The sequence below is a fragment of the Xenopus laevis genome, chromosome 1L, assembly GCF_017654675.1.
Source record: "Xenopus laevis strain J_2021 chromosome 1L, Xenopus_laevis_v10.1, whole genome shotgun sequence".
Classification (NCBI taxonomy): Eukaryota; Metazoa; Chordata; class Amphibia; order Anura; family Pipidae; genus Xenopus; species Xenopus laevis.
In genome coordinates this window covers 150,678,036-150,750,124 of record NC_054371.1, presented here as the reverse complement: position 1 = coordinate 150,750,124, position 72,089 = coordinate 150,678,036, and the positions used below count along the sequence as shown (strand labels likewise).

Sequence of the window (72,089 nt, the reverse complement as noted above, 5' to 3'; positions counted from 1 at the left end):
ATTGCCACTAGGTGCTCCACGCCATTTAAGTTGTGTATAAAATCACTATTGGAGGTCCCAAAACTACCTCTTGTAACTACATGAGCATTCATCAGTTCCACCTAAGTTTTTTGTGTTAAAACAGGTTTTATATGTTATGGTGATTAAACAGATTTTGTACAATTAGGTTACAAACACAGATCATTCATATCACTGCAGATGTGCCATCTCATTTCAATCTAGGCTGGAGAATTGTCATATACATTAGCCACTGAGGTCAAACTAGTTAGCTCTGATCAGCTCTCGTGATTGCCTCCAATACAACCATTCAAAGGGCTTGTACAGTGGGTCTCCCACACAGATAGGTGGCCATTCAGTATAGTAGAAAAGAACCAAACTGCATGATCTTGTCTCTTTTGAACAGTCATGTTGCTGTAACTCCTACCAAATTCTTTAAACAGAAGCAGTCCTGTCATACTTGTGTTTAAAATGTATACTACTTAAGATCCTTATCTGAAGCCCATAGATTACAATTGGACAGGGGACATTTTGATTACTGGTTACTTCCAATTGGCTTCAACAGCAGCTGACTCACCGAAAAAGTTGTATGGGTCAGTGATGAATTTAATTAACCCCTGTCCATCTGTGCTATTTCCACTGTATTTCCACTGTAGCTTTACATTTTTAGTGCCATCCTTAAAATCACTGAGAGGCAGTATTGGGAGTTTTGCCCATTTCCCCACTCACTAAAATACTCGTTTCTCTTCTAGCATGTGCTATTATCTCAAATCAGAGCACTGGAGGTGCTATCAGTTCAGGAAGCTGAATCCATCAGGAGAGTTTTCACGGTGTTACCTGTGCATTGTTCTGTTGATACTGTAGGCTGCTAGGGTGAAAGGGGGTGTTTGACATCACTCCACTTGCGGCACAAGATAAAAAAAACTGTTTGCTCTTTTGAAAAATGAATTTCAGTACAAGATTCTGCAAGAGAACAATTGCTTAAAGCATTGGCATAAATTAATTATAATGTAAGTTATGTTGCTGTTCTTCTTACAAAGAGATTGTTATGTATACCTATTGTGTTGTGACACACTTTGAGATCCTGACTATATCCATGTCACTTTTCTGCTAATGGAAAATAAAAAGCCATCCAGGCTTATCATTATCATCCAGGCTTATGAATTGGGTTATTCTTTTTACAATTTCACTGCTTTCAACTCTTGCAGATCCTCTCCAACTATCCCTCACTCATTTTCTTCTTTTTCCTCTGACACACTGAGCTCTCATCTCACTTCCCCTTCCATTTCCTTTCTACAACCCTCAACAAATTTATTAACACATACTCACTAGCAACAATAACTGGTAACACCAGTAATCCCAAACAGTCCCATATACTTATACAACTAGCAGTTAGACAGGTTTAGTCATTTTATATTGTTCAAGTTCTTATGTAAAACAAATGGTTTCTTTCAGGAAATGCCCCTTAAAAAAACAAAAAACATTATCAGCTTGGTGATACAGTGAAAGGACTCATCCAATTTTGATATATTTCCCTATGCTAGTTGCCGGTTTATCCTGCCACTAAAAGGCCAAAAACTGACAATAAAAAATGAACATTTGGCAAATTTGAATTCTAACACCATTTACTATTTTGCCACCAATATTCCTTAACTGGTATTTGAATGCAGTTTACATCAGGTAATGTCAAATGAGTTTTGACAATAATGTTACTTGTTCCCAATTGTAGATGCTCATTATTTAGCCCTGCCTGGCCAGCTGCTGGACCGTCCAAACTTTCCATACAAGGAATTGGGGCAGCATAAGGGAGCCAGGCTCATGATTTGTCTGTGCATAGTGAAGATAACTACACTGTGAGCTTAAGATGAGCTTAATCATATCTATCTATCTTACAGCACAACTTACTGTTAATAAGATTAATGTATCTAAACTTATACATGTTAGAACTGTGATAAATGGCAGAAGTGTTCAAAAGCAACCAACATGTACAAAATTAACTGCAATATCATTTTATTTGGCATCTATTGTAGCCTGTTTTCCTCACATTATTTATACAGCCAGTGGGAAAGAGGGGTGCAACTGTTTTCATGTAGATTACCCACTTTTTTAAATCATGGCAGTTTAGTTCTCTAAATTGTGTTTATCAATGCATAATAGTAGGTTTGCTGCAGTTTCGTTAGCAACAGTTCAGTTGGATTCAGATAGTTCACCCGACATAAAGAAATTTCTTTCTATTTTCTAGGTGTGACCCTTTTTCTAATATTGAAATGTAAAGTTACATTTTCACCTTCTTTTTTCTTTCTACAGCAGCTTTGGGAGGGAGGAGGGGGTCGCTGACTTTGTAAGCTGTTCTAAATTGATTCATTAGTTGATACATGTCTTATCTTTGTCCCTGCTGAGCAGAATCCCTAAAGGTGGCCATACACGGGCCGATAAAAGCTGCCGACAGACTGTGTCGGCAGCTTATTGGCCCGTGTATGGGGGCCCCCGACGGGCTTCCCCGATCGAGATCTGGCCGAAAGTCGGCCAGATCTCGATCGGATGGGACAGAAAATCCCGTCGGATCGCGGCCGCATCTGTTCGTTGATGCGGTCCCGCGATCCGACCGCCCGTTTGCCGAATGCTAGGATCCGATCGTTGGGCCCTAGGGCCCACGATCGGATCTGCCCGATATTGCCCACCTCAAGGTGGGCAAATCGGAGGGAGATCCGCGTATGGCCACCTTAAGTTTCAGTAAAGTCAGCTGTTACAATTGATACAATCGTTGCTAATACTCCAGAGCTGCTGCTGAGAAATGTATTAACGAAATGTTGCAAAAAAACTGTTGAATTAACACCTGAATTACTGAGCTGCCAGACTGAAACACCAGAGACACGAACATTCAACTTTAAAGGGGTTGTTTACCTTTGAGTTAATTTTTAGTATGATGTGGGGAATGATATTGAGACAATTTGTAATTGATTTTATTTTTTTATTATTTGTGGTTTTCAAGTTATTTAGCTTTTTATTCAGCTCTCCAGTTCGCAATTTCATGTTGCTAGGGGTTCATATTACCCTAGCAACCATGCATTGATTTGAATAAGAGACTAGAATATGAATAGGAGAGGGCCTGAATAGAAAGATGAATAATAAATGTGTAGAGCATTTGTTTTTCAGATGGGGTGACCCCCCCCCCCATTTGAAAGCTGGAAAAAAATATGAAGAGAAGACAAATAATCAAAAAACTACAAAAAATAAATAATGAACACCAAATGAGAAGCTGCTTAGACTTGGCCATCCTATAACATTCTAAAAGTTAACTTAAAGGTGAGCCATCCCTTTAAACGTATATTAAAAAAATAAAAAATGGAAAGCAATTGAAGAAAGTTTTGAACAATCTGAAAACAACTGGACTGAAGAAGTGTTTGGAAGGTGAACAACCCCTTTAAGGAAACAAAGGTCTAAATGTGCTTGTGTGTTTTGCTGACTGCCCTTCATGTCATGCCAAATATTTGTTATTTCTGGTCACTGGCCTAGGGTCAGACAGTTACTAAATGCTTAATGTCAGCATTATCAGCAGACTGTCCAGTTTATCTTGCATATAATGCTGGCTAAGCTGGTGGAGCGGAACGCCATATGCTGTGGCACAGGTAAAAATTACTGTCTTTGACCTCACCCCCCTCCCCGAGATAAGTAAGAGAGATAAGTGAACATGCTGTATTAATGAGGGAAGAGATATTCTTTATATTTTACAGCCACTTACTTTGCACGTGATAGAGTTGCAACCAGATCAGATTTCATTTAAACTAAAAGGGAGACATACATTAAAAATCAAAATTTAAATAGACTTCATAGCACTCTTTTCAGAGCTTTACTTATCTTTCATTTTCAGACATTTTAAAGATATTAACTTTCTGGCAAACAGCAGATTACTTAATATCGTATTAACATTTTTCAGTTATCCTTGCATGTTTCAACTGTGTGACAAGTGACTGGAATAAATGAGTAGGGTGACAAAGAATGTGCTATTGATCAGGCATGATCAAGAGTTTGTTTGGAAGACCCTCCAAAACAAAACAAACAGTACTCTTTGGGAATGCCATGGAAATGTAAAGTTTATTTAACAAAAACCTGATTTATATTGGAAAAGGAAGCATCTTTCCAAAGTATACCATCTAACAATTTGTAAAAAAAAACATCAACTGAATGAATAGTAAAAATGTCAATGTATTTGAGAAGGACTTTAAAAAAAGTCCATAAAGATATAAGCCGGTGGTCTATTAGAAACAGGTGGACACTGAAGTTAGCCACAAAATATGGTAAAAGTAGTTTGTCTGCTAACAAGATACTTTGCAGACAGAGACAAAATCTAAGACATCCTGAGACTAAGAAGGTCACCAAAATTAAAATCAGAAGTCTTCTTGACACCAGTGTGACAAGTTGTGTGTTTTATAGATTCTGATGGATTCTGTAAAAGAAAAAAATATTAAGGGGACGATAGAGGACAATTAGCCTTTGTTGTTCTGGAGCCAGGAAGTAAAATTGAATCTATAAAAAAAAAAGAGAGCTTAACATACATAATGAGGGTTCTATCTTTTGGTTCATAATAATTCAAGATTCGTATGTTTTTTTACGATTGCCATAAGTTCAGTGGGACCAATTAAAAAGTGACTCCAAGAAAAAATTAAAGGTATAATGTCATGGGGAAACATGTTTTTTTCAAAAGTTAATAGTGCTGCTCCAGCAGATTTCCGGGTGCCCCCAGTCAGACTTATGCTCTGATAAACTTCAAAAACTCTTTACTGCTGCACTGCAAGTTGGAGTGATATCACCCCCTCCCCCCAAAAAAATGCAATTTTACATGGCAGAGGAATTATTTGCAGTGTAAACAGTGTAATTTATAAATAAAAACTAAACCATAAAAATCACAACACAATGGCCAGATGGGTCCATATAAGGCACAAACAAGCTGTAATGCACAGGTGAATTTTGGACCCCTTGTAGATTATATTGCTCCATCAGGAAAGCCATAAAGGAGGCATTTCAGGGAGATTAGTGGACCGCAGTATCGCAGATTTATCATAGGCGACTACATCTCCCCGTGTGACACCCATTTGTGGGCTCAGGCTTTCTCCAACACCTGCCTGTGGTTTAACTCCACCTAGAACACCAGAAAAGAACATCAGCAGTAGTGAAAGATAAGATTAAAGACCAAGTATTGGCTACTACTCAAAACAAGCAGCTAATTTTGGAGTCCAAACAATGGGCCAAATGTCATGGTAGACAGCAAGTAAGTGTCATAGTCCAGATCAAAGCTAAGGGAAGGCAGGCAACCAGAAGTAGCATAGATTCAGGTGAATGGTCAGTAACCAGGCAATAAGACAAAATAAGGGCTTCAGAAGCATTGTGCAGCAGATGCCAAATTGGGCACTTGTAAATTATGCAGGTATGCTGGCGGCAGAGCAGGTGGGCACAGTGGCATGCATTCCCACTCAGTTGTGCACCAACCTGTCAGTGTGTTGAGGCCAGGAATAGCACGTTATCCCCAGTATTACTATATAGTGGAATAGTAAATGCATTCCCTGGGTCTCAGACTAAAGGTGGCCATAGACGTAACAATTACGATCTTACTTGGAAAAGATCTTTCCAAGAAAGATTGTTCGTTTCACATGTGTAGAGCTGAATCGTCAGATATACAGGAAAAAACAATAGACAATGGACGATGTTTGGGTGCTTTCGAAGGCACCTGATCAAAATTTTCTGTCCATTTGTTTGGTACGATATTATGTGTGCATCTATGGCCACCTTTAGACTTAGAGAAGCAGTTATCCTGTCTGGATTACTTCCTTTCATAAAATATGTCTAGATTTCCTGCCATTTATGACTGAACTGCAGTTTTTTGTTTTGGTTTGGTTTAGATGGGGCTTAAACAAATAAAGTCTTGTCATAAAGATTATTTTGTGTAGCTCAGTGACTGTCCACCTGACTTGCATCCTTATTGTTCCAGGTGGCAGCTTCAGGGAGTAGAAAGAAATTTTAAAATGCTTTAATATAAAATTGCACCACCAGATACTTGTGGCTTGGGGGCTTGTACCCCTCGCTATGATGATCAATGCATGCTCTAAGACTGTCCACCTGAATTGGATCCTTATTGTTCCATGTGGCAGTTTAAGGGAGTGGCCCTCAGGTGCCTATATAAATATATATTTTTAAAAATGCTTTAAAATAAAATTGCACCACCAGATAATTGCGGCTTGGGGGCTTGTACCCCTCTCTCTGATGATCAGTGCATGCTCCTAGACTGTCCAATGCATGTGCTGACCAAGGAGTTAGAGGTCAGGTGGAGGACTGGTCTGTGTGAGGAGCACACTGTATTGCAGCAGCAATATAGTGTTGTGTTGATATTCTAGCTAGGTTCAGTTTGAAAGCCTACAGCATAGATTAATTGAAGCTGCTCATCCCTTAGCATTTAACACCTCAGCATTTCTCTAGGGACAGGCAAGTGTATGAAATACATGGATGAATGACTAAGATGATACTTGTGGCAGCAGCTGTAGTGAGGTATTTAAATGCCACACCCCATCAGCCTGACCTTATAAGAAACAAACATTTATACAGGTATGGGACCTGTTATCCAGAATGATCAGGACATGGAGTTTTCTGGATAAGGAGTCTTTCCATAATTTGGCTCACCAGACTCACTAAAATACTTCAAACATTGCATGAAGCCAATAGCATAGTTTTGCTTTCAATAAGGATTAATTTAATCTTAGTTGGGATTGAGTACAACGTACTGTTTTATTATTACAGAGAAAAAGGGAATCATTTTTAGAATATGAATAATTTAATTGAGATGGGGGATGGTCTTCTTGTAAGTCAGAGCTTTCTGGATAACAGGTTTCTAGTTAATGGATCACATCCCTGCACATTTATTTTGTATCCCCAATAGAGTGCATAATCTGATATACTGACACTGATTTATATTTCTGCTACGTGTACTAGAATCAAAGTTAAGCATATTTGCTAAAGCTGGTAGGTTACCTGTTTGCTATACAGCTCAGATTCAACAATTTTCTAGATATTTGATTATATGACCTAGATCAGCCTGACACAGCGAGCAAACATGAACTTTACTTTCATGAAAGTTTTGCGTCACATTAGATATGAAACATCTGTCAGAAGATGTATGACACAAAACTGCATTATTTTAACTAATGATTTATCTTGTGCATACCTCTACTAGTTTTCCATACTGCATTACAAGCTGTCAAAATTTATATATAATGATGCTGTCAGTTCATCATTCAACCCTGGCAGCTGATTCAGATAGCAGATTCGGCTTTGGCTTACTTGTGAGTCCACAGAGTACTCATCTCTGGACCCAGGAAGACAGGGAATTTGATAGACAGTACCAATAAAAATTATTTACCATTTTTTCACGTTTTATTGTCATAGAACATTGAATTACAGTGGATTTTATTTTGTTTCTTGACACCAGAAATAGACTCTTCTGCAAAGTGAAAAACATTAAATGCCTACATGCATGTACCCCGTTCAAGTCAGTTTTAGTAGATGGACTTTTGACACCAATGACAGCCTTCTGTGTAGAAAGGTCTCTATCAGCGTTGTACATCTGGACACAAATTTCTCCACATAGCTCTTTGAAAAATTACTCAATCTTTGCCACATTGCATGGGATTTGTGTGAAAGTGTACATGAGCCACACATTCTCTATTGGATTGATATCAGGACTCTAACTCTGCCTTTCCAAGGTATTAACACCGTTGTTTTTGAACTATTCTTGCATAGCTTTGGTTTATGGTTTGGCCCGTTGTCTTGCTGGAAGAGAAATCTCACAAGGTTCAGGTTTCTAACAGACTGCATCAGGTTTTCCTCCATGAAAAATTAAATTTTGGCTTCTGCCAAACATGGCATTTAGTCTGATGGCCAAAAAGCTCTGTTTTGGTCCTATCAGACTATAGAACTTTCTGCCAGCTGACTTCACAGTCTCCAACATACCATCTGGCAAACTGTAGGCAAGGTGTCATGTGAGTTTAAGTTAACAATGGTTTTCGCTCTTATAAAATTGAGTGTTGAAGCACCTGGCAACAGTTGTTTTTTTTTAAAAATTTTTATTTTATCTCTAATACCTCAGCTACTGAGACTTGTCAGTACTTAATTTTTTATTCCCAGATGCAATGTTTTGGCAAATTACAGTTGCTGGGAATCCCTTCCTTTGCAATAGTGCAGGAGCAACTGATAAAGGGATTATACAGTGCTATAGGTCTTCAGCAAATGGCTGTTTATTTTAGATAAAAAATAATGTGTATGAATATCATAAATTATTTGATGCATGCCTAGTGGTTACTACTACACACAACACCCTCAATCCAGGTGAGCCTTTAGTCCTTACTTTATATTACTCCAGTTATGTTTTAAGTAACTTGGGGCAGTCCCAGTTCTCATTTCAATATTAGGGAATATTTATCAAAGCGGTTTTGGAGTGGGTATTTGGAAAGCACCAGCTCCATCACCCAAGGGCCCAACACCCCAGCCACAGATCATTTGTTGTTGGTTTGATCCTTCCCTGCATAGACATGACAATCAATTTGTTTAAAGAAGCACAGATATCAAGACAGACCATAAAATATTTAAATAAAAGGCAGAACTCTGTTGCCGGCAGGAGGGTGAAATTTTTGTTTGGGGAATCAATCAGTACAGGCTTTCCATCAGAAGACATATAATTATATATGGATATATAGTGGTTGATGTTTTGGGAAGGTAATCTTCCCTAAGGTTAATGTTACATCGAAGCTTTTGCCTTCCATAACTGCCATTAGCTTCATGCAGAAGTGTTTAAGAGTGTGTGCTTTTACACTTGAAAATATGAGGGTGAGCATTTTTAGGCATTTCTTCACAGTTTCTAATTTAAGGCAATGAGAGGTGCAGGAAGTAGGCACTGATTTTTCCACTGAACCTGTTGAAGCAGTTTAAATTGGTAACCCTGGAATTACCTCAATTTTCAGGGTGGTGGTAGCTAAAGTCAAGGGTCATGTTTGGATGCAGCCTCATGCAAATCTACACCTGTTAAGCAGCCCAAAGCAGGAACCCTCAAATTACTGCCACGTTTAGGGTGGCAGCAGCTTCAGGTTCTCCTACGTTACAAGTGCACTTGTGCACAGTTCATCAGAACATACAGGGTGGATGCTAGAGTGGGGCTTGTAGTAGGGCCACTTTGATGCACTGATAGTAATTGGATGAAAATTCGATAGGTGGTCCTTCTTTTTTCTGCCTATCACACACCAAACAATTGTTGTAATATTGTCCCTAGCAGTCAACTGAGCATAATAAAAATAATATTAATCTATTTGGTCCACACACTGTACATCAGTCATTTGTGCAGTTTTTCACCATTTTCTGGTATCCATTTGTTTTGCAGGCCTTGTTCATTGTTGGACTGGTTATGTGTTGCTGTGCGCCCCTCCTCCATGGTGCTGTGTGCTCTGCCTGACATCTCAGACCCTTATAGAATGTGACTGTTTGTGTATTAAACAGAATCCCATGAATCAACTGGAGAAGAAAAACATTCAACCCATACACACCTCTCACTGCTTTTTGTTTTCATTCAGGCACAAGCACAGTGTTTAATGACCCAGTTTACCCTGCTCTTTAACCAGAGTCGCAAATACAGTTTCCTGACTGCATATTAGTGAACCATAAATCTCTCTTCATTTAGTTTTCTAATGATTTTTCCTTAAAAGCCAACGTTAACTGGCTTTTAAATTGTACAACAATACAGTTTACACTTTAAAAAAATCTAATTTTACAATTAAGCAGTGTCTAGTAATCTGTGTTTGCTGTGACAAAAATAGGCTAGTGTTCAGTGTATTGTGAGCGGATCTATGGATATTGGCGTGGCTCTCTTCTATAATGTTCTTTTTTTAATGTAGTGAGAATGGAACACATCACATTTCCCAAATTGTGAAGAATAAGAATAAGATCCTGGAAGCTCTATGGGGTGTATGAGAGCTTTATTCTTTGTGGTATGTGAGAACTCTTACTGGGCCAAGAAAAATAAAAATGGTACTGCTGAAATGCCAAAATAGATTCATAATCCGTCTTAGAAAAGCAAACAACGAACCCGAACCAAGTGAGCATAACAAAGAGCGGAACAATATCAGACCCACAAATACATCTCCAGTAATGAAATGACCCAACAATGCTCCTAGAGAATTTGGTGCTCCTGGAGAGTTGTTCCTCCCTTTGTTTCCCTTTGTTTTGTTCATTTATGTGCTTGGAGTCCGTGGTATTTTTGTGTATGATTTACAAACCTCAGTCAGGCGGGCTGCTTTTGTATTTCTTTATGGTAATCTTGGTGTCTGCTACTCTGAGTAGATAACTAATTCAAGGGAGACTGACTCACAGTATGGGTCATGTACTGAGCTAGTACAAACATAAGATAACCTTATATGAACAGATCTGGTCTTCAGTTTAACCCATCATACTACCCAACTATCTGGACATGAATAGGACTATTTAGACAGATAATTTTGAAGAGTCATCTGTTCTTACAAAGTATATTCATCGATTACTAAAAAGGAAGTGAAGAGGAACTGCAGCTCCTCTTCACTTCCTGCTTTTCTGATTGTTTGGGCAGTCTTCACAAATGAATGAATAAAATAGGAAAGTGACCATAAATGTGCATGGCTCCTTTTTACAATATCTGTCCCACAGCTACAGCATAAATGGCAAAAATCAGGCAAAGGCCTGCTCACTTGGTGACCTTGCCAACAAGCAGATTTTATAGGGCTTGTTTATTTCCACAAGTGCAGTTGCAGTCCCCACAATTTTCCTGCAGTCATTTGCACTTAAAACCCTTTTCATTTAAGGTACTTGTGTCAAAATGCACTCCTTGCACTTCTAAACAGTTGTGCTTGACAGGGCCGGAACTAGGGGTAGGTAGAGTAGGCACATGCCTAGGGCACAAAGCTTGAGGGGCGCCAGGCACGTACCTTCCACTACTGCCTACCCCAGTCCAGGCCTCTGAATCTGGCTTATTGCTGTATGCCTACGAGTGATGTGTCAGTTCGAATGGGCGCGGTGGTTTAGATCACACGCGCTCATGTAATGTCGTTGCGCAGAGGGGCGATGTGGTTGAGTGGGTTGCCTGTGGTGCCCAGCTGGCCTGGCCTGGTCCTGGCGCTTAAGTCACTCGGTCCTTCTTGCTTTCTGTTCCAAATCAAGCACTGCTGTGCATATTGATGCAGAGGGACACTGGAGCTTCCATCACCTCCTGACCAGGCGTTAACTCCCTTCATGCTCAGCAACAGGCTCATCATACTTGCACTTAAATAATTGGGCACAGACATCAATCACATGGTAATGATGCAAATGGGCTTGGAAGAATCATATTGCATGGATATTTTTGGGACTTGTTTAACAGAAAAGTGCAGGAAAATTAATTTTCTGTTAATATTTAAAGCTTTTTTTTTTTTAATCTGGCAAAATCCACCTATGTGTGCAGTGACTAGCGAGTGCCAGTTACTGCACAAATCTTATGCTGTGTTTTTTCCATGAAATGTGACATAGTCCTCAAAGTGATACTTACAATACAAATTTTCTTTTCAAAATATTAATTACTACATTAAAAGTTGCCTATAGGTCATGTTGATCGTTGTTCGCTGATAGTTCTGTTTTTAGTAGGTAATTGTTAGTTGAAGTTCCTAAACCTGACTGTTTTGCCAACCTGACAGTCCCTTCTTAACCTGTCAGTTTGTGGCAGATTTATCAAGGGTCGAATTTCGAAGTGCAAAAAACTTCGAAATTTGACCATCGAATAGGCTAGTTCAACATTCGAAGGCGAATTCGTAGGATTTTTAAGATCATACGATCGTACTTCAAATTGAACGATTCGAACGATTTAATCGTACGATTTCACTTCGACTTCTAAAAACGTAGCCAAATGTTGGCTATATGTTCTAGGAGGTCCCCATAGGCTAACGTAGCAATTCGGCATGTTTAAGGTGGCAAAGTGTCGAAGTCAAAGTTTTTTAAAGAGACAGTACTTCGATGATTGAATGGTCGAATAGTCAAAGTATTTCCACTTCGAATTGAAGTCGAAGTTGAATTTAGGCCTATTCGATGGTCGAAGTACCCAAAAATTAGTTCGAAATTCGAAGTTTTTAACTTTGAAAATTCACTTCGACCCTTAGTAAATCTGACCCAGAGTTTCTAATGCTAACGGACTAGTGCTGCACAAATATGTTAGCCCCCTCATAGAGGAACATGGGGGTAAGAAAGGTAAAAGCATCAGGCAAATACTTTTATGGCAAAATTATAAATAGCATTCAAAGACAATGTTATGATAGATGATAAAAAAATTTATTTTCTGGTGTCAGTATCTCTTTAAGTAACACAAATATGTCCAGAGACAAGAATTTGAGCCTAAAAAAATTAAGGCATACACGAAATCATGAGTAGCTAAACACCTGAAAATGCCCCTTCATTGTTGCTCACTGAAATTGTTGTGGGTATGTCAGTAGTGTAACCATGCAAAAATACTTCCAAGGGCATTTTCATAAAATGATGCATTTTTTTACTGATATACCAAAGTTGATGTCAGGTGCCTTGTGGTCATTGCCCCATGGTTCCAAACCCCAAGTTAATTACCTGTTGATCGTCTTTTGGTAAATGTGGTGGCACTAGGACAAAGCAGCTGACTTGGAAAAGCTGAAAACAGAATACAGAGGAGAGACTGAACAAAGCAGGAAACTGAAACAAGTACCCTTTTTGTATGTTACTAAATTCTACCAATTCTAAGCAACTTTTCAGTTTGTCTTCATTATTGATATTTTATAGTTTTTTTTTTAGTTTTTTTTGCCTTTTTCTTCTGATTCTTTCCAGCTTTTAAATGGGGGTCAAAAATGTATCAAATGTAACAAATGTATTGTTATTGCAATTTTTATTACTGATCTTTCTATTCAGGTCCTCTCGTATTCATATTCCAGTCTCTTATTCAAACCATTGTATGGTTGCTAGGGTCGTGTGGACCCTAGCAACCAGATTTCTGAAATTGCAAACTGGAGAGCTGCTGAATAAAAAGCTAAAAACATGAAAAACCAATGATAAAACAAATGATAAAAAAAGAAAACCAGTTGCAATTTGTCTCAGAATATTACTCCCTGCACAGTGGCGTAACTACCGGGGAGCAGGGGGTGCGATTGGGCCAGGGCCCGCACTCCCTCAGTGCCCCCCCGGCAGCTCACGCGCCACGATTCCCGGCGGTTCCGGGTGTACGGCAGGCGGTTCCGGGTGTACGGAGGAGGAGGGGGGGCCCGGCAGCGCGCCCCGCGCCAGGGCCCGTCCCCTCTAGTTACGTCACTGTCCCTGCATCATACTAAAACTTAACTCAAAGGTGAACTACTCCTTTAAATGTGACAGCTGCAAAATACCTGGCAGCCATGACAGCCTCTGTGTGCCCAGTCATAATGCAGCAGCTGTCAGCTCTACTGTGGACACTGCAGTGCAGAATTATGACAGCTAGTAGTGGAGCTGTTTCTTTAAGTTAGAAATGTCCTGTTCTGACAACAGATCTTGATTATAATAACATAATTTTAAAATAGATTAATGTAACATTATTATTCACCATTATAGGAGTTACTTTTAAGTCAAGGGCACACGGAGCATTGGCTCATCTGCTCTCAGTCTGTGTATTTTTTTTTAGGCTGAGAGAAACGGAACTTGGGTGTCTCTGCAATGCCGCTCCCCCCCCACTTGCCTGCTTGCCTTTCCTGTGTGGGGAACCGAGTTAGTTTAAAAACTAAAAATTTGACTCTTAAAGGTACCAGGAGCGGCTTTTTGCCTCCTCTGGCAACCTGATTGGTGCTGTTTGCCTCATTGGAGCAGTGCCCCTGGTGCCCCAGCTCCATTGATCTGAACCATTTCCACTTGTATGCAGGCACACGCAGTGGAGCTGAGGCTCTGCCAAATACGCAAAAGCACTAGGGTTTCCACCTGGCCGATCTTATTAATAGGGCAACCCTAAAAAGCAGTTATTTTCAGGCCGACCGCTGCCCGGAAGCGGTTCAGATGAATGAAGCTGGGGCACAGAGCAGATCCGCTTCTCTCAGCCTGAAAAAAATACGCAGGCTGAAAGCAGTGGAGCCTTATGGAGCACTCATACAGAGATTGTTCTTTGGGAGCATGCTAGACAGGTCTGGACTGGGATTCACAATAGGCCCTGGCATTCCAAGTACACAGAGGCCCAAGCAGCCCCCAGCCAGCCCAATTAATCGTGACTGTCTATGGCAGGGATGCCCAAAAGGTAGATCGGGGTCTACCAGTAGACCTTTAACTCATGACACTGTCAACAAACAGCTTGTCTAAATCACCCTCCTCTTTCATGCTTTTCATTCAGATATTTATTATGTTAAGGTCACATAACAATAGGTCTTTGTTAAAGGGGTGGTTCACCTTTAAGGTAACTTTTAGTATGTTATAGAATGTAAAATTCTAAACAACTTTTCAATTCATTATTTATTTTTTATAGTTTTATAATAATTTGCCTTTTTCTTCTGACTCTTTGCAGCCTTCAAATCTAAAAAAAACAAATGCTCTGCAAGGCTACAAATGTATTGTTATTGCTACTTTTTATAACTCATCTCTCTATGCTGGCCCTTTCCTTTTCATATTCCAGTCTTTTATTCAAATCCATGCATAGTTGCTAGGGTAATTTGGACCCTAGCTACCAGATTACTTAAAATGCAAATTGAAGAGCAGCTGAATAAAAAGCTAAATAACTCAAAATCCTTAAATAATGAAAAATGAAAACCAGTTGCAAATTGCCTCAGAATATCCCTCTCTACATCATACTAAAAGTTATCTCAAAGGGGAACAACCCCTTTAAATATAGCCAGGGCTGGATTTAGATAGTGGGCGCCCCTAGGTCCACTGCTGTTCGTGACCCCTGTCCCCTCCCCTTTATTTGTGCAAATTTTCATCATTAACGGGTATTGGCCTGTAGGAAATAAAAAAATTATTGTATCTCCAGCGCATTCCCAGTGTTTTTGAACCAATGTGGGTGTGGTTGTGCAGCATGCCACCCCCCTAAAATCCTGCCGCCCTAGGCCCAGGCCTAGGTGGCCTTTCCACAAATCCAGGCCTGAATATAGCATTATACAGTACATTTTCCCATTAATCTGTATTTAAGCAGTGTCGGACTGGCCTGGTGGGCCCCGACCCTTAATAGGTCCCCTCTCCCGATCAGATTCGGGGGGGAAAAAAAGTTTTTTCAGATGCCGCACAGCGCCATCTGCGAATGCGCGCAGCACCTATTGATTTAGGAGCGCCGCTGCGCCTTCATCCATGCGTGCTCGGCTCGTCATAGTAGGGGGCTCCCCAGTCCGACTCTGTATTTAAGTAATAATTTTTAAGTAATATTCTCCATGGAACATAATGCTAACAATGCTTTTATGGATGTAGATCATAATGGGACAACATCACTAAAAGTAGACCTCACATTAGTAGAGTATGGCCACTCTTGGTCTATGGCAACCCACAGATTGCCAGTCCTGGCCTGATGCTGGAGATAATATATCACTGGTTCACATCACCCCTATTAGCCCAGTGGAGGTGCAACCTCTCTACCAAAGATGGGCAAAAAGGAAACTTTAATTAATGGGAGTGATGTAATTTGTTTTTTGACATACACGGAAAGGGAAATAATATCAAATTTCCCCCTGGACTAGGAACTATACAGCAGCAACGTCTCCCTTCCAACGTGTTTATCTGCCAGAAAATCCCGTGGGTAGGAACACACTGTAGCCAGGGAGGGAGGAGCTGAAAGAAGCGATATATAAAGGCTGTCAGAGAGCGCTTGTAACGCAGAGCAAGGAGGTTGGGTGGTGGTGTGATCAGGTGCACAGTTGCACAGAACAGATAAACAGCCTGTGTAAGAGATAAGGAAACACACACACCGACACCGACACCCACCGAAGCACAGCCCTGACACACACACATCAGCCTTCCCTGCAGGACAAAAGATGCCCTAAAGTTGCCTGTGATCGCTAGTCACACATTGGAGTGAGGAGGAGATGCGGAGACCATCCTGAGAGAGGAAGCAGCACCGGATCAGGTGAGAAATCGGGTCACCGGGTGTGGTACTGGGCTTGAGCGTCGAGGGGTGGCCTGGCTGTGTATAGCTCACTACAATTATGATGTAGCATTATGGGAGAATCATTGAATTGCTTTCTGTATTAATACAGTAGCCGGCACTGTACATTTCACGTTGTGTACGGTATGTTCTTATCCTTCTGTGGTGGGCACATTGCTGTACTGTATCTGTGGATAATGAACATATCTTTATACTACATCAGAAACTTTCCCACAGTGCCTTTCTATACATCTCTAGTACTTATACATTTCTTTCTTTAATGCTATTTGAACTAGGTCACTGTGATTCACGTGACATTTACTTGTAAATAATCCACCGTATTCATTCTAAACTAAGTATTGAAGGTGATTCTCAGACCTTGCCCATACTTTGGCTTTATATGTTACATGGTACTCATTCAGACAGCTTGCATATAAAGAAGAGGATGCTAGGAATCCCCAGTGTAGGGGGTAATATCTCGCAGGTCACACCTTGTTGTGGTGCACCACCCACAGTGACACTTTTGGGGGTCATTTATCAAGTCCCCAGATGCAAGTGGTGGAGTATTAGGGTAAGGGCACACCTGGCGATTCGGGGAGATTTAGTCGCCTGGCGACTAATCGCCTCTTCTTTGGGGCGACTTATCTCCCAGAACCCCTTCCCCCTGTCTTGCGCCAGCTATAATGACAAGCTTCCTCATGAGGCAACTTCAGGCGACTTTGGAAAACGAAGCGTCGCGTGTGCTTTAGCGCAGGCGACTTTTCATTATAGCGGACGGGAAGACACGCGAAGGCAGTTTGGGGAGATTGTCGCCCAGAGGAAGAGGAGATTAGTTGACAGGTGACTAAATCTCCCCGAATCTGCCCGTGTGTCACAAGCCTTAAAGGGATCCTGTCATCGGAAAACATGTTTTTTTCAAAACGCATCAGTTAATAGTGCTACTCCAGCAGAATTCTGTACTGAAATCCATTTCTCAAAAGAGCAAACAGATTTTTTTATATTCAATTTTGAAATCTGACATGGGGCTAGACATTTTGTCAATTTCCCAGCTGCCCCTGGTCATGTGACTTGTGCCTGCACTTTAGGAGAGAAATGCTTTCTGGCAGGCTGCTGTTTTTCCTTCTCAATGTAACTGAATGTGTCTTGAGTGAGACATGGGTTTTCACTATTGAGTGTTGTTCTTAGATCTACCAGGCAGCTGTTATCTTGTGTTAGGGAGCTGCTATCTGGTTACCTTCCCATTGTTCTTTTGTTTGGCTGCTGGGGGGGGGGAAGGGAGGGGGCAGATATCACTCCAACTTGCAGTACAGCAGTAAAGAGTGATTGAAGTTTATCAGACCACATGACTTGGGGGAGCTGGGAAATTGACAATATGTTTCAGTGCATCCTGTCCGCAAGTGCAGTGAGCAAAGTGCAATTTCAAGAGCAATGTAGACTATAAGCTCTACAGGGCAGTTACATACTGCCCACTAGGCACGTACCTCACCATGAATGAACAAACAAACACAAGTATTTAAGAGCACTCAAGTGAACAAGCATGGTGGGGGTAAGATGCCTGGCCAGTTTGTCTATTTTTTGGTGGCTTGGCACTGTTCAGATTGATGTCTGTGCCCAATTTTGTAGGATGCAAGTGTGCTGCGCCTATTAACCCTGGGCATGAAGGGAATTTTAAAACAATACCTTTAATGATAGTGTGCAACTGACTTGGGGGAAATTGCGGGGACCTCAACTGCACTTGTGGTCTGTAATGAGCCTTTGTGTCTAGGGCTAGGCACAGTGCTGCGGATGCAAAATAGCCATAGGCTGCCAGTAAGTATAGGATTCCACTGCGTCTCGGGTTCATTGGCACTCCTTGTATGGCTTTCTGATTGATGTGAAAGCTAGGGGTAGCCAAAATATTGCTACCTCATGAAGCACAGTGCTGCTGAATCCAGATAGCACTGTATTCAAGGGAGATGTAGTTTGATTATAAATGTCCTGATAATAGATCCAGGGCCATGTTTATTTATAGGCACCCTTATGACCCATGCCTAGTACAGAGGGGCAGCCCATGGGTGCCTATATATCCAAAAAAATGTCTAAAAAAACACCCTGCTGGCCTTTGGAGATTTACAAGTAAATTCAGCAGTGGAGTTAGGGGGAGGGTATCTGACCATTCAGCTTCTATCACACGTGCGGTATGTAACTGTACTGTAACTGTAACTGTACTGAACTGGATATTAGAAGTCAAAGAACCATACGCATATAAACCCACCATGTTATTTTATATTATTTATAGATTTCCAAGAAGAGGTTAAATGCCATTATAATCAATGCCATCTCTAAGCACTACTTATATAGTTATTCCAGGATCTTGTGTATTGTAACCAAATACTTTACTTCTAAACAAAGCACTGAACACAATGTGCTATTTTGTAGGTCACTTTATCTTATGTGAAACACTTTTGCATTGTTGGTGTTTGCAGTACAGTACAACTTTGCATTGCTGTATATATAAACTGGAAGTGCTGGCTACAACCATGCTGCTTGCAAACATGTCAAAATAATCTAGTTCTAGTGCAAGTTGCTTCTTACTATAAGTTGTGCAACGTGCATAGTTTTTTTTGGTCCTCAACTAATTTTGTACAATACAATCATTCTTTTAATTGAAATTTGCTATTAATACCATGTAAGAATATAGGTGACATCAATAATCACAGAAAAATTTTTATCCGGAAAGTCTTGAAATCTGAAGGATAGAATGTTGATCCAAAGAAAAGCCGATTATCATTTTGAAAGTTGAGAAGGATTGTTTTCGCTCTTAGGTCCACACTGATCAAAAAAATTGCCATTTGGATAAACTACAAAATAATTAAATGAACAGTTAAAATAAAATCAATCCAAGTGATGCAAAATATCAACCTCAGTTAAAGGATAGGGAAAGCCGAATCCCAATGGTGGTGTCAGTATGGTGTGCACCCCAGCTGCAAAATAGAAACTAAAGTAATTAAAAATACACAGTTAGGACAAGGAAAGTTGATTGGAGGTTGCCAATATCTTTGTAAATTCACTATGCAATTAGAATTGCTTGTGCGCAATAAACTATGTTTGGGAAATTTTAGCATGCCACGCAAGCTTGGCGAAGAAAGCCTGGGAGCTGCAGGTACGATGGTGCTGGCCAGGAGTAAACCTAGTGAATTCACTGTGGGGTGTCTAGAACATTGGCACAGCAGAATTAAATCAACTTGCCTTTTCCTAGCAGATTTGAATTTGATCTTTATTTTGTATTTTTTCCCTGTATTTTTTATATTCCCTTTCATTTATTTGAATTTTTATTCTGGAATTTAAAACTGTACCAGGCAATTAGGATTACTTAGCAACATAGAGGTTTAATGTTACTAGTCTTATATTCTTCTCATACCTTTTTTTGACCACCTTTTCTACCACTGCATGCTGTCAAGAGTCGGTGACCCCAGCAACAAGTCGATAGCTTGAAGTTGTCAGACTCAATTTCAGTGTGAATTTGTAGTAATCTACAAATCTATGTGCAATGAAGCTATTCACATTGGCTGAAAAGTCACTTTGTATGAAAGTCGCAGGGAGATGTATCTTACATTGTAAGATGTACAGGGCAGACACAGACATCCTCCTAACATATGCCATTTAATCTTTGTAGCTGTATATATTTATTTTTTATTTATTATAATCTTTACTTCTGTGAGTCAGTACTGTATTAAAAAAAAGTACTTTACCATCTGATCTAGGACTGCTTTGGTTTATTGATACAGGCCTTGCAATCCAGTTCTTTGGCCTTAGGCCATCTAAGGTGGGCACATTGGGGGAAAGATCATCTCTTAGCAACCTTGCCAAATGAGCGGATGTTATAGTGTATGGCCAGCTTTACTGTGCTATAATAATTTTACCCATGCTGAATACCCATCATTTTACCTATGCTATAAGAAAGGGCTACAGTTGAGTGTACTTAACTGAACTATACAATACTAGTACCCAGCCACATCTTACATTTAAGACTTCTATCAATAATTTATTTTTGTATTTCAATCTCCCAGAATGCATCATCCCCAAAAAACACTTGTATCCAAAACATACAGCCAGAGTCAAGAATTAAAATCCTTGTAACTATTTAAATTGCAAGTGCAAACAACATAAACCTAGATATATGAAATATCTAACTAAAGCCACGTTTTTCCTTACACAGGTGTTGGGAGCAAGGGTGTGTTTATAGCAGTTCCTTTCCCATTGTCTGCTATATTGTCTTGGGGGTCAAGATGGCAGAAGGTGCAAGACTGCGGAATAGTGCGGAGAAGATCCCGGAGGAAAAGGGACAGGACTCTGGATCGAGTTCTGGTGAAGCTGGCGGTGTAGCTCTGAAGAAGGAGATTGGGTTGGTGAGCGCCTGTGGCATTATAGTGGGTGAGTCAAACATAATATTACCATTACTTCACTTTCTGGCCATTTATATTTGTATGGTTGTATGGAAAACAATTATCCCTTACTTGAAAGGCCATTAATGCAACATTCTAGTTCCTATCTCAGACAACAAACACTCTATTATATCATATGGCAACTATAGATATGGATGTAAATTATTCACACCAAGTTGCTGCAAGTTAAATCTAGAAATTGCATGGATGTGACTGCCTCAGTGGCAATTTTATTGTAATTTCCTTGCAAGGTCATAGGAATAAAAATGGATTCAGCAGTTTATCTACTAAAAGTTGCTTCTTCTCTGTGACTTCTAGCACTATATGTCCACTATATGTGTGCATCAGTATTTATTATTGTCAGCCACTCAGGGTTGTGCATCAGTTTGGCTGCACTTAGTGGTTCGCCACTGCTGGCAGTTGCTCCATACAAAACTGCCTAGTCACACCGCTGTCAGAAAAGTGTCATAAAAGTATTGTTCCCCAACCCAAAGTTGGGCTGTATCATGCCAAAGCTCTAGTGGGGATACAGAGTGGGGGGCAATAGGTGCTTTTTAGTGAAGGATCTTGCAAAATATTGCCTGTTTTAGTTGAAAAAGTGGTATAACTAATCTATTACACATTCTGATGAGAGAAACCGTTTGATTGTGCCACACATTATGTTAATGAAGAAGGGCCAACCAGCGCTGAAGCAAATTCACAGGGCAATATATATAAAAGTAAAAGCAATGTTTATTGAAAAAAGTTAAAATACAGCCATCTCCTTTGGCCCGATGGTCATGGACCCATTCGCATGGCACTGCTGACTTGGGCAACACTGGAATACTTGTTTTCAGTGGTGATAGGTGTATTCCATTGATTCAAATACAAAGATACAAAGATGCTTTCAGGCCCTTTTTTCCAGCTGAAAATGCTGATGGAGACTACACCTTGTGTAATGGAATTGTAAGTCAAGTCCTGGCCTTTTGTTGCTGTATTTTATCACTTTAATGTTGTATTTTGGGACTCATTTTACAAGATAAAATTTGTCAGTGCATGATTTTGACAGGATTGTGGCGTGCATGAAGTTGAAGGAATATATGTACATACTTTGCCTAGAAACAGATAAGTATATTGTTCTCTGGGAATAATGAAATCAGATTACTGTTACTAGCTGTGCCAGGAGTTCCACTAATCCTGTTATGTCTTAATGCAAGCTGTGAACAGGAACTGACAATTATTCTTTACTACTTTACATGCAACAATAAGAGCCAGATACTATTGTGAACCACACTTGCATTTAGCATTCATCCAGGCTGCCTTCATCACTGCTGATAACATTATTGTCTAAATTGTCTGAAATAAAATGTATGAAAACAAAAGAGAAAGAAATGTATGTTGAATCAAAGATAGGTTCAACAACAAACTATGTTTAGTCCATGCTGTTTCTTTGATCAAAGAGTTCTGATATATGAAAAGCGGTGGCTACAACTGTAGGCTTGAGTGATTTCCTATATTCTAATCACCAGTAGGCACACTACACCAATAAATATATGTATATATGTTAACTAGCACAAAGGAATTCCAAACTAGCCTCTCAGCCGCTCTGTGTATGAGGCAAAAAAATGAACAATTTCTTATTAAAACCTACTTGAAATTAAACAGATAACCAGATGAATGGGACATAATAGCCTTACCACTTTGGCCTGTATGCAGTCATGCATATTCTTGTTGTCATGTAAAGATCTATTTGTCTGTTATTTTATTAGTACTTCCTAGAGAGTGGTTATGTGTGATAGTGAATGTAGCTTGGCCACACTTTTCATGTTGTAGAGAGTTGTGTGAGACATGTTACAATAGATAAGGGAATTCAGAACAAGGGCCCTAAGATACACCTCCCAGCATTCATCTCTATTTTTATAGCAATCAAAGCAGAAACGTGACTAGTTCAGACTCTACAGAATAAGCAGAAGAAAAAGAAGTAGCAGAAGGAACTGTGTTGAGTCAGATGATTAGATGATGATATTGGGAAATTGTAAAGCAAAACTGCTGGATCAGCACACAGTAGGGATGAACTTTGATTTAATTTACTTACTTGTAGTAGTCAGATAAAAATGAATTGCAGATTGATATGAGCAGAGAGTGATAACGGCTTAGAGAGATGCTGAACAGAGGCAACCCAGACATCTCTCAATGAGGTCACTGATCCTGTGCACCGAGTGAAAGAAGCTGTTAATATGTAGTAAACCATTTGGGCATGTTTACTGAATGTCAATATGAAACATCACATTGTATCACTTATGAGGCTAATTATGATGAAAAGTGGTGGAAGCACTTAAAGGAGAAAGAAAGGCAACATTTATGCACTACCTCCCCCTAAAGTTCTCATACATATGCACTTAATCGCTGTATTTTTGGCTCACCTATGTGTATAGAAAACCAGAAAATCATGCATTGAGTTTAGCTCTCCTTCAGTAAAATGCGGCCGCCATCTTGGTAAAGGGTTTACATGCTTCCTTTTCCTCCGTATTGTGCATGCGCAAAAAATTCCCCTTATACTCTGAAGCACGAAGCGCCTCTCAAGCATGCGCAATAGTAAGTGATTTGGCCCAACGCGACTCAAGGCTGCCTCGGGCAGCAGGGAGGAAGCTGCCTGAAAAATCAATGACGTCACTGGAGTCCTACGCTGCATTCTCAGACGAGCGCGGCTCCTACTGCTAGACACCAGGGACACAAAATTTACTACACTCTGTAAGTTATTAGTCTAACAGACTTCTCATTCAGCTTTATTTCTGTTTTGGCTTTCCTTCTCCTTTAAGAACTATGGGTAGCAAGTTGTAGCGCGCTTAGAGTCTATAGATATATTACTTGTACCCCTGCTTATTCTCCATGCAAGCTTAGTACCATGCACTAAAATAAAGTAAGAATACAAATCCATCACATAAAGCAGAGTGACGTTCACAGGCCCATCTTTGCCAGGCATTAAGTAGATAGTTACCTTACTCCTAGTGTCCTCTAGTGCTCTTGCCTTGCCTGACCTGAATGACACTTAAGGTAGTGCCATTACCTTATAGTGTTGTTGAGTAACAATTCCCAAATGGGTGACCATTGGTTGGAACATCACATGGTTGGAACAATGGGTTGATGCTGGTATCTGTTTTAAAAACTTAACTTAAAAAGTTATCACTTAAAGGGTACCCATCACCAAAATATAAAAATCTGTACAATAAAAGTCCTTTTCAAATTAAACATGAAACTCAAATTATTTTTGTTATTAAAACACCCGTACCTGTTATCAACTCGGTTTTCTAAAGTCACCTGACGTTGCCCCGGAGGTTTGTAACCCGGTGGGCCCCCCAACTAGAATCCTGTGTGGATCCAATTTCTAAGACCCGAACCCACAGCCCACAACCCGAACTACAACCCACATATTTACCCATTTTGATCCGCTACCCGATCCGGACCCGCAACCCACCGACCACCATCAAACAGGAAGTAATGTAGCTGCAAACTGGAAGTGACGTCATCAAAAGTGGGCGGGACAGAAACAAGTTTTGTAAAACTTTGAAAGGAGTAAAACATAGACAATAGTACATAACATAAGAAATTTAGATGAGACCTGCAACCCGACCCAACCCACAGACCCGCATCTATACCCGCACCTGAAAATCCTCTCCTCATTCCGCAGCGTGCCCCTTTTTTTGCGGATAACCTGCGGGTTCCTGGCCTGCTTGCAGGACTCTACCCCCAACGTCCAGTACGACCCTACCCACAGTAGAGAAGATTTGTTACTGGGCAACTAATCTCCCCATGTGCCACCACCCTAAGATGCTGTATCAGTGACACGTACAAAGTCCTGTTTGTCACATCAATATCTGATAGCAAGGCCTGTGAACTATCTTAAGTTCCCCATAGACACAAAGATTTTTCTTGCCAAACGACCGATTTTAACGAAGTCCGACCAATCCTTCGAAATTATCGTGAAGTTAGTGGAATTCGAACGATTGTACATCTTACAATTTTTCGGCCATCTGTCAAGAAATTGATGGGTTTCCGGATAAAAGCTCCAGTGCCTGTACTATAAATGAAGACAAGATACCCAAAACCAAAATATCTAACACAAACCCATAGGATTTAAGGGAAAGAGTGAGGATATTAATGGAAGCTGTCTGTAGTACACACACATATATTGGGAGGGATACGAGAGAGACACAGCAAGGGAGAGGAAATCCCTCCAGGACTTGGTCAGCTTTTGCTGCAAATAGGAAATCAACATATGCGGACATAAAGATTTGCACATCCTCACACACCTTTAAATACACATACACATACATCTGATTCAGCATATTGTTCTTTCTCAGTGATGAGCCGTGTGTGTACAGTTAACTGCTTGTAGAAATAATCATGTCCCACATGGGAAGCAAGGTGAAGCATCCTGTTCCGTGCTCCCACGATAAATATATATGCTGTCTGTATTAAATAGCTTTTGATGGGGATTGTAACTGTGGGAGGATCAGAGGGTGCCATCTGGCACCGCATTAGAAATTCATCTTGTTACAATGACAGGTGGCAGAATGGTGTATCTGATTCACAACTCAATGTTTCCTACTATCTCATTTTTACCTTATCCTTCTGCAAATTTCCCCTCCCTGCTTTTTTTCTGACATCTCTCTCTCCAGTCCCCTCTCTTCATCACCGCTTTTTTCTTTGAATAATGGATGATATGGTGGCGTATAAGTGCTATTTATAGAGCAGTGACGATGGCAGTAATCGTAATGTTGCTTGCGTACCTTAAAGTGGCAGTTGTGGGGGGGCAGCATGTTGTAAAATGTTAGTAGTGAGATAGCCCCCACCATTGTATTATATTTATCTTGTAAAAAGGGTAAAAGGACCAGTAATACTAAAACGCAAAAAGACTTGATTTACATTTACATTATGTTCATAATATTCAAATTAATTATTTCTTGGTGGCAACACTGCAATTTCCTCATATTATTCACCTTGTATGGTGACTGCGCTCCACAGCAAATTGATTTTAGAAAACCCCCATTCCACCCTGCAGCACTTGGGGAGGAAGGTTTAGCATGTATGTAGTAATAATGTACATTCCTACTGTGGCAATGGGCATATTATCTTGTCTGTGCCTGTCAATGTATAGACATAAATGTAATTATCGCTGCTATCTAAACATCATGTTTTAAGTGGTCTGGCCGGTCAGTCTGACAGTTTATGTTCATAGTCACCCAAGAAGGGACTAAGTCCTATAAACAGAAATTGATCGAAGGTTGAGAAAGAGCAATGTCAGGCAGTTTCAAAGTATAAAAGTACTATACTGAGGGCAAAGTCACCCCCCTGTAATTCTGCAATGTCTTTAACTCTTTGAATGCTAGCTGAACCTGGAAAGAATTGCTTTGTATTGATGTTATATTGCATTTCCCTTTGGCGGCACAACTGTCATTTCAATTATTTGTCAAGGTCATTCATGAGAACAATGTGTGGGAGTAGAAGTGCCTTTGAAAATCTATGCCCACGCCGGCGTTCTTTCACATGAATTGGTGGAGCTAATATTTAATTTCAAGATCACATAGCAGGCTCTCTCCTAGAGAGGTGACCTTATACTTATACTCTTATCAGGTCATATGATTTCACGGTCAGATATTATTCTATGGGGTTATTACATTTCATAAGTAATTATGGAAAATTAGGAGGAGGGGGGGGTACCTAGGACAAAACACATACAGCATTCTCCAAAAAATAAACTGTTTGACAATCACAACAGCCACTACTTCTGTTACTTTATGCAATCAGATACAAGCCCTGAGTGAGTGGAGCACCCCATCTACTACTCTTCTCCCCTGGAAGCGAATCCCACCGGGGGGTACTTATATATTTCTATGAGTTCGGCAATATCCCACCTCTACATATCTACCCCTTCTCCCCCAAAATGATCTCTCCCACCTTGGAGTGCAACAAAAATATTGTCCTTTATTCTATCACTTTACACTTGAAGCAGCTTTACCACCACATACAAGATAATCAGTTTCTTAGTAATACATTGATTTTTATACAAACAATAATATCTCATTCGGATTCAAAGTACCCTACCTTCATATTGGTATTGATTTATGTCTGACTCCTGGATTCAGGCTGGAAGGTGCATTCTTATGATTTGCAAATCTGTTAGAAGTCTTATCACAAGATTGCCTGGATCCAGATCTTGTAACTTCTAATAGTATTCATATGGCCTGCCAGATTTGTGTTGTAGCTGTGTTGGATTCTTTGAACTGGTTGCTGGTGACACTCTGATATCCCAAACCTGTGGTTTAAATGTGCATGACAATGAATAATCTGTGTGACAACATATAATCCTGCTTCACGTCTACCTACCATTGTCAGTAAATTTATTGTTCGCCCATGTTGGGGGCCTTGTACTAACAGATCAAGACAAAGCTAGGCAGACACACAAATTAGTGAACTGAGTGGTCACACATTGTTTTCTTTTTCCTCTGATTATATCTGTTCATACTATTATTATTAATAATTATTTCAACTATAACTATATATTTGCCACAAGTATCAATATTACTTTTGCCTTGAATTACACTCTATTACTATGATATTATAGTCCCCTAAAATAACAATAAATACATCTTTTATATCTTACAGGTAATATTATTGGCTCTGGTATATTCGTATCTCCAAAGGGAGTGATGGAGAATGCAGGTTCTGTGGGAATGGCACTAATTGTATGGATTGTAACAGGAGTAATCACAGCAGTAGGAGCCCTTTGCTATGCAGAGCTCGGGGTCACCATCCCAAAATCTGGAGGAGACTATTCATATGTTAAAGATATCTTTGGTGGACTAGCAGGGTGAGTGTAACATACCTTTTTTATTATAATGTAAATTGTTCATGGCTTAATTAAAATGAAAGCATTTTATGCATATAGCTAGAATTCAGATGGAAAATGATGTATGCCTTTATCTACATTACTGCAGGTTCCTCCGACTGTGGATAGCAGTCCTGGTAATATATCCAACAAATCAAGCAGTTATTGCCCTGACATTCTCCAATTACGTCCTGCAGCCCCTCTTCCCTACATGCTTTGCACCAGAGTCTGGACTTCGATTGCTGGCTGCAGTCTGTCTATGTAAGTAAATAATGTTTTTTGTTCAGCAAAATAGAGTTCCTGTCTCTTTGCCTGTAAACTAAACAACCAAACAATCAACCAAAATGTATCATTTTTTCAGGCTGTAACTTTCTATAAGAGAGAACAATGGTAACAGTTAAGTTTGGCGTGGCAGTCAATTGAAAAGGGTATAGGCATGCATGCTTACGTTTCATTTACTGCTCACACTGTGAACATACACCTGCTCTACAGTCTGTTGAATGCTTCTCTAAGCCCTCCTTAAAAGCTTTCTTGCAGGCAAATGGATCAGTAGCAAGAGGCTAAGGGGCAAATTTACTTACCTCCGAAGTTGCGCCAGCGTTGGCTTCCCCGCACTTCGCCAGGCGAAGATTCACCAGGGCGCTGCTAATTCACTAAAATCTGAAGTTGCACTCAGGGAGGTGAAAGGTAGCGAAGTTGCGCTAGCGTTAATTCATCAAGCAAAGCGAAGTTACGCTAGTGATGCCCAATTTGCATACGGCGCCAAGTTAAAGTACAATGGACGTATATGTAGCAACAAATACATTACACTACACAAGCCTGGGAAAGCTTTATAAAATAAAATAGAGTTGTTATTTTGCCATATACATGTGCCCACTGTATAGTTTAGGTGCCATATGTTAGGAAATGTAGGAGGGAAATTTACGATCTTTTTTAGCCTATCACCCTTAAAAAAGTAAAAGACACCAGCGTTTTTTGGGACTTAGATAACATTTCAACTTTCTTTGAAGTAAGTCCTATCTACTCTATTGCACTTCGCCTGGTCTGAGGTGGCGAAGGCAAGTCTGGCGCAAGAGGTAACGTTCAGTTTAGTGAATTAGAGTAGTTACGTTCCTTCGGCGTAGAGCAACTTCGCCTGGCGTAAGGGTGCGTATTAGCGCTAGAGTCGGTCCACTTCGCTACCGAATTTTACGCCAGCACCCGTTAGTAAATCTACAAAGTAACAAAATGACGTCACGCTGGCAAATTTGTGCTAGCATTAGCCTCTTCGCGCTTTAGTGAATTTGCCCCTAAAGCAGAACAGAGCAAGCGGGCACTTATATTTGGAATTTTTTATAGCTATATATTGAAAAATTCATTCTTTAGATGTCAATATAATAAATTCAGGTTCTTATTTTGAGACTTAAGATCTATTTAAGAATCAATGCCATCAACACCTGGCTGCTTAAACTCATCGCAAGTGCATATATTCAGATGTTGTCAATCAACTGCTGTAGTGGCTTAACAACTGTGGTGCTTTCATGGAAAATCAGGGCAGTGAAAGTAATTTCAGAAACCCTGTACCCTTTTGGAATTTAAAAAACATTTATAAAAAAAATCTATTGAAAGTGCCTATCATATTATTCAGTGGTAGACAGTTGTGGAGCATACTAAGGGCTTGTACTGACAAGTATTTTGCTCCATGTTCTCCTGCAGTCAATTTCTGTGTGTTCTACTGCAGGGAAGTCCAGAATGAAATGCAGCCTGTATTTCCCAATAATGTTGTACTCACACAGGTGCATTCAAGCACCAATCGCAGGCGGAACGCAACATGATGCATTCCATCTGCATTCAGCGCTTGGCTGAGTACAGCACTATCAGCAAAAACAGGCTGCGTTTCGTTCTGTGCTCCCCTGCAGTGGAACGCAAGAAAACTGATTGCAGGTTAATGCAGGGCAAACCACCCATCAGTATAAACTCTAAAACTGGTGACTTGTATTTTAAATGCGATATTTTAACAGCAATATTGTAAGTGCGATTTTACTGATATTATTGAGATTAAAAGAGTGACGTTTTTACACTATGTCAGCGCATTGTTTTCAAGCCACAGAGCCTGGAGAAAACTGAGGGGATGAACATCTAACTATATTTCTAAACGCCTAAACTACGTTTAAACGTTCGTGAGTATACTCACATGAGTCTCACCTCAGTGTGTAAATTCTAAGCACGGCAAATAACATAATTTGGAGGAGGCACCTTTTTAGAAATAATTTTATTTCACAAGGGGTGTAATCCATCTATATAAAAAATTACTACACTATATGAGAATAAATTTCTTGCTCCCTTTTGTTTTGCCTATACCTCGTGCTGGATGAGCGCTGGTTTCACTTTGCAGCTTTGAATTAGTAGTAATAAACCATAACTTCACAGTTTGGCTCAGTCAGCTCTGCCATTTCATCACTATGAAAACCAGGCTGCAGTTGTTTGAGCCTTACCATTTGGGTTGGCAGATGGGCAGATGGTGCCCTATGATTACTGCAGGCTCTGATTCACTGTGAAGAAATGTATTGATTTTATTAGAATATCAGTTAAATAGATGGATGAACAACCCGAGTTGAGGTCCCTGCCTGTTTGAAACACAGGTCTGAGCACACTAAACACATGATCTCTTTGCTTCCACTTTATTGTCCCAGGTTTAAAATGGCTATGCTCCGTTGCAATATTTATAAATGCAACATTTGCCATTTTTTGTGTTCATACATGCAGACGCCCTATATGACAAAAAAGATAAATGCACGTTGAAACATGCTTGCAAAAAAAAAAATCATATTGACACAATATATGCAGTTCAGCATGCATTCAGATAGATGCACATTTAAATGCCTGTAAGTGCCCTTAGGCCTCAATATTATCTGGAAGTAATAACCCTGGCTGTGGGGATCATTTATAAACACTGGGCAAATTTGCCCATAGGCAGTAACGCATAGCAACCAATAAGTGACGGGCGTTTTTCAGCCAGCTGCTGGTTAAACAATGAATGCAAACGTGACTGGTTGGCATGGGTTACTGCCCATGGACAAATTTGCCCACTGTTTATAAATGATCCCCACATGTTTTAGAGTGTGTGTGAAAACTGGAATAATATAAACAAGTTAACTTATACAAATCCTAGTAGATAGTGCCCCTGTCATAAATGAATTAGAAGCCCAGTGCTGTGAATAGGATTGCCACCTGGCCGGTAAAAATGATGGCTGATCCCAATGTTATTAATAGGGAAAAAAGATAAATATATATATTTTATATTTTTTTTCCGGAAAAGGTGGCAACCCTAGCTGTGAAGCTAGCGACACATGCTCGGATTTGGCTGGGCAGTTGTAGCCATACCATCTGGGCATGAATGGCAAATTGGGGAGATGTTTCAACAGATAATCCTTTGATGCTGATGAGTTGAGGGTTATCTGTGCTGGCTGAAGGGAAGTGGAGCAACAGCTTCTCTTTATTCCTGGTTTTATGATCATTCAGATGTTGGTATGACTACCTTAACAGAGGACCCAGTTAGAAATCTTTCCGCAAACATCACTGCCCTTCTATATTAGAGATAAGTGACAACTATGACCCCTATTTTCAGTTAACTCAAGCAGTTGCTTTACTCCATTAGGCAAGCTTTGTAGCCATATATGAACTTACTGAGGCATTTGTCATCAAGCTTCTAGCATCATTAATCAGTTAATAAATGTTTATTGGACCTTGGTTCTGGCCCTGGACCCTTTGTCTGCTGATGCGGGGGAAGGGGTGTTTTGGACTGTGTTTGTGGGACATGGTGCCAGGCAGCCTGGAGGAGAAGATCCTGCTCAAACTGGTTCAGTTCAAGCTAAAGGCATAGAGAGAGGGAGGGGGATTGGGATTATGCAAGCACAGCTGGGCCCGAAATGTCATTATTCAGACAGCTTGATTAGTCAGACCTGAGTCAGCAGAATCAGGGAGAGAGAGACCGGGAAGTGTTTGCATGAGTGTGTGTGAGAAAGAAAGAATAGATTTTCTGCATGTGACACACTAATGTCTATGTGTCTGCCTAAAGGAAAGTAAAAGCCCTCATTAAGTAGCACCGGTTGGGAGTTAGAGAGAAGCTTAATGTGTGTAAAGCCCTCTCATACTGCTTGTGTGTATCAGGTGAACACCATTGTTTGCATCTGACACGCAGGAAGTACATTCTATTAAATATGTAGGCATATATGCATAAGGGGCAAGCCGTTAATCCTCCCCACTTCTCATTCCTCAGTCCAGAAGTGACTGCTTGCCCTTTGCAAACTATCCTTCAGCTACAAGGTTACTGATAATCGGAGTGGCGTATACACTGAAACATGTAAGGGTGCTGTTGGAATTACACTTTACTCTGTGCTTCAAGTCGTTATTAGTTTATGAAGCTGCCAGTGCCTACTGCATATTTCTTAAAATGACTACAGTTTTGATAACCCTATGTCTCAGTAAGACTGGTGCTCTGGGAATTGTTTTGTAAGGTTATCCATCACCTTATACAAAAAATCCTTGGCTCTCAGTAAATTGCAAATAATTTAAATATGTATGTGTGCCTTCAATGCACGTAAACAAAATGATGAGAGCTAGATGGCTGTGGGAGAAGTACCTAATCAATTGACTGAAATAATAGGTGAAGTTATCTAGGTTGCCGTACCAATACAGCCTCAGGGCCAAAGGAGAAATATTGCCTTTAAGAGTATCTGTCCACTGAAGACGATGCTACAGACTCGAGGGCCACATGACAAATATTTGCCCTGGTTGTCTATTTTGTTATCATGAAGCAGTCAGTGTACAGCAGTAACCTTCTGCTATCAGCGGAGGTCTGAGATCTGTAGTTCAGCAACAACTGGTGAGCTGCTGACCATACTTATCCTTACTAGAGGATCTGTCTTTTAAAGAGGTTTTGAAAAAATGCCCAAGTGAAAATACATAGTGAACGCTTTGATTCTACAAATGAATGTAACTTATTCTATGTTACGTCCAGTACTACTGGGATTAGAAAACATTGTGAGGTAAGGATATTGACAGATACAAATGGTATTTATGCTATCATTCTGTACTCCTCTTCTAGGAAATATTTTGTCCTCTCTCTGCTTTCTCCTTCTCATGTTCTTCACCCCCCTGCTTTCTGTCTAATTATGTCTTTTCTACCTATGAGTTGTTTTTCTTCCACTCTTCCCCCCCCCATCTTTTGCTTCTAGTAACAGACTAAGTTTGGAAACAAGTTGTCTGTTCTGGCAGAACTCCCTGATCTCTTGGATACTGAACATACGCAAGCATAAGAATATGAGTCGCCACTGTAGACCCAGTTCCTTGTATAGGAATAAAAGAAACCATAAACTAAATAAATGCAGCGATCCTCATATCATATTATAATATTCTAAATCAGACAGTTACTTTATTGCAGGTTTTTAGTTGCACACAACACATTTTCTACCGATAACCCGCGGGTACCCGACCGGCTGCAGGACTCTAGGGGAGAGTATCAGCCTTTTTAGTAAGATGTGTTACTACATACTCTGCACTAGCACAAACTATCAAGATACTGTGAGGTATGGAATAAATAAAATGCTTGGGACCTAGTGTTTTGTTACCCTGCATTATCAATGAAAGCAGCCAAAGTCTGTTGAAGTTGAAGAATGATGGGTTTTAGTTGTAGTTTCAGTTGCATTTTCAAGGTAAGACATTTCGTTATAGGACAAAAGTAACAATCTCTGATGCATGGAACATTCTGTAGGGCTATCTTCACTATGTCTCTTGGTGACCAGGGTTAGAATGTGGGGGAGGAATGTGTTCCTTGATCACTATCAGGAGGGGCAGTGGTGTTTGTATCTGTCTCATGCTTTCTAAGGAGGAAGCAGGCTGTGAATGTGGATCTGTACAGTATGTGCAGACACAGCAGGGATAGAGTTGTTTTCCTTGAAGTGGAGGGTACTCCTATCTGAATCTGTAACAGGATGTTTAGTTTGTGCTGGAGTAGCAAGCTTTGTAAAACTGTTGGTGGCTGTGCTGTGCTGTGACCTTCCTCTCCCCTTTTCTTGTGTTTATCACATCTCACATTGCTGCTCTCAGTGCACACCCGTCATGCATTATCCCAGACAGGCTGACTGACTGCCTTGTATCCTTTAGTTACCTACTTTCTTATCTTTGAATTGTGCTTCAGGTGTCATTATCATTGCATAATGGGGAAATGTATTGAGTGCCAGCAAAGGAGCGGTGAAACATATTTTGGGTGACAGCAAAGAAGTGGTGAAATGTATTTAGGGTGCCAGCAAAGGAGTCCTTAGCCAGGTTCTTTCCACTCTTGCCTTGTAGGAAATCTTTTGCATATGTGGGTGAAATGCCAGGAAGTTCTCTCTGGTCCTAAGTGTCATGTCATGCAAGTCCTGACTTGGGTTCTGTCAATTTGGATAGGCACAACATCTGAAATGATTACCACATATCCAGAATGTGAGTCAGAAGCCTAATGTTCCCTGTAATGTTTATTTCCCTGTTCCAGTCACAGTTGGATGTGGAAGGCTAGGGCTCACATTCCCCAACAGTTTTTTTTGGAATAACATGATTGTAAAGCATTGAGTGTTTATTTTCTTGGAAGCAGTTTCTAACCGATGCCATGAAGCCTTCTGAAAGGTGGTTAGGTATCAGTTTTCAAACTACTCAAAGCTATGTGAAGAATGTATGTATTTACTATATACTACACTTCTTGGAGCTCTGTATTTGTTGATAGTTATACATTAGAAACAATAGCCTGCCAGAAAGCAGTTCCATAGTGCAGAACTGGCTCTTTCTAAAAGCACATGACCAGGCAAAATGACCTGAAATGGCTGCCTAAAAACCAATATTACAACTAAAAAAATACACTTACTGGTTCATGAATGAAAGTTTATATGGTAGAGTGAATTATTTGCAGTGTAAGTGTAATTTAGAAATAAAAACTACACCATAAAAATCATGACAGAATCCCTTTAAGTGGAAGCAATTTGTTTTTCAGAGTGAACATTTTGTTAGATATCATCAGGCATCTGGAATTACTAGGACAGCATCTCATCAACAAAACCCTGACATCCAATCAGGGCCATCCTCTGCATATGGTTCACAGCCAGACAAATTGGATCACTTGGTTAGGACCTTTTGAAGGGCAGTCTGTGAAACTGATCAGTGGACGAGGGCTAATCCACATAGATTATACTGTATTTGCACATCTTTTGCGCTTAGCCCTGTGTTTGCAGATCATGTGTAAATGAAGTTCTCTAGTATGAGAAAGATAGCTGGTCTTTGCCTCTTCTTTCTTCTAATTTGGGCGAGTTGCTTTGCATGCCTATAATGTCATGAAGGGAGATATATAACTGCCTGTTATGGTAAGGCAAATTATTTATTGTCTATAAAAATATACAGACTTTGTTACAAGACACTTTGTAGTATAGTTTTTCTTTACTGTTTAAAATAAATACTGCGTGTGCTTGGAACTGTACCTTCAGGTAGGCACTTGAATCACCCATGCCAGAATGGGTTGGTGGCCTTCCTTACTACTGAACCGGGTAGCAGCCAATAGGAACCCAGTAGGCATTTTTTTGTTGTACAATCAGTAGTTTTAAGAATTCATTTAGAAACATAGGTGTTAACTTGCACACATGTAGTTATCAGTGGCAAAGGTGTATTTGTGTTCATTTCATAACTTAAAGTAGACAGTTAAAAGTCAATTTTGATTGTTTGCTATTTGCAAATGCCCTTGTGCAATATGTTGTAACAGAAATGAAGTTTGAAAAAAAAGGCACACTTCCATCAAGTTAAACCTTTTTATCTAATTTAAAGCTAATGGCATATAGCTAAGAGTCCCGCCAATGTTGACGGGCAATCATTCAACTTTTGGGACATGTCTTGCATTGCCATTTTGAGGGAAATTTCTTATAGATAAAAATATTGTTTTTGACATGATTTCATGTTCTATCTGTATTATGAGTGTATTAGTCATTAATACAGGATGCACTAAACCTATTGCTGGTAGTGAAACATTTTATTTAAAGAAATACATTGACATCACTAGCAAATGGATGTTCTGTATTTTTCAAAACTTATTCTGGCCTGTATAGAAGTAACGGTAACTGAAAACGTGGGGACTGCTTTTAAAGGGGTGGCTCACCTTTAAGTTTACTTTTAGTATGTTATAGAATAAACAATTCTAAGTAACTTTTCATTTGGTCATCATTTAGTTTTTATGGTTTTTAAATTATTTGCCTTCTTCTTTTGAGTCTTTCCAGCTTTCAAATGGGGGTCACTGACCCCATCTAAAAAACAAATGCTGTGCAAGGCTACAAATGTATTGTTATAGCTACTTTTTATTACCCTGTTCAAGTGATCCCCAACCAGTAGCTCGCGAGCATCATGTTCCAACCCCTTGGATGTTGATCCCAGTGGCCTCAAAGCAGATGCTTATTATTGAATTGCTGGCTTAGAGACAAGGTTTGGTTGCATAAAAAACAGATGTACTGCCAAACAGAGCCTCCTGTAGGCTACCAGTCCAATCAATATAGGGGCTACCAAACAACCAATCACAGCCCTTATTTGACATCCCCATGGACATTTAAATGTCGCTCACAAGTAGAAAAGGTTGGGGACCCCTGCTCTATTCAAACCCTCTCCTATTCTTTTTCCAGTCTCTTATTTAAATCAATACATGGCTGCTAGAATGATTTACACCATAACAACCAGATTACTGGAATTGCAAACTGGAGAGCTGCTGAATAAAAAGCTAGATAAGTTGAAAACCACAAATAATAAAAATTGAAAACCAACTGCAAATTGCCTCCGAATATCACGCTCTACATCATACTAAAAGTTTGTTTAAAGGTGAACAACCCCTTGTATTGATTATCTTCCAGTTATTTTCCTTTATAATAGACAGTTAAGTACCAAGGCCCAGCATGGCTTGTGTAAGCACATATTTTTTTTATTTATAATTTAGAAATAGGGTGAATTGTGTATTGTGTATAAAGGGTTCAGTAATATTAACACATTAAAAGTCCTTCATATGCCTTTAAATATATGGATCTGTACTTAGTCATCAACATCGGTGTTAGAACATGCCACAGTCAAGCTTACAAAACATTCCCAAGACATCACTAGAGACATCCATGGGTTTGCCTCCCTTCACGCCCCATGGCTTAATCCAAAATGCTGCTAAACCCTAAAGCAGATGTCAACATTTAATATTCTGTTGTATTGATTATATTGCTGCAGACATGACAAGGACTACACTATGCTTATGCTTCCCATTTACTCATATAGTTAAAGGGCAAAATGTAGCATTCACTACAATTGTACAGTAACCACCAATTGCCATATTACATTGATGTGGCATACATACACTGTTCCATTGCTATGTTACACACATGCTGTGCCTCTGCTATTGCTATATTATTCACCCCCAACCCCACCCTGTTATTAGACTGACACGCAAGCACCCTGCCGTTACAATAACATACATGTACCAAGCTATTGCTATAACACGGATGCACTGTGCTTTCCCCATCACATGGCTACATTCTTCATCGTTCACTAGTTCACAGGTTTCTGTCATTCTCTTTGCATAGGTGCCATCTGTCATGAAGATACAGAGTGCAGTGAATAGAAAGGGGGATGGTCTTGGTAAACATCCCCATGTCCTCATTACTCTGCAGCAGCTGGTATCTATCTAGAAGGGCTCCGAGAAAACCTCCCCCATTCTAATTTTCTATAGATACAAAAGGTTGTGAGACAGAGTCACAGAAGGAGTGCAATAATCGTGCCCCACATACCTGGTGCATAGATTATACAGGATTCACTGACATGAGGTTGACGGATTGCCAACACCGAAGGGAAGGGCACTTCTTTATTCTTATCCTCCGGGATTTATCCTCTGCATTTCACATTGACACCCATTTACTTCTAATGCAAACATCTCCTTTCTTTGGTTATCCCAGTGATAAGTCCCTTGTTACCTTTGCAATCAATACTCTGCTAACAAACAATCCTCTCCAGTTTAACAGTGTGGGGGTGCAGCAAGGCTTTGTGCTCAGATGGTCCCCTGATGTTCTGCCTACACACACTCTTTGGTAGACCACATCCATTCATTTACTATTAAAGGGGTTGTTCACCTTCCAAGTTTTTTTCAGTTCAGCTGGTTTCAGATTGTTCACCAGAAAAAAGACTTTTTCCAATTACTTTCTATTTTCTATGTGTGATTGGTTTTTAATAATGATGTGTAAGTCTTTCTAAAGCTGCTCTGGGAGAGGAGGTCGCCGACTCTCTAAACTGTTCTCAATTGATACATTTAGTTGATGCATTTCTTATCTTTGTCCCAACTGAGCAGAATCTCTGGGTTTCATTAAAGGCAGCTGTTAAAATTGACAATAGTTGCTAATACTGCAGAGATGCTACAGAAAAATGTATCAACTAAATGTTGCAAAAAACTGTTTAGAATCTGCACCTAAATTACTGAGCTGCCAGAATGAAATACTAGACAGGAACATTTAACTTTAAATTTAGATTTTGGAAAAAAAAAAAAAAAAAAAAAAGGAAAGCAAATGAAAAAAGTCGTTATTTCTGGAACGCAACTGAAAAAGCATTCCTATGTTGTATTTTCATGCATTTTCCCAATTAATAAAATTGGTAAGTTTGGCTTTCAGCCTTGTGCAACCTGAACAATACCAGCTAGGTGGCAACTCTAGGTGCAGCTTTGTCTTCCGGTCCACCATGAAAAATGCATAATTTTATGTTTTTGTGCTAATATCCACTCCATATGACTCCACACAGGGCAACAATGTGTCTGTTAGTGCTGAGACACAACGTAGCAGTGGCAAATGCACCAGCTTCTCTCCACCTGCAGAGAAAATGCAGGTGGAGAAAAGACAAGGCTGTGCCTTAAGCCTAATTTGTATGGGTCTTTCTACCCACAATTGTCACTACTCTCCATGTAAGGGCCATGGCACACTTGGAGTCTCAGGGCAACTTATTCATTTTCTTAAATGAAGAAATGCATATATTTTCCCACAGGCTATTTACATTATTGCCAGTGGGAAAGCATTTTTGGCCTGCAGCATGGTTGTCTGCAATATCACATAGGGCAGCATCCCACTGAAGATGAACCTATTCATGACAATGCAGAAGAAAACCTAATTAAGGCTTGCCTTGGAGTGGGAAGTATAAAAAATGTTTTGTGTTGTTGGGAATTAAATTTATAATTTCTGGGAAATAGCTGGAAAAGTCAAGGTGGGAGCAACTGCCCCCCTCTTGCACCCTTCTGTGGAAACCCATAGCCTGCAGCAGCATATATTTATTGCAGGCCACATATCTCTTTGTGCCCCATAACCCTAAGGGCAGAGACACACGGTCAGATTCGGGGAGATTAATTGCCCAGCGACAAATCTGTGACTAATCTCCCCAAACTGCCTTCCCGCTGTCTAGAATGAAAATCGCTGCTGGGATGGCAATTGGAGCGATTCGTTTTCCGAATTCGTTTGAAGTTGCCTCACGTGGCCTCTAGCCGGTGGGAAGGCAGTTCGGGGAGATTAGTCGCCCCGAAGAAGAGGAGATATGTCGCCGGGCGACTAATCTCCCCGAATCTGGCCATGTGTCTCTGCCCTAACAGTTACAACTCTGGGTTGGCTCATTAACCCAGTTTATTTCAGCATGTTGACTTGAGGTAATCTTTGATTTTTTTTCCTTTCATAAATATATTAAGGCTAAAGCAATATGGGGCTGTTTCCTGGCCTGCATATAAGCTTATACAGCGCTGCGTGATATGATGGCGCTCTAAAAATACTTACTGTAAAATACTGTCCAAAACCACTGTCAAATCCTGTCCTTTTAACCTTCACAATATAGCAAAAATCTGTCCCCTTCTCAAGCAAATACTAGGCTAATGCTACACAGGGGGCTGATCTGGGCCTGCGGAAAAATAGATTCGGGAGAAGGGTTGCAGTAAGCTTTGCAATGTATTTCCCAGGAGTGGAAAAACGTTGTGTGTTTAATATTGATTTTATTTTATTATATTGACCTCTTTACCTTTTGGTCTCTGGTGGCATAAATAAGTTACAGGGAATAAGGTAGTAAATGTAATATCTTTTTCTCTGCCTCTCCACAGTGTTGCTGACATGGGTGAACTGTGCCAGCGTGCGCTGGGCAACTCGAGTGCAGGACATGTTTACAGCTGGAAAACTTTTGGCACTGGGTCTAATCATTATCATGGGAATTGTGCAGATCTGCAAAGGTAAGCTTTCTGCAACAGTTCTCTTGCATTTACATACTGTGAACATGTAAACATTCATCCTCCTGCCCGAATATATAGTGAATAAAGTTCCCCCTTTAGTTGTAGAGTAGAGGTATTCAGATGTTCTTTGATATGCAACCCCTTTGTGATTCAGATGTATGAAGTTATGGCCATAACAGTCACCTTAATATACTTGCCAAGACATGCAAATAAGTATTTATTACATGAGAGGACTGTTATTCTTACATGAGAGGACTGTGGTCACGTTCACCATAATGCTAAAAGAGTTGTTCCTCTGCAGAAAATAAATTAAGATAACATCCTTGACTGCTCTTGCAGAAAAAAACAATAATTAAACTAGAGTTAAGCAGACCTCACCAAAACAATATGCAAACAAGAAAGAAAGCCAACATGATAAAGTTCATGAAATATTTACCTACAAAGCTGTAATTATCCCTGTTGTTATCCCTCCAACTAGAAGCTATTTGGTCTCCACGAGTTGTGTACTACAACTTTCAGCTTTCTCAGAAGGGCATGCTACATGAAAGTCTGTAAAGTGGCCTTTACCTTTCTATTATGGCTACAGATATGCAACATCATTTGTTCTGCATTTTCTGCAAAAATTACACCCAACCCTGTCCATAGTGTGCCCTGTCTAAGCATTCAGGTTTCAACACCTTATACCAATAGGCCCCTGAATACAGAATGTGTTGGTTGTTGCACCATCACCAGCCACAGCTTTCAACACAATGTAACAAAAAAAAAACCCAGATGTAGATAGCAAATTTATTGGCAGCTATTCTGGCATGTAGTCCAATAATTTAGTGGTTCCGGTAAACAAGTATTGTTGTTTATTAGATTCTGTGTACTGAAAATGCTGTCATTTGTATCTCAGGAGAATATTTCTGGCTGGAACCAAAGAACGCCTTTGAGAATTTCCAGGAACCAGACATTGGCCTCATTGCACTAGCCTTTTTGCAGGGATCCTTCGCTTATGGTGGTTGGAACTTCCTTAACTATGTCACAGAAGAACTGGTGGACCCCTACAAGTAAGTCAGAGCTATATCAGTACTCCTTGTTGAGTCTTTAATGGAGGGTGTAAAGGCTCAGATCAAGATGTTACAGAGCAACAAGGCAACTGCCTCCTTACTCTTTGTTCATTGTGTGACTTGTTAACATGTTGTGTCCCCAGTGTGTGCAATGGATACAGATTTAAAGCATGGTGACCTTATAACTATTCCAGTTATATCAGGAAAACATGTAACCATTTTGTAATATAGTACGCAGGGAAAAATTGCTTTTTTACTGATAGCATAGATTGCCCCCTTGTGGCTTAGTACAAGTATGAACAAATACTTTCTCTTTTTGTACAGGAACTTGCCCCGTGCCATCTTTATCTCTATTCCACTTGTCACCTTTGTGTACGTTTTTGCCAATATTGCCTATGTGACTGCCATGTCCCCCCAGGAACTACTGGCATCCAATGCTGTGGCTGTGGTGAGTATATGAATCCAATCCAATCAGTCTGGTTTTCTCTCCCTGATTTGGATTATAACCTAGTATAAGTACATGTCTCTGTGGCAAATACACTCAGATCTTTCAAACTTTTTCCACTCCATTGATTCACTGCATCTGTTTTTTATTTTTTGGACTGTGGGATACCCAGTCTGTGAACTCCATCTACTACTAAATTGCAGCGACAATCTGCTGGGCTAGCTGTTGGACATCTTTGTTTCATTGCATTATGCAGATGTCTCTTGCTGTTACTCTTCCTTCATTCCAAGAAACATTTAAAACTGGCTCGCAAATTCCAAAAAGAAGCAGGATGACGCCAGAATATATACATTTGTATATTTATTTTAAAATTTTGCACTCTTTTTTTAAAATCACATTTAGAAAAAAAATTTGAAGTACAAATGATCCCCTTTTTTATTAGAGTGGGGGAGCAGTGTTATAAGATTAAATGGCATCATTTTAGGTGCTTGACAATTTAGGAAATTAAATAGACTGTGACTTTCTAATTAGCAAAAAGTTGCAAGTGCAACAGGCAGCTTCTTGGGTGGTCAAAATATTTGTACTGTGCTTGAAAATAAATGGTAAAATAAGAAATGAAGAATTCTTCTGATGTGCTGATGCTAAGTATCACAAAATGTCATAAACATCTACTAACACATTCCACTAAATGCACCTTGTAGCACAGTATGGCACTGTCCGTGCAAGGCCTCAGAGGAGTGCATAAGAAGCTTATTGGAAAAGAAAAGTGCATTGCTTGTACCATAGCTCTGTGCAGTCAAGACAATGGTCATTATTGCTTATGTGTGTGTGTGTGTATGTGTATATATATATATATATATATATCTATATATATATATATATATATATATATATATATATATATATAGATATATAGATATATAGATATATAGATATAGATATATAGATATATATATACACACATGTTTTTATCATGTTTCTTTCCCCCATTTCTTCTCTCCATTCACCTGCCACCTCTCTCTTCCCTCAGACATTTGGTGAGAAGTTGCTAGGTGTTATGGCCTGGATCATGCCAATTTCGGTGGCTCTCTCCACTTTTGGGGGAGTCAATGGATCTCTCTTTACTTCATCCAGGTCAGTGGGCTTTGTCAGTGTGTGTATTACTTTGTGAATAGCACACTGTGTGTGTAATTACAGAATATTTGTGTCCCATGTGTAGTGGTGTTAACAAATTGTGCTTGTGTGGTGGCTACAAAATGTGTGCAACTGGTGTTTTAACCACTGGTAGGATCAAAGGCATTTCATCCATCTAGAACTCAAGGCAGTCTCTAATAGAGAGCCTCATAAATGTATCTGATCCCTCTAATTTATCTTATTCCATATCAGGGCCTTAACATTAAATGAATGTACACTTCTTTGATGTGCACAGCTCTTTATTCTAAAGGCAAATAACTTTTGTTAGTATACATCTAGAATTGTATATAGCAAATTACATGGCAAGAGACGCCATTCCCATTATAATATGCTCTGCAGACACACCAAAGCAGTGGTGCTGACCAAAGAACAGATATAGCTCCTGTCATAAATTTGCACTTTTTCCTGTTAATTTACTCTGCCTACAACTTTATTGTGTTAACAGATTGTTCTTTGCCGGAGCCAGAGAGGGCCATCTCCCAAGTTTAATGGCAATGATCCACATCAAGCGTTGCACTCCTATTCCAGCACTGCTCTTCACTGTAAGTCAACTCCATTGAGGCAACCCAGTGTCTGCTTTTTGTTATTGGTGATGTAACTTTCTAACTCTTTGTTACTGTTCAAGACTTTCCTCCAAAACTGACTATTCTTTAATCTTTACTTTTATCTTTCAATGCTTCATGGTATTTCTCTCTCTCACTCATAATCTCCACAGTGCATCTCCACTCTGCTGATGTTAGTGACCAGTGATATGTACACTCTTATCAATTATGTGGGCTTCATCAATTACCTGTTTTATGGAGTAACAGTGGCAGGACAGATCGTCCTACGATGGAAGAAACCAGACATTCCTCGGCCTATCAAGGTTTGTGACCACACCGAATATTAATTTTGGGAAAAGCAATGAAAATAATAATAATAAAAAATGCTGAGACAAAGAAGGGGTTGTCACAAAGGAGTTAGTTGTATGTAAATCTTAAAATTACTATATTTTCCCCAGGTGAATCTGATTTTCCCAGTGATCTACCTCCTATTTTGGGCCTTCCTACTTGTTTTCAGCTTATGGTCAGAGCCTGTGGTCTGTGGAATTGGCCTTGCAATCATGCTTACTGGGGTGCCTGTCTATTTCCTGGGAGTGTACTGGCAGAACAAACCCGAGTGTTTTAATAAATTTGTGGGTGAGTATGGTCTTTACAGTGCTATAAGAAACATGTATTGGCACTTTCCTTTATATTTAAAATTGCTCATCCCAACAGCATACCCAAAGTACATTACATAATTGTTTGTTTTTTCCTCCAACCCCTTAGCATGGTTTAGCTGGAACACTCTATGAATCGTACTAAATATAGCAAGGTTCAGGATAAGTGTCTCTTGAAACGTATTGCTCTGTTATAAATTATATGTTATGTTATAAATGTTATAAAGCTTGAATCCCCACCATAGGTCATAAAAGGACTGTAAAAACAGAAATGCAGTACACCTTTTAAAAAGACAGTCCATGTCACACACACAAACATTGACTATTCTTTTCCCAGACTTTTTTTTGCCAATGTTTTGCTTCTAAGCCAGGCATTGCACATTGTTCTTAGGACCAAATACATACTTTTTATTTTGATTATGATGTTCTGCCAACTAAGAAGAAAACCACCAAACAAATTACTGTCTAAATAACATTTCCCTATCACCCCATTATGCTCAAACATGCTTAGGATTCACCCAAACACATCTGCACAGTTTTCCCAGCATTGTAAAAATGTATCTCAAGCATTAGCTAAGCCCATACAGTATAAGCAAGCTTTTGTATTCATTCTTCATAATGTAGATAATTACATCTTGAACTTTTTATTTCCTCTTAGATGCCATGACACGAGCTGGTCAAAAGCTATGTGTGGTTGTCTACCCTCAAATGGACAATAAAGATGAAGATGTGAGTGAAGAGACCAAAGAGCAGAGGGCGCCAATCTATAAACCAGGCTCTGAGGAAGAAAGTGGAGCACATGCCTGAACTCAGGAGCATTTAGCCATCTCCCTTAACCCCCTCCCCATGCACCCGCTGTCAAGACCTCAGTGTACAGATCTGCAAAGATGGAAGGAACTTGTGTGAATGCATAAATGTGCATATGAAAGTGTGCGTCTGTGTGGGTACCCCTGTGCGCCCCTCTGTGTTCCTATTCAGTACTAGTTATTGCACCCTCGTCCTCAGTATAACATTTGCCCCTTGGACATGTAATATGATTTGAAGTTGTAGGTGTATAGTTGTCTGTATCAGTTACATGTGCAGTTTTGTCTGTGCTTTGTACTGTTGGACATTAATGTCAGCCACTCCTGTGGTGTCATAATTAGCAGTGTCTGATGTCTTCGAATGAAAAAAAAACGAAGAAATAGCAACTCTGCTCAGCGTTGTGGAATATTATCTGTGTACCTTGTGAATGTGCAGATCTGAGGTCTTGGCTTGCAGCATATGTATCTTCCTCCTGCCCACCCATCCCAATATTGGCAACATGTTGCTCCTTGAAGGTTACAAATCATTTGAAATGTAAAAGACTGCAGAACCTATGGAACTTGTATTTTATTATTTGAACAATGCCAGATCCTATATTTCACAAAATCATGGATTGTGTATCATTTGGCTGCTCTACACTGCCTGTTTAACTATCTCCAACACAGACTGTGCTGATGGAGCTGGGCTATCACCAGACAATCATGTAACAGGACAAACATGCTTCTCTTGCTGAAGATTTCCTGTGAAAGCAACAGGGACTTTAATGCATGGTTCTTACTGCAAGTGGAAAAGTGTGATGCCAGCACACTCTAGTGTAGTCTCAGGTCTTTCTTTACCAATCAAATACTTTTTCCTACTTGACTGACCCAGGTTACTTCAGGGTATTCTTAGACCTGCCTCCAATCCAAAGCTGCGATTAACTGTAAAGTTCTGGGACCCTCAAGTCCTTTAGTACCGAATTAACACACTCCAGAAATGCTGGATGATTTCCAGAATGCTCTACATGTTTTATATGATATATATATTTTTTATTTAGGATTTTGTCTTTGAATGTAATAAAATGAATCTTGTGCCTTTTTGGTGAAACGTCACGTCTGTATTGCTGGTTGTAGTCTGTTACTGAAGTATCTACTACTTGAACAGAGTAAATATAGCTGTGGAATGAGACTACGGTATAATGAATACTGTACTACAATTAAACTGCACATTCAGTTCTTGAGAAGGAAAAACAAAATTATTGTATGTGATGTACAAGTAATGTCTGATTATTGGAATAGAAAATACATTTGCAAAGCTCCATTTTTGAATTTGTTGCATTACACCTAGGTGCATCTCCTGCTGCCCACAGAAAAGAGCATAACAAGTTGTGTCTTATATATGCAGTGCTAGCAGTGTTTCCCAGCATTACAAACAAAGGGACAACACCAGGACAGGACATAGATTTCTCCTGGCATGCCCCTACCTCGAGTGTCATTTAGAACTTGAAAGCTGGAGCATCATAGTGGCAAGGGAGCAAAGCATTGAATACAGGGGTCTCTTGCGCCTTTGTGAGCTGCACCTCGCTCCAGATGCTTAAAAAAACATAGTGCAGCTTGCACCACCTGCTGGGGTACAGACACAAGTGCTCTGTGTATGTTATAGAATTCTAAGCAACTTCACAATTGGTTTTCATTATTTATTTTTAATAGTTATAATTATTCGCCTTTTTCTTCTCACTCTTTCTCTTTTTTCACTCTTTAAAATGGCGTCGCTGACCCCTTCTAAAAAGCAAATCCACTGTAAGGCTACACATGTATTGTTATTAGGGATGTCGCGGACTGTTCTGCGGCGAACTTGTTCGCGCGAACATCGGCTGTTCGCGTCCGCCGCAAGTTCGCGAACGTCGCGCGACGTTCGCCAATAGGCGTTCGCATCAAAATCGTTCGACCATTCGACCATTCGGTCGCTAAAATCGAACGATTTTCGTTCGATTCGAACGAAAATCGTTCGATCGAACGATTAAAATCCTTCGATCGTTCGAATCGAACGATTTTCGGATGTTCGAAGTTCGCGAACTGTTCGCGAACTGTTCGCGAACTGTTCGCATTTGTTGCCGGTGTTCGCGAACGGCGTTCGCGAACACATTATCGGCGGTTCGCTACATCACTAATTGTTATTGCTACTTTTTATTACTCATCTTTCTATTCAGGTCTTCTCCTATTCATATTCCAGTCTCTTATTCAAATCAATGCATGGTTGCTAGGGTAATTTGGACCCTAGCAACTAGACTGATGACATTGCAAACTGGAGAGCTGCTGAATAAAGAGCTAAATAACTCAAAAAACACAGATAATAAAAAATGAAATTCAGTTGTAAAATGTCTCAGAATATCACTCTACAACTCAAGGATGAACAACCCCTTTAACATTCCAGCACTTGTGCCTCTTCCCATGGTACCTTCCATGGTAGCCTCTGTGTTTGTATAGGGCTTTGTCAGGTGAAGTGTTGGGGGCTTAGTGGTTTTGGTGAACAACCAGTCACAAAGAAAGAATAGAAAACAAAAAATGGACATGGTCTGTGTTTGGTCAGTGTGCTAAAATGACACTAAGGGGGGTATTTATTAAAACTTTGTAAAAGGGATACCCGCCATTGACTTCTACATGACTTCGACAGGTTTTAGCTGGAGTATTTTTAGGTTTGTCGCATGATAAATCCCAAAAAAGTTGCACATTTTTTCTCAGTGACTTTTACGTTTTTTTGCGTGAAAAAGCCTGACCCCAAAAAGTTGAGGTTTAATATATCTTCCCCTGGGTTTTGCCACATCTGCCACATCATACTAGTGCATTCCATTTAATGGACATTATACCCCCTTTTTTAACATTAGTGCAATGAATATGTTCGGTTCATAAGAGCACAATCAACAAGCCCTCTGTATAGAAAAGCTCACTACAATTATGATGTAGCATTATGGGAGAATCATTGAATTGCTTTCTGTATTAATACAGTAGCCGGCACTGTACATTTCACGTTGTGTACGGTATGTTCTTATCCTTCTGTGGTGGGCACATTGCTGTACTGTATCTGTGGATAATGAACATATCTTTATACTACATCAGAAACTTTCCCACAGTGCCTTTCTATACATCTCTAGTACTTATACATTTCTTTCTTTAATGCTATTTGAACTAGGTCACTGTGATTCACGTGACATTTACTTGTAAATAATCCACCGTATTCATTCTAAACTAAGTATTGAAGGTGATTCTCAGACCTTGCCCATACTTTGGCTTTATATGTTACATGGTACTCATTCAGACAGCTTGCATATAAAGAAGAGGATGCTAGGAATCCCCAGTGTAGGGGGTAATATCTCGCAGGTCACACCTTGTTGTGGTGCACCACCCACAGTGACACTTTTGGGGGTCATTTATCAAGTCCCCAGATGCAAGTGGTGGAGTATTAGGGTAAGGGCACACCTGGCGATTCGGGGAGATTTAGTCGCCTGGCGACTAATCGCCTCTTCTTTGGGGCGACTTATCTCCCAGAACCCCTTCCCCCTGTCTTGCGCCAGCTATAATGACAAGCTTCCTCATGAGGCAACTTCAGGCGACTTTGGAAAACGAAGCGTCGCGTGTGCTTTAGCGCAGGCGACTTTTCATTATAGCGGACGGGAAGACACGCGAAGGCAGTTTGGGGAGATTGTCGCCCAGAGGAAGAGGAGATTAGTTGACAGGTGACTAAATCTCCCCGAATCTGCCCGTGTGTCACAAGCCTTAAAGGGATCCTGTCATCGGAAAACATGTTTTTTTCAAAACGCAATCGGTTAATAGTGCTACTTCAGCAGAATTCTGCACTGAAAACCATTTCTCAAAAGAGCAAACAGATTTTTTTATATTCAATTTTGAAATTTGACATGGGGCTAGACATTTTGTCAATTTCCCAGCTGCCCCATGTCATGTGACTTGTGCCTGCACTTTAGGAGGGAAATGCTTTCTGGCAGGCTGCTGTTTTTCTTTCTCAATGTAACTGAATGTGTCTCAGTGAGAAATGGGTTTTTACTGTTGAGTGTTGTTCTTAGATCTACCAGGCAGCTGTTATCTTGTGTTAGGGAATTTTTTATTGAGAAAATATACATATTTACATTAAAATTCAGACTTCATACGGAACAAGTCACAAGAATATTACATGCATTACAGTGACACTTTAAGAAATATCATAACAAAAAGAATTGGCCCAAGAAAAATCCAAATGAACCCATAGATTCACATTCACAAAATTTCACTGAGAATTTTCCTGACAGTTGTATCTATGGTGTCACTCTCATTTCCCAGAGACTTCCTACAGCGCATGAGCCATAAATGATATCGCACAGCAGAAAACACAATAAACAGGGTCTCACTATTGTACGAGTGTCTCTTACTCACTATCCCATAGGCTCTTTCACTATAATTATTGGCACATCTCCTATAGATTCCCAGGACTCCCAGCACCTGCCTATATAACTCTCTCCCAGCACCTGCCTATATAACTTGGGCAATCAACCAGAAAGTGCTTTGAGGTTTCCTCAACTGCACACCCCCAGGGGCATTCCCTGCTGTCAATATTCAGGTGCTTCATGTTACCCCTAACAAAGAGTTTACCCTGCAAGGAGAGCCAAGCATTATCAAACAATTTGGGGGGCAGTCTGGGGCAGTTTAAGTACTTGATGCACTCCTCCATTAAGCTGCTGGTACAGTCCCTCAGAGCTAAAGGGACGACAAAAAAGGTCTCCAAGATTTTCTCATACATAGTAACATAGTAACATAGTAACATAGTAAGTAAGGTTGAAAAAAGACACATGTCCATCGAGTTCAACCTTTTTTTTTTTTTTGTTTATTAACTACCTATCTGCCAGTTGATCCAGAGGAAGGCAAAAAACCCATCTGAAGCCTCTCCAATTTGCCTTAGAGGGGGAAAAATTCCTTCCTGACTCCAAAATGGCAATCGGACTAGTCCCTGGATCAACTTGGACTATGAGCTATTTCCCATAACCCTGTATTCCCTTACTTGCTAAAAAGCCATCCAACCCCTTCTTAAAGCTATCTTATGTATCAGCCTGTACAACTGATTCAGGGAGAGAATTCCAAATCTTCGCAGCTCTCACTGTAAAAAACCCCTTCCGAATATTTAGGCGGAACCTCTTTTCTTCTAATCGGAATGGGTGACCTCGTGTCAGCTGGAAAGACCTACTGGTAAATAAAGCATTAGAGAGATTGTTATATGATCCCCTTATATATTTATACATAGTCATCATATCACCCCTTAAGCGCCCTACAACTGTTTCCTAGACCAAGAAGAGATTTCTGGCGCCCTGATCGCCCATCTCCTCATCTGCTTTAATGCTTGAGAGATGTGTGGTGGGAAATAGGCACATCTGACCCAGACCTCTTTAGCCCTGCCGCCCTGTACCCAGTCTTTGATTAGAGGCAATGCCCAGCTCCTGATGCAGCACTCCCACAGTCAGTCTGTGCTTTGGGCCAGATTCCCAAAGTTAAACTTTAAGAATATGGCACCAAAGTAGGCCACCGGACTTATCATCCCTAACCCTCCCTTTCTCCGCTGTAGGAATGTGACGCCCCTTTTGACCGGATTTAGTCTGCTCCCCCAAAGCATTTGGAAAACAGACTATGGATCCGAGCGTAGAGAGATTCTGGCACAGGAAACGTCTTGATCAGATTCACCCTTTCCCTATAGGTCAGCCGCCATGATTTCCATTGCTGAACATTTGCCATTCCAGTATCTATCTTCTCTTCCCAGCTTTGCCTAGCATTGTCACCCCTCCCAAATTTGATGCCCAATATCTTGACCTGCATAGGGGCTGTGGGGAACCCACTCATCCTAAAACTGGGCTCACCTTCTAAACTCCAAAGAGCTTCTGACTTTTCATAGTTGACCAGAGAACCTGAGGCCTCCGAGTAACTTCTGATGCACCGAGACACTGCTCTCACCTCCTCAGGCTTTGAGACTACTATCGTCACATCATCCGAATAGGCGACTTATTAAAGGGACTGACTACAAGGCAAGCCGACCCCCTCCAAACCACACCCCTGCAGCGCATTAAGAAAAGGATCCAAGGCAAAAACATACAGAAGGGGGCTTAAAGGGCAGCCCTGCCTTACCCCTGCCCTCACCTCAAAATCATCGCCACACCAGCCATTAATTTGTGGGAAGCTCTTTGCCCTATCATACAACACTTTTACCCAACTAATAAACTTACCCGGGATACTGTACTTTGACAAAACAGCTCATAGGTACTTGTGGTTCACCCGATCAAAGGCTTTTGCCTGATCCAGTCAAAAAAATTTGTTATCTTGTGTTAGGGAGCTTCTATCTGGTTACCTTCCAGCTACAGCCTTTGTCAGGTAGTTAGATAAGTGGCAGCTCATTTAGTGGGCTGGTGGCTTGTTTTGATTGTGCTCATCTGAACCCATCAGTAGAATGTGATGTTTTTGAGTTACATAAACCATACACATTTCCTAATTAGTTTAAAGGAACAGTAACAGCAAAAAATAAAAATGTTTTAAAGTAAATCAGATATAATGTAATCAGTGGTGTAACTAGTGTGCGCAAAAAAATCTTCAGAGCGACCTGGCACAATCCAATACCCATCCTCCTGCCCCACCTCTGCCCGCCCAGATCCTACCTCCGCCTGCCCTGACTCCGCCCACTCCTGCCCGACTTTCTCTCTTACTTCCTCGTCGCAAGGTAAGAGAGTGGCTGAGGAGGAGGGTTTTTTTACTAGTTATAGACGAACCACCCCACAGTCCAGACCTCCCTGCGACTGCGGGGTCTGCTTCCTCTATAGTTGCGCCACTGAATGTACTGTGTCCTGCACTGGTAGAAGATATCTGTTTGCTTGAGAAACACGACTGTAGTTTATATAAACAAGCTGCTGTGCAGCCGTGGGGGCAGCCATTCAAGCTGGAAAAGGAGAGAAGGCACAGGTTACATAGCAGATAACAGATAAGCTCTGCAATAGAATACAATGGTATTCTGCAGACTGGATCTGTTATCTGCTATGTAACCTGTGACTTGAATGGCTGCCCCCATGGCTACACAGCACCTTGTTGATATAATTATAAACTATAGTAGTGTTTCTGAACAAACACACCCGTTTTACCAGTGCAGGGCAACACTAAGTTATATTTTAATTACTTTAAAACACTTTCTTTCGATGGTGTTACTAATTTTTTATGGTTTATTCAATGAACTCATGCCGAAAAGGATGCCTTTTTAAAGTCCCTGCCATCAATCTGCATAGACAGCAGTTTATCAAATTTTTCAAAATACGTTAAATGAATAGGGCTTGAACTCATTAGGAAATGTTTTTCTCCATCAGCCAAATATTATTAATAATTTTATAAACTACATCAGAATCTCATTTAATTACACTTTCAATGACATGTGCAGGGGCAATTTTGCCTGTGGCATAACTAGAGGTTATTGGCAAATGTTGCAGGCAGCATTCCTCTGTTAACAAACTCAAGGCTTCATAGACAACAATAAAACAATTTTTGAAAATGATATATTGCTTTTAAAAGCTGTGCAGAATTTCTTAGCAAAAGCTAGAAGCATGGCAGTTCTCTCCAGTATACATGCACATGTGCATATGACAATCTTTATGCAGTATTAAGCAGAGTTTTCCTTAAAATAATAAATTGCCCTGTAGCCTTTCAAATATAATAATATCTGATTTACTGTGATGGTAACTTCTGGTTTTACCTGTTGACAGAACATTATACTTTCCTGGGTAAAACCCCAAACACCAGGCAATTTGTATAAAGTAGAAGTAAGGGCAGGCCAAGCAATTCTGTCTCACTCAGCAGCATGGCTGAAACGGCACCTATCCAAAGATGATATAATAGTAGCTGTTTAACCCAGGCTGATTTTCGGCTAATTCTCTCTAATGATCTTATTATCACCACTGAGAAAATGCCTCCAATTCTGACTTGAAAGTGATTAAAGGTGAAAATGATCACTTTGGCATATTAATATCTCCACTCTACTAGTCTTCTACTGGGCGACTAATCTCCCCCGAATCACCACCCTAACATTGTATCAGCAGTCTGAGCCATCAGGGTAAAGAAGAGAAAGGCATAGACATACACTGCTTTCAATAGCAATATTGCCCTTTTACATCTTTTACCTTGAACCTCCATTTTGTGACAGTTTATGTGCGCCATTAGAGATCACCTGACAGGAAATAATGCAGCTCAAACTATAAATAGGAAATGTGTGTGTGGGATTAAAAAACAGAGATCTGCCCATTCATTGGCTGATGTAACCTAGCATGTACGTGTGTTATTGGTTTGTGTGGAAGCACAGTGAATTGGATAAGCCAGGGGAAGTCCCTTAGTACTTAAAATGTCAGTTTTTCCATTGAGGATTATCCAGTGGCACTGAAAATTATATTTTAATGAAAGAGGTTTATTTAGATGAAGCAGTGTTTGACATATGGGTTATTTCATGCAATATTTGCACAGGTATAGTTTCCCTTTAAGACAATTCCTTCAAAAGTTTCTAATGGTGGATCATCCTATTGTGGGGTCTAAATGGAGCTGTTGAAGTCTTTTGCTGCTGTATAGGCACACGTCATAAGTTTATTGCATGGACTACGATAGAAAAGAAGTGATAAAAAGTAACTTTGTAATGTGCACTTGCACAATTGTGTTAGTTAATGGAAATGAACTCCTTAATCGTGTGTAAGAAAGCAAGAGTAAATTAGCGGCACCTCATACTCTTCCCCTGCTCCCTGCAAAGGAATGGGTTAATATGTATAAATTGCTTATAGTCACCATATGTGTGAACCGTTACTGGGTGCTCTGGGGGCCGGGTGGTGGGAGCTGATAAACTGATAGCACTGTTCAGATTGCACCAGCCCAATTGGGAAATCTGTTGTCTTCCTGAAGAGCACATCAGAGGTGGAGGGGGAGCAGAATCTGTGAGCCACGGGGAGGGGACATACAGTGCCACAGAGGGTGACCCCCCTCCCTTTACATTTTGAGCTCAGAGTGGCATTGATCGACAGGTGTATAATTGTGACCGTCAGGAGTAAGACACAAGGTGTGATAGACCTCTTCATCGCTGCAAAGACTTGTGAAAAAGAGTGCGCAAGTGGGGAAGCATCATTTTAAACAGGTAATACCCTCCCATTTGTTTTATTGGCTTTTTTAAGGGCAACTTAAAACATATCTGTTTATAAATACATGGTAAGCGTTCAGCTATAGAAAAATGACTGACGTGGCTGGAATTTACACCTCAGTAGTGTATCTAATTTTGTTGGAAACACTCACCAACTAAGCAGAAATGACCTGTGTGCAGAATGACATTCGCTCTTTTTCCACTGTTGGACCACCATGGCCATCATTTATACTAGAGAAACATAAACAAGATTTATTCTATAACTGCCAACGATTATTAGGTTTGCTTCATTTCATTTAGAAACATGATCATATGTAAAATTTGACTTTTGGAAACATGGATTTTCTTTTTCACAAAAATAACCCTAAAAACAGGTCTTGTTTCTATGACCTTTTAAATAAGGCTGAATAATAATCTGATTATATCAGTTCTGATGTTAAAAGTCCGGGTTCCCTTAATGTTATATTCATTTCTAAACCGTATCTCATTATAAATCTGAGGTATGTGCTCAGCTATAGAAAATGACTGGTGTGTACTTGATTTAAAGGGGCAGTAATACCCCCTTGTTCAATGTTACTTCAGTAAATTAGGCTTGAGCTAATCATATTTTTGCCTAGCATTTAAATCACAAATAAAACCTATGTTTTTTGTTATTTCTAGTGCTAAATAGGTAAAGAGGGAAATTGCAGGTACTCCATGTTTGGTCCTTGCAATGCAGATAATTACATTACCAGTGCAGGGAGATAGTAGATAATCCCCCTGTATAATGAAAACCGACCGTAAACCGTAAAACAAAAGTCACAACAAAGGGGTAAAGGGAAAGGGTTGTGCACTGGTGATCTTATTATCTGCATCGCAAGGACCAAACGTGCTACTCAGCTTCCATTTCCCTGTTTGCCCCATTTAGCTCTAGAAATAAAAAAACTGATATTTCAAGACTAAATAAACAGTCAAAAAGTATTTTCACCATAAGCCCTACTAACGGAACTCATGGTGAACAATGGGCTATACTTCAACTTTAATGTATATGTAATATTGTTTAATTTACTGACCAGTTGTGATGAACGTTCATGAAAGGATGAACGTGTGTGCTATTCCTTCTCTTTTTTAGATATATTTCTTTTAATGCATATGCAATATGCATTTAATGAAATCAGTGTATCTTTATAACTTCCCTTGGATTGGGCCAAAAACTACAGGATGTTTCAGCCATGTCTGATTTTTGTTCATTTAATTTGTGTGTGCCATCTAGAGAAATGGAGTGGAGCCATCTGATTCTGATAACCAACAAAATCTGACCAACTGAAACACACCAAAATCAAAGACCCTATAATTTATAGTGCACTGGACATTTTCTTTTCCAGTACTTATAATGTGTTTTGGGTTATTGGTTCACTGATACAAATGAATTTCAAATTTCCTTACCAAACTTAGGCTGTGGTTTGTAGTCTTTCATATAAAGGTATATTGTTTTTAGTAGGGATGCACCGAATCCACTATTTTGGATTCGGCCAAACCCCAGAATCCTTCATGAAAGATTCGGCCGAATCCTAATTTGTATATGCAAATTAGGGGTGGGAAGTTAAAAACATATTTTACTTCCTTGTTTTGTGACAAAAAGTCATGCTACTTCCCTCCCCGCTCCTAATTTGTATATGCAACTTAGGATTCGGATTTGGTTCGGCCAGGCAGAATGCTGAATTCGGTGCATCCCTAGTTTTTAATGTACAACCCTTTATCTCTCTATATGTTGTATGGTTGGGGACAAAGGTGGGACCCCATCCAGTGTACATTGTGTACAGTAAGCTATATATCATCTTCCCTTAGTCCTCCCTGGATCAAACATTGCAAAAACTTATAGAGCAGTGTTTCTTTGACAAAGAATCATAGATGAATATGACATTTTAAGTGCATTGAATCTTCAGCTTGATGAGCTCGGCCATCCATGTGTTTGGCAAGACTGTAACTTATTTCTATAATATCTAACTGCTTAGATCTAGACCGAAAATTAACTGCCTGTGCAAGACATGGCGTACATTTAAAATACATTTAATATGAACCAACAACAAATAAAAACAAGCATTTTAGATGTCCTTCAGATCTGTGTTTTGCCTTAACTGGTTTAATTTATACAGAAGAAATATATATATATATATATATATATATATATATATATATATATATATATATATAAATATAAATATATATATATGAGTAGTCTAATGAAAGAGCTGATTCAAATTACATTTCCTGAAGCATCAATAAGAACACAGTGTAGATCAAAATGGCAAATGTGCCACAGCTCTTAGCCACTGAGAAATTGATTGATGGTCACACAAATGATTTTTGTGTCAAGGACACCCAAAAACAGGGATCCCCAACCTTTTGAACCCGTGAGCAACATTCAGAAGTAAAAGGAGTTGGGGAGCAACACAAGCATGAAAAATGTTCTTAGGGTGCCAAATAAGGGCTGTGATTGGCCATTTAGTAGCCCCTATGTGGATTGTCAACCTACATTGAGACTCTGTTTGGCAGTACACCTGGTTTTTATGAAACCAAAACTTGCCCCAAGCCTGGAATTAAAAAAAAACCTCCTACTTTGAGGCCACTGGGAGCAACATCCAAGGAGTTGGAGAGCAACATGTTGCTCACGAGCTACTGGTTGGGGATCACTGCCCAAAAACAACCAAACACCATATGGTCATTCAAAGGGAATTGCACCATACTATTGTATTCACACCTTTAAATCTGACTCACAAAGACTACAGGTATAACACTCTTATCTTACATCCTGGTATCTGTAATGCTGCAAAAACAGCCATCAAAGAACCTCCAACCAGCTCCTAACTTTGTCATAACCAAAACTGTATTTTTTTTTTTTTTGCTGGATGTGGGTACATTTATAAGTTCATTGACTCTTTTCAAATCTTTTCCAATCCTGATAAGAATGAAGGAGGAGACATGACTCGAAAATGTATGTCAACTCTCCAAATTAAGGAAAACAACATTTCTGGATAGGGTTAATTAACATTTATCTGCCATCAAATAAACTGCAAATGTCAAGGAGAAGTAAACAGATAGGTAGATAAATAGAAGTGCTAATAAACTGATTGGAAAGGTTAATCACATGTATATTTATTGATAAGGAAACATTAAACTTGGTAAAGAAGCATGACATGCAAAGGTATAAAGATTTTCTGTTAGACTGAAGGAAGTCTTATTCCTTTGAACTTTTAACTTCCCTATCACAAGGCTTTCATCTGCAAAGATAAGATACCTAGGAAATGACAAGACCAAATGAATTAGTTTTTACCAACATCCTGAAAATGACCACATATTTTCTGATAGAATTTCTCCAGTATGCCTCTATACTGGTTATTATACTATCTATCTATCTATCTATCTATCTATCTATCTATCTATCTATCTATCTATCTATCTATCTATCATCTATCTATCTATCTATCTATCTATCTATAATCTATCATTTATCTATCTATCTATTGCAAACATATTACACAGAATTTTACATAAAATGTCCAAAATGTTATGTTAGCCCCTGCCATAGTGGAGCTTATAATCAAATTTCCTCACCAAACTTAGGCTGTGGTTTGTGGTCATTCATATTTAATATACACCTCTTTATCTCTTTATATGTTGTATGGTTGGGGGACAAAGGTTGGGACCCATCCAGTGTGCAGTTACATTGCGTACACTAAGCTATGTATCATCTTCCCTTAGACCTCCCTGGACCAAGCATAGCAAATACTTATAGAGCAGTGTTTCTTTGATAAAATATATGATATGGTAAGTGCATTGAATCTTCAGCTTGTGCAGCTCAGCCATCCATGCATTTGGCAAGACTGTATAATATTTGTATAATATATTACTGCTTAGACAAAAAATTAACTGCCTGTGTAAGACATGGCGTATATTTAAAGTACATTTAATATGAACCAACAACAAATAAAAACAAGCATTTTAAATGAGATGTCCTTCAGATCTATGTGTTTTGCCTTAACTGACTTAATTTATACAGAAATATTTATAAATGGGTAGTATAATAAATGATCAGAAGTTTGCCAGTAAAAATGTATTGGTGCCTGGAGGGCAGCCTGCAACCTGTCCGGGCTGCCCCCTCCTATTATCTCTCCCTTTCTTCTGCTCTGGATGAATTCTCACCTTCCCCATCTGTACAATCTCCAGGACTTCCATTACTGGGCCATAAAGGGCCTAAAATAATTTGGTAATGTCCTAACCAAGGAGGGGAAATTTCCTACTCACATACTACTCAAAAAAGAGAGGCCCAATTTCTCTCCCTAGAACATAATATATACCACCTTTTCGATTAAACTAATTCTTACAAATTTTGAGAGTGTATCACACATTACTTTTTTCTGTGCCCTCACCTTTCCTGAAATCCTTTGACAAATGGAAGTGCATTGCTTAAATGAGGCAAAGGGGTAAAGCCAAAGACTCCTTATACAGAGTCTTGATCTCATTAAGGGACAGGCTCATGCAATATGAATTTACACACCAATTATACATTACCCCCATGCTCCTCCAGAAAATGGGCAGGAACCCAGATGCTAAATGCCCTAGGTGTCAAACTACTGATGCCTCTTTAATCCACATGACATGGGAGTGCCCCCCGATTAATTGTTTTTGGGTAAAGGTGATCAGGTACCTAGAGGAGACCTTGGAATTTCCCAACGTATGCAAACCTGAAGTATGCCTATTGGGCCTAATAGAGGAAATAGTTCCACTGAATACAATGAGTTCTCTGATCAGAGTAGCTCTCTTTTATGCTAAAACACTGATAATCTTAAATTGGATGGGGTAGGGCAACCCCTCAATTAAACAGTTTGCTAACTCAATCAAATCGAAGCTTCCATCTTCCATAAGGCTGATTTACGAGGCACATAGATGTCCAACACAAAATTATAAAATATGGGCCCCATGGTAGGATGCGCACCCAGGAATTGCTGATGGGTAATGTCCTACGTCAGCCAACACTCCACTCTGACCAGCAATAACTTTCTGCTGTTGTAACACAATTTACCATTTGCTATTGCCATTGTTATGCTTTATGCAGCAGTTATAATCTGTTTTCACATGTTAAGGTGCTGTATCACTTTCCCGTTGATGTTTAAAAAAGTTAAATATATACTTTTAAAAAGATTTTATTTTGCCATCATTTCTTAATGTTATAAATCACATAAGAGAACACAACGGGTCAGATTATCTCCTTAGTCAAGTCCAGATTGTCCCACAGATGCAGTTCCTTGAGAAAAAAGTATCTCAGCATATATCACATGAAAACTATGGGGGAAAACTGGAACTAAGGAGAAAAGTTTTATCTCCTCAAATTGAATCTTGCCCATAGGTTTTCACAACCATACAATTCTTTAAATGTGTTATTTAGCCAATGTTACCAATACAATACAGGATCTCAGTGTTGTGCCATGGGATATGTAATTTGGAAAATCTGTTTGGAATGTCATTCTGACAAAGTAGTAATTGCTTCATCCTAATTTAATTAATTTCATCCTGTAGGTAACTTGATTTTTTTTTTCTTATAGCTAATTATTCTTGCCATCAATGTGAATCCTGCATCCAGGAAGCAATCTAAAGCCAAGATCAATTTAGGGAAGTGATTGCTCAGGAGACGTGACAGAGAATCTAGAATGTCCCACAGTAGTTATTATGAGTATGAGAAGAGGGGTCAAAGTTCAGCATATACAGCCCGTTTAAGTGGGCCCCACTCAGAACTCGTGGGGGGCAATCTCTGTGACCCTGAAACATCTGTGGATTTGTCATCTTACATGGACACAGGAGAAGAAATTCTGTCTGATCTGTTTCCTCTTAAACAGGAACGGCTTAAAGGCACATATCCTTATATCCCTCCAGAAGGACTGCCCTCTGCTGCCCTATATGGATATGCCCCAAGCAATGCTCCCGAGCGCAGAATGGGGGGTTATGAATCTGGGGGGGTAATTGTAAAGGAAGAGACCCGTGGCATCCACAGGGGTGTGTGTAACACTCTGCAGTATCAGGTGGCACAGTGCGCACAGACAGCAATGCACCTGACCTCTCCTCTGGAGAATGTACATCCGGCCCTGCGAGTTCTCAAGGTAAGAAAGTTAAGCACTCTGTTATTACTCTACCCAGTTCAAAACTTATATCTGCACCCTCTTTATCTGTGTCTGTCTCTTTTCACTTGTGGTTGGTACTCTTTATCCAGTCGTCTTAGGTTATTTTGATCTGAAAATAACTTTGATATACTCATAGCCCTTTTGGCATTTGTTTCTCTTCATTCTCTCTTCGCACATGAGTGAGAAGCCTGTTAAATCCAATATATCTTTTAGGGGGCTCCTTTTTCCTAGAAGAAGTATTAGAACTTCTCTACATGAACGATGTTCGCGAAAGTCAGTTGTTTTGTTAGATTTTGTTTGTACTGGAATCAGTTATTTGAGTTAGCTCTAACACATCTGCTAAGAAAAGGAGCCCCCCACCCCAAAAATATATTGGCTCTATCTGTCAGTGAAAATCTCACACCCAATTCTTGCATGAATACAGAATGAAGAGGACCAGATGCTGAATGAGAGCATTGCGAAGATAAACTTTATTATTTCAGAAAACGTACAGAATTTTTGATTGATTATATTTAAAACGTTTCACATTTCAGTATGATGTAGCTTAAATTCATTTTTGCAATAGATCCCCTTTAAAGGAAATGTAAAGTCTACCACAGACCATCCATATATCTTATTCTCCACAGTAGCAGCATCCAGTTTGCTTTACTCTTCTTCTGTATTCACGGAACCAGTTGATGTCCATGACCATTTTACCCTCCTTTGTTAGAGCTTTAGTCAGTGATCACATAACACGCATTGTCTTAAGGCTACTTCCAAACAGGGATGGGGTTGATTACTGGCCTCTGCTTACCCCTGTTCTTGCACTCACAGACACTTTTCATAGTTCTTTAGCACTTGTTCTTGCAAACTTTTGGAACCACCTGGTCTGACTTTGCCCTTATTTGCCCTTATTCCCTATATGTTTTTTTTTTTTTTATAAACTGGATGCAAAATAGGTCTTTAGGTCAGGGCACACAGGCAAATTCAGGGAGATTAGTTGCCCAGCGACAAATCTCCTCTTGTTTGGGGCGACTAATCTCCCAGATCTGGCTTCCTCTGCCTTTGCAAGGTGAATTTGTGATTTGCATTTTAGCCCTTGGCACTTGGAGCAATTATTTTTCCGAAGTCGCCCGAAGTTGCCTCACGAGGAAACTTTGGGCGACTTCGAAAAACAAATCACTCCAATTGCCTTCCCGCCGGCGATTTTCAATATAGCTGGCAGAAGACAGAGAAAGGCAGTTATCGCCCTGAAGAAGTGGAGATTTGTCGCCGGGCGACTAGTATCCCTGAATCTGCCTGTGTGCCCTGACCCTATATGGTATGTATATCTGCTTTCCATGCTTCACCTACTGTTTGGCAAAAGAAACTGCTCCCTCTGTTTAAATTAGCCTATTAAGTAAGCACTTATCTCAATTTCAGGTTCATTGTTGTCCTGATGGAAGAGGGGTCACTAATCCCTTATTCAGAGTTCAACAGCAGTTGCCCAATAATTGTTCAGGTCAGCACTGGCTTCAAGTGCTTCTGTGCAAGTTCATATGACTGTCTGTGCTCACTGACAAATCAGGGTTATACATAAAAATTAGGTTACATCAGCCAATGAATGGAAAGAATTCTATCTTTTGCTGTTCCTCACTTATTTGTATAGTATTAATCACATTGATGGTCAATGCAAAGAGTGCCACCAGGGCTGCCTTGACTATTCCTAAATCAGTTAAGCTCTTGGGGGAAGATTTATTAAGGTTTGAATCGTGAATTAGAATTTTCGAATGTTTTTTTGGAGATTTATCACAGCTTTATCACATTTAACCCTATTTCAAATATTTGCTACCTAAAACCTGCCGAGTTCATTTACAAGTCAATAGCAGAGGTCTGATGGACCATTTGAATATGGTATTTGCCTTCCTGACATTCAGGGGGTCTTTTTGGAGGAAAACTCGCTTCGAATTCGAATCTTTGGGTTGTTTATATTTGATTGAATATTAGACGTTTCGAGTTTTTTCATAAATAACATCCCATTCTAGTTGTGAGTTTAAAAAAATTCACATTTTTTTTTTTATTTATTTATATATATATATATATATATATATATATATATATATATATATATATATATATATATATATATATATATATAAAATATACAATGGGTGCCCCAGCACTCTTAGAAAAATACTTGCTGTGTTAATCGGTGCTCGCTCCAATAGGAGACGCCGTCACATCCCCACATGAAATAGAGTATGTAAAGAAGAAGCAGCACTCGTCAATTGCAAAAAGATGTATTAAAAGATCAGAACATCACTCAAGGCAACGTTTCGGACAACACATGTGCCCTTTGTCAAGCCAGAAAAAATCTCTCAGCATCTCACAGGTATCACATTATATAGGCAGCAAACAGGAAATGACCTCAGAATTTGCATATACATAGGTACAGAGCATTATCATATACATATATCTATAGAAACAAAAACAGGTCATAATCACGATTTAAACCCCGAGGATATAAAGATTCGAGCAGATTTTTGGGCCCCGGATTTACAACTGAAGGTTGAGGTATCATACTTTATTAGGCAAAAATAGACAAAGCCTGACAAAAATAGACAAAGACTTTGACTATTTTTGCCTAACAAAGTCTGCAGTTTTTTTGCCTGTCCTGTAGTGCCTGCCATTTCTTTTCCTTGGTAAAAACTCAATTTGCAGAAGCTTTGTTCACCCTTATTACTTTCTCCACTCCAACCTCTCATGCAAATTTGTTTCACTCTCCAGGGGTCTATCTCAGGGATGTTATCTGGCTCACCTTTAAAAGATACTGCATCAAAGGGTAAGAAGGGTTTAAGTAAAGACAGTCTGGAATACCGCGTACGCCGGGAGAGAAACAATATTGCAGTGCGAAAGAGCCGAGACAAAGCCAAACGTCGAAACCTGGAGACTCAGCAACGTGCACTGGGATACATGGCAGAAAATGAGAAACTCCGAAACCGTGTCCAGCAGTTGACTCAGGAGCTGGATGCTTTGAGGGGTGTCTTTAGACAGATTCCTGAGGCAGCAGCTATGAGCAAAGGACCAGGAGGGTGTAGCTGATAACCCCAAGGAGTGCAGTGGACCCCAGAGTATTATTAGGCTTGTTTTTGTGAGTTTTTCAAGTATAAGATCTCCCCACAGTGGTTTTCTAGAGCCCACTTATTTTTATAAATCTGAACCTTTCAACACATGTCCCCAGAGTTGGAACTAGGGGTAGACAGAAGAGGCACCTGCATTGGGCTCAACAATGGAGGGCACTGGGCACATACTTTTTGAAGAGTTTACTGCCTAATTCTAGTCTAGACTCTTTTACTCCCACTGCCCCCACTGGTAATCACTAGGGCATCTGGTTGGCTTGGCCTGCCTCTGCTTCTACCTTCAGATGTTGTTCAACTACAACTTCCAGTATCCACTGACAGCAAATGACTGATTTTAGGTGTTGGGATTTGTACTTTAACAACCACTGAATGGCCCCCGATTAGACAAAACAGATATACATTTTTGCTGTCCATTTCTTTCCCCTGCAGTTGCCGTATTTCCCATCATACCTGCGGTGTTCCACTTTTCCTACCTACTGCCGCTTCACAGAGGCCCAACTATATACAGGGCCCAGGGCAGCTGCCACCATTAGCTCCTTACTGAAGATAGCTCTTCCAGGAGTTGTAATCCTACTACAGATATGAAACCTATTATCCAGTATGCTCGGGACCTAAAGGTTTTCGAATAAGGGATATTTCTGTAATTTGGGCCTCCATATGTTATATCAACTAAAACATAATTTCAACATTACATAACCCCAATAGGATTGCTCTGCCTCCAGTAAGGATTAATGATATCTTAGTTAGGATCAATTACAAAGTACTCTTTTATTATTACAGAGAAAAAGAAAATAATTTTCAAAAATTAGAATTATTTGCTTATAATGGAGTCTATGAGATGGCCTTCCTGTAATTCAGATCTTTCTGGATAACAGGTTTCCAGATAACAGATTCCATACCTGTACATCTGTAGAGTTAAAAATTCAGCACATTTCACAACAGTGTATTATCGGTTTTTAGTAAATATAAAATCTGAGATGTGAAAATACACTTAACGAATTGAGGTGTTAGACGAGGAGAAAACTCACACTTCCCTATGCCCCTTCGAGTTTTATTGCCTTTAGAATGCAAGCCCAACATTATCCATATGTGTGCAGGGCATGAAAATATGTTCACCCAAATGTCACTCATACTGTGACAAACACCAGGAGCCACTGTATATACAAGTTCTGAATAACGGCTCTGAATGATGTAGAATATTAATGACATCATATAGAATTGCGAGACTCCTTGTTCCACCCACTCCACTTCCTGGAACTGTTCCCACATATTAGTCAGTTTTATCTGTTTTCATGATTAAAATATACTGTATGCTTGGGTGTTCAATTAAAGAAATAATGGCTAATACACAAAGTGTACAGCAATGTCCAGCTGCTCATATGCATTAATATAAACAGCTGCATTTCACCTTTCTGTTTAGCGCTATATTCTTACTTGGTTTGATAAGAACAGGGGATAAGAGTCAAGGAATCTCCTTAGGATATCTAAAAATAATCGTATAAAACATAGAAGTAGATCATTTTATTTAGGTCCTATGAGTGCTCCTATACCTGCTCAATTAATGCTATTTTTGGAGTGCATTGCTACACTATTTTGTGTATATATATATATATATATATATATATATATTGATATTTGTCTAGACATAGCCACATAAACAGTCACAACAAGAAGTGAAACAGCCATATCTAAGTACCCAGTGTGCAGTTCTCTCTCCTCTCCCCATTTCATCTCAATAGCTCCTCTTGCTCACTGTTCCATCTGCCTTAGGGTTACAAGACCTGGTGCAACTCCCTGTGCTCTCCCCGGTGTATGATACTCATGCAATTAACATGTCCTAATTTGCCTTTTGCTGTTTTTCTAATTTCTCTCTCATTTAATTGTTTTCCCTCCTCACTATTACTCCCTATTCTCTAGTTTTCTGCAAAACACGAAGGGGATGTTCTTGTTACAAAACCTTTTTCACAGCTAATTGTGACCACAGACTTGCCCCATCATCCTGTTGGAGGGAGAAAAGGGGAATGGAGTGGTTAGGGGAACAGGAAGATGGGGGGTAAAATAGGTGGGGTGTGCGTGATGCGGAATTACAGTATATATTCTTTATAATGTGAAATGCTCACTGTGTTTTGTTGCGCAAGCCTGTAGTTGTGTCTATATTATCTCTGCAGATATCTTGTTTGTTACTATTTAATACATTCAACTTCACTTTCTATGGGAGTTTTGCATTTTATTTTGCACAAGATATGGGTAATGTGTATAAAAGTTTGCACCGGGTCTAGTAACCCATAGTAACCATAGCACCTTTTACTGGTCACCTGTCTGAAAGCACACATCTGATTGTTGTAGTTACAAGTGCAAAGTTTGCAACTTTTATTATATTGCCCTATTTAACCTTATCGAGCAGTATACAGTACTAGTATATGTAAGTATTATAAAAATGATTAATTTAAAAGCATATTTTAAATTAATATTCTTTTTTCAGTGATGACATCAGCCGGAGGACACGTGTGAGTTAATTCTAGCATCACTATTATATGGCAGGGAAGATATGGGCAGGAGAGACACGATCTAATGGTGTTGAGCTACAGTTACTGAAGTCTATTATGCACCAATGTACAAACCTAAACTGTGTGTCAACTACAGTATATAATACTGAATCTATTTTTACTGCTGCTCCCAACCATATATCATATTTACCCCATCATCTTCCACTCTCCTCCATTCAGCCACACACGTCATTTCAACTTCCTATTTGTCTGTTGTGAGAAATATGCTCAATAAAAGTGGTATCCATCCAAAGGATTCAGGCATAAGCCATTAGGTTTAGATTTCTAAAGGCAGCACAGGGTAATACCTTTGACAACGGTGACAGGATAAGGGGATAATCACTCATAAATATTATGTATATTTTTATTCATATGGTGCTGCAGGTGCACTCAGCTCTGTACAATACAATAAATGATAATAATACAATCATACAATACAATAATTGATAATAATACACTAATACAATACAATAATTGACAATACAACAATTGCACAATACAATAATAGAACTGATGCGCTCAATACAATAATAAAATATAAATAAATACAAAATACAATTATGTCATAAGTGTTAAAAGAGAAAGTAAGGAGGTCCCTACCCCATAGAGCTTACAGTCTTAGTGGTATAAATGGAATTGGCTAACCAATTAAGTTTTAAAAAGGCAAATCACAACATGGCACTGTATGCGGCCACCTTTTTTTTTAAGGAAGCTTTTCCTAATTTGTCATCTAAATGGGCAGTTTTATCTTTTATTAGAAGACATGAAAGTTGACCAGCAGGTTGTTAAAGGATAACTAAAGCTTAGGGCAGAAATGCTGTACATTATGTTTTGATGTTCTGTACCAGCTCAAGGAAACCCCAATCCTCCAAAGGCCCCTGCAGCTCTCCATCTTCTTTTCTGCTGATTCACTGCACATTCTCTGTGCTGCTGTCAGTTACTTGACATAAAGGGACCAGTGCACAATATACTGAATGTGTAGAATATAAATGATAAAATACAAGGCTAATAAATCATATTATTGGTGCATTGGCAGCTCAGAAACCATGCCATACACATTTTAAAGTTGGTTCTCGTTTAACTAGAAAGAAAGTCAGAATTTAGAGTTTATACATTGACAAAATGAAAGCTTCAAGAATCTTTAATGTAGTCATTCAAATGTCAAACTGAAGACAAGGTAGGAATGCATGTGTCCTTTCACGTGTGTGTATCCTGATCTTTTTGTGCTATGAGCATGCTTGGTGAATTTATAAAAGTGTGCAGACATAAGTGTTGTGATCTCCATTGCAACACAATTTACAGATTTTTTCATGTTTATCTTCAAAGACCATATTGCTTTGTCTTAAATCTTGATAGTGGTTGGTCTTCATAAACAGTTGTTGGGTCTAACATAGATAATAATCTCATTTCTCTTTAAGTTACCTTATCAAATGTACCGCATGTGGGTTGGTATTTGTCAGCTGAAAGATCGATTGCTCTACTCAAGGCTTTGTTACTTCGATTCCCTGCGAGCTGTGATATAACCCAATCCACACTTATTCTTATGCTGACTTTACAAGACATGTTTGTACACTTCTCTAACTATTTGCATGCAGTAGGCAGCGTATTTAATATACCACATATACTGTATGATGGCCAGATTGTAATAAAGTTATGATGTTATACAATTGTTTCCAGCCCACGAGCAGGCTTGGGTTCCTAAAAATTTATTGGAGGGTCACATCTATCCCATACGTCTTCAGTTGGACACATTTCCATTATCCGAAAGTGCCTATATTGCAATTATTCTTATTCTTCAGTGATGATGTTAATGAATCCCAGGCACACAAATATTGGAGACCGAATAAAATCAAGTCCCACTCCATTTCGTGTATCTGACTGAGAACTTAAAGGTCAAGTATAATGCAAAAGATATAGATATTCCTTCTGTACTTGTATTTTATGGATTATTTTAGAACCAACCGCCATATGTAATAAAAGGCACAATGTTTGCCCAGGAGCAGTAACCCATAGCAACCAAAAAGATGTTTAACAGGTGACCAGGAAAGGCTACCTGCTGATTGGTTGCTATAGGACTATAGTTGATAAGACCTGTAGCAAACTTTGCACCTTATATTACATAAAGCCTTAAAGGAGAAGGAAAGGTTAAAACTAATTAAGCCTTATCAGAAAGGTCCATCTAAATATACCAGTAAACCCCCAAAGTAATGTTGCTCTGAGTCCCCTGTCAAAAGAAACACTGCATTTCTTTCCTTCTATTGTGTACACATGGGCTTCTGTATCAGATTTCCTGCCTTCAGCTTAAACCTCATTGCCCTGGGCAAGAGCATGCTCAGTTTGCTCCTCTTCCCCCTGCCCCTCCCTTCTCTACTGTAATCTGAGCCCAGAGCAGGGAGAGACTCAGGCAGGAATTGATGTCACACCACATTAATACTGCAGCTCCTATCCTAAACAAACAGAGAGTTTCTAGAGCTTTTTACTCAGGTATGGTAAAACATTCTACAGAATAAATATAGCATTCTAGCTTGCACTATTGCAGCTAATCTATTGGCAATAAAATGCCTCTGTAGCTTTCCTTCTCCTTTAAATGTTTAAGTAATTATCCCTGTATTTTCCCCCAAATTTACATGGTCTAATAGAGCTCTCCTAGCTATACTATCAAGCTATAATACCCTTGTAAGAAGCTATAAAGACACATGGCCTAGTGACCTAAGGGAGGGGTGTGATGCCTTTAGCAACATGACTAATCAAATACAGCCACTAATACTTCTCAGATACCATAGCTGTACCAGGAACAACTCCCTAAATTATCTAATTGTCTGCATATAGAGATACCATGACACTATGTCAGCATAGGTACTGTATCTCCCTGTACAATTCAGCATAAAAATCTCTCCTTGTCTCTGCCATTTGGGTGTAGTCTCTCGTGGTGCTTCACCAACACTTATCCTAAGAAGGCCTACAAATGCTGACAGTTGTCCATATTTACATTTTTATTGCCTGTAATGGGAAGGGTTCACTGGTAATTTTCTAGACTTTACTGGACCCTTAAGAAATTACATGTGACATTACCATTTACCCAGTTTTATGGTTGTTTATGATTGCCAAGATGGTTTTAACCATCCTTCACAACAGTGGATTAATCCTGTGTAGTCATTACCCCCCAATTTACATAAGAGACTGATGTAGAAAATGTCACTGTCCCAAGATTAAGTGACTTAACACTGCTGCTATACCAATAATAATTTTCCATAATCAGAATGAGCCCATTGTTTCAGAAGTGGCCTGCAGTTTTTAGGCATGGTTCGCCCATCATGTTCTTTAATGCTTTCAAATTAATTTGCAATGGATGTCTGAAAAGGACCAACTCTGTCATTTACAACTGCCACTGAACACAACGGGAGGCAGCAGGAAGCTGTTTATGGTGTCCTGAAGTAATGCGTGACATAAAAGCTCGTGGAAAATGTTACACAAGGATGCTGGAAATATACAGAAATTCAAAAGTCAAAACCACTGGTCATTGAAAATCCTTCTCTTTAAGACTCGCGGGAACAACCTTTAACTAATTAAGAAATAAAATGGAAGAAAATGAAACACATTCCCTTGGAATAGTTGCTTCTGTGAAAACACAAGCCAAAAGCTTCCATTTAAAGGAGAAAATAAAAAGTGGCAGCCATTCATTCACTCTTGGATCTCTCAATAAAAAGAACTCATTACAGCTGGTAGTGCCAAATGGTATAGTGTTTCTATAGGCCCACAGTGGTAATAAGGATGGGTTGATGGGAATTCTCTTTGGTTGTGGTCCATTAGGCCTCTGGTAGGCCAGTCTGATTCTATCTCATAGTCCTTGCAGCACTGGGCAAAGTTTTTCCTGTTGAAAGAACAATTTGGCTAGATCCAGAATAAATGACTTCTGACTCCTGTCCATAACCCTCTGTTGCCTCAGAATGTATACATATTCAGAGTGAGAGAGAGTCCACAATTTGATAAGTGCACCCCATAAAAAAGCTTTACAAGAGAGTAGAGATCATACCTTCTAATATTTGAAAAATGTAAAGAGCGCCAAAAAGATCTGGCGCATATAGTGTGCAAAACATTCTGACCACACCCATTTTTGCCACACCGCCTGAATACCACCGCCACACATTTCTGAGAGTTTTATGTACATTTTTTATGTATTATAAAAGTTTTGCTAATGAATGTAACATAGTAAGTAAGGTTGAAAAAAGACACATGTCCATCGAGTTCAACCTTTTTTTTTTTTCTTTTTTTTAACTACCTATCTGCCAGTTGATCCAGAGGAAGGCAAAAAAAACCCATCTGAAGCCTCTCCAATTTGTCTTAGAGGGGGAAAAATTCCTTCCTGACTCCAAAATGGCAATCGGACTAGTCCCTGGATCAACTTGGACTATGAGCTATTTCCCATAACCCTGTATTCCCTTACTTGCTAAAAAGCCATCCAACCCCTTCTTAAAGCTATCTAATGTATCAGCCTGTACAACTGATTCAGGGAGAGAATTCCACATCTTCACAGCTCTCACTGTAAAAAAACCCTTATCTTCTAATCGGAATGGGTGACCTTGTGTCAGCTGGAAAGACCTACTGGTAAATAAAGCATTAGAGAGATTATTATATGATCCCCATATATATTTATACATAGTCGTCATATCACCCCTTAAGCGCCTCTTCTCCAGCGTGAACATCCCCAATTTGGCCAGTCTTTCCTCATAGCTAAGATTTCCCATAACTTTTACCAGCTTAGTTGCCCTTCTCTGAACCCTCTCTAATACAGTAATGAGTGATGGAGACCAAAACTGTACGGCATATTCTAGATGGGGCCTTACAAGTGCTCTATACAGTGGAAGAAGGACCCCCTCCTCCCTTGATTCTATGCCCCTTTTAATACAGCTCAAGACCTTATTTGCCCTTGATGCTGCCGACTGTCATTGCTTGCTACAGCCAAGTTTATCATCTACAAGGACTCCAAGGTCCTTTTCCATAATGGATTTGCCTAGTGCAGTCCCATTAGGGCTGTGAGCCACAGTTCCCCAAGAGACTTAGACAAATGTATCTAAGTGCAGGTGCTGAGTATTCTGGGCTTTCTGCCAAAAGCTTCTTATTTAATTAGGTTTCATAAACATTCTTTTTCTGGCATCAGTGCAGGAGATCAAAGAAAACTTTCGGGACATTTTAATAAAAATCCAGGACTGCGGGCTGAGCTGTCAAAATCAGGACTGTCCCCGAAAAACAGGACAGTTGGGAGTCCCATTAGGGCTGTGAGCCACAGTTCCCCAAGAGACTTAGACAAATGTATCTAAGTGCAGGTGCTGAGTATTCTGGGCTTTCTGCCAAAAGCTTCTTATTTAATTAGGTTTCATAAACATTCTTTTTCTGGCATCAGTGCAGGAGATCAAAGAAAACTTTCGGGACATTTTAATAAAAATCCAGGACTGCGGGCTGAGCTGTCAAAATCAGGACTGTCCCCGAAAAACAGGACAGTTGGGAGGTATGGTAGAGATTGTTGTAAAATGTTTCTGTATTCTGTGTGCTCTGATAAACTTCAGTGACTCTTTACTGCTGTACTGCAAGTTGGAGTGATATCACTCTCCTCCTTCCTACCCCCCCTTCCCCAGCAGCCCATCAGCAGAACAATGTGAAGGTAACAAGATAACAGCCCCCTGGTAGATATAAGAACAGCACTCAATAGTAAAAACTCTTGTCCCACTGCGACTCCTTCAGTTACATTGAGTAGGAGAAACAACAGTCTGTCAAAAAGCTGTTCCATAGAGCAGCAATGGCTCTTTCTGACAGCACATGACCAGGCAAAATGACCTGCGTACACACACCAGTATTACAACTAAAAAGATACACTTGTTGGAATTTTATATTGTAGAGTGAATTTTTGCAGTGTAAACAGTGTAATTTAGGAATAAAAACGACACCATAAAAATCTTGAGAGAATCCCTTCAAGCTTTAGTTCTCCTTTAATTGTGGCAAACTCTATTTTCACCTTCTGATTAAGTTCATGTGGTTATTCAACTGGGCAGGTTATCATTTGGCTGTGAGTATTTTATTAACTAGCCAAGTTTCTGTAAGCAAATTGTTTTCCTTCTAAAAATACATCATAGAAAGGGGCGGCTGAGGAATGATTTCCCGCTTCATTAATAAATTACTACAGGAGAATTTTTATGCTCAGTGCTTAAAAAGAAAATCATTAAGCCAATTACATGGTACATGTCTTTTAAAAAGTTAATTAAAAGTAAAAAAAAAAAAAACAACAATTTTGACTGTTAACATTTTGAGGAACACAATTATTTAGGCTTATGCCACAGGGGTGAGATCCCAGGGCGATTACAGTCAGGGTAGAACCACCAAATAAGTGCCCTTTGAATGAACTGCTATACTCATTTGTGGGCCTGACTATGGCTCTGTTTTCTCCAAGACAGGTACTGTAAACCTGTAAGGACCTTGTTATGTTTTGGGTAGCTGAGGATGAGGAGAGTATAACAGTGATTTATTAGCAGGCTCTCATGCAGCCAGTACACAACATTAACTTTCACTTTTAAGCTGTAAGGAAGTATGCACAATATAAGTCTGAGCACTGTGACATCTACAGGCCATTTGTATAAACACCACATATTCCCCCTATAGTAGGAAAGCATTTGGGCAAATGTAATAAACAACAACAATGCATCTTAAAGCAGTAATATATATTATTCACATTACATAGTCCTTGGTCCATGCAGGTAGTTTTCTGATTC

At 39.7% G+C, this 72,089-nt stretch overlaps 2 protein-coding genes across 4 annotated transcripts; both read left to right on the top strand.

Moving 5' to 3' along the window:
• The first annotated feature begins 15,883 nt into the window (after nucleotides 1-15,883).
• On the top strand, nucleotides 15,884-45,461 carry slc7a8.L (solute carrier family 7 member 8 L homeolog). Of its 3 annotated transcripts, NM_001087136.1 has the most exon segments (12): nucleotides 15,884-16,108; nucleotides 20,325-20,539; nucleotides 27,196-27,400; nucleotides 27,528-27,679; nucleotides 39,555-39,680; nucleotides 40,576-40,729; nucleotides 41,054-41,177; nucleotides 42,205-42,308; nucleotides 42,814-42,910; nucleotides 43,084-43,233; nucleotides 43,369-43,546; nucleotides 44,225-45,461. In NM_001087136.1, coding segments are annotated over 11 exon segments (1,584 nt in total). In that variant the 5' UTR covers nucleotides 15,884-16,108; nucleotides 20,325-20,394; the 3' UTR covers nucleotides 44,374-45,461.
• A 7,773-nt stretch (nucleotides 45,462-53,234) lies between these two features.
• On the top strand, nucleotides 53,235-63,439 carry cebpe.L (CCAAT enhancer binding protein epsilon L homeolog). Its single transcript, XM_018259384.2, has 3 exons — nucleotides 53,235-53,526; nucleotides 59,112-59,663; nucleotides 62,430-63,439. Exons 2-3 carry the CDS (start codon nucleotides 59,217-59,219, stop codon nucleotides 62,742-62,744), a joined length of 762 nt encoding a protein of 253 aa, XP_018114873.1. The 5' UTR covers nucleotides 53,235-53,526; nucleotides 59,112-59,216; the 3' UTR covers nucleotides 62,745-63,439.
• The last annotated feature ends 8,650 nt before the right edge of the window (nucleotides 63,440-72,089 follow it).

Excerpts from the sequence above, each read along its gene's own strand:
- slc7a8.L (XM_018223720.2), top strand. The coding sequence starts at position 27,240 with ATGGAGAATGCAGGTTCTGTGGGAATGGCACTAATTGTATGGATTGTA. Across the intron at positions 43,234-43,368 it reads ACATTCCTCGGCCTATCAAG|GTGAATCTGATTTTCCCAGT; the intron begins GTTTGTGACCAC and ends TATTTTCCCCAG. Across the intron at positions 43,547-44,224 it reads GTGTTTTAATAAATTTGTGG|ATGCCATGACACGAGCTGGT; the intron begins GTGAGTATGGTC and ends ATTTCCTCTTAG.
- cebpe.L (XM_018259384.2), top strand. The coding sequence starts at position 59,217 with ATGTCCCACAGTAGTTATTATGAGTATGAGAAGAGGGGTCAAAGTTCA. Across the intron at positions 59,664-62,429 it reads CGGCCCTGCGAGTTCTCAAG|GGGTCTATCTCAGGGATGTT; the intron begins GTAAGAAAGTTA and ends TTCACTCTCCAG.